The sequence below is a fragment of the Phyllobates terribilis genome, unplaced genomic scaffold, assembly GCF_046119375.1.
Source record: "Phyllobates terribilis strain yellow unplaced genomic scaffold, ASM4611937v1 Scaffold_5__5_contigs__length_657084704, whole genome shotgun sequence".
NCBI classification, from domain to species: Eukaryota; Metazoa; Chordata; class Amphibia; order Anura; family Dendrobatidae; genus Phyllobates; species Phyllobates terribilis.
In genome coordinates, this window is record NW_027362765.1 from 104,186,221 (window position 1) to 104,258,309 (window position 72,089).

At 44.2% G+C, this 72,089-nt stretch overlaps 2 protein-coding genes across 4 annotated transcripts; one reads left to right on the top strand and one right to left on the bottom strand.

Moving 5' to 3' along the window:
• Positions 1-28,616: 28,616 nt before the first annotated feature.
• Positions 28,617-48,032, bottom strand: SLC2A10 (solute carrier family 2 member 10). Of its 3 annotated transcripts, XM_073682693.1 has the most exons (7): positions 45,014-45,078; positions 44,475-44,523; positions 40,052-41,326; positions 34,818-34,940; positions 33,588-33,723; positions 31,033-31,163; positions 29,039-29,176 (listed from the first exon to the last, which is right to left on the bottom strand). In XM_073682693.1, the coding sequence occupies exons 2-6, from the start codon at positions 44,476-44,478 to the stop codon at positions 31,058-31,060; spliced, it is 1,644 nt and encodes a 547-aa protein (XP_073538794.1). In that variant the 5' UTR covers positions 44,479-44,523; positions 45,014-45,078; the 3' UTR covers positions 29,039-29,176; positions 31,033-31,057. The 3 variants fall into 3 exon arrangements, with proteins under 3 accessions (XP_073538792.1, XP_073538791.1, XP_073538794.1); XM_073682691.1 differs by lacking the exons at positions 31,033-31,163; positions 45,014-45,078 and adding an exon at positions 47,787-48,032 and having other exon boundaries at positions 28,617-29,176; XM_073682690.1 differs by lacking the exon at positions 31,033-31,163 and having other exon boundaries at positions 28,617-29,176.
• Positions 48,033-55,359: 7,327 nt separating this feature from the next.
• TP53RK (TP53 regulating kinase) lies at positions 55,360-56,936 on the top strand. The gene is made up of 2 exons (XM_073681002.1): positions 55,360-55,770; positions 56,380-56,936. Exons 1-2 carry the CDS (start codon positions 55,527-55,529, stop codon positions 56,847-56,849), a joined length of 714 nt encoding a protein of 237 aa, XP_073537103.1. The 5' UTR covers positions 55,360-55,526; the 3' UTR covers positions 56,850-56,936.
• The last annotated feature ends 15,153 nt before the right edge of the window (positions 56,937-72,089 follow it).

Genomic DNA, 72,089 nt, shown 5'->3' on the forward strand with positions numbered 1-72,089 from the left:
TGTAGAATGTAGGGGGCCAAGCCAAACTGTGATGGCTCTAGAAAAGAGTGAGTGGAGAGGTAATGGGAAAAGGCAGGAATAGACCAGGCACTCCAAGAGTTTAGAGATGAAGGGGAGATTGGAGACTGGTCTGTAGTTATTTGTGCAGTATGGGTCAAGAGAGGGGTTTTTTTTTAATAATGGAGTGATAACAGAGTGTTTGAAGGAGGAGGGGAAGATACCAGAAGAGAGGGAGAGATTGAAGATTTTAGTTAGGCGAGTAGTGACGACTGGAGAGAGAGACTGGAGTAGGTGTGAGGGAATGGGGTCAGTAGCGCATGTAGTAGGACAAGAAGAAGAGAGGAGCTTGAAGACTTCTTCTTCTGTGACTGGGTCAAATGTGGAGAATGAGCCAGAGGAGATGTGGGTAGGGATGGGAGTCACAGCACTTGGTGGCTGGGAGCTGAAGTCCTGATGGATATTTTCTATTTTCCGTGTGTGAGGAAGTGACCGGGATGGTTTACGAGGGACGTTATATATCCCCCAGAATGTGTACAGAGATCTATTAAATCCATTGGAGTACATTGCAGTCACAAACTCACCTGCGGCTGCAATGCAGGAATGAAGGTGAGCATCCACCTGGTCAGGCTATCTGGCTAAGGCAGATTAGTAAAACCCGGCAGGGCCTTCATTTCTTGGGGGAGGCTGCAGGAAGGCAGTGGGGCAGCCTCCTCCCTCCAACCCGGGCTTTCCAGTGGCTCTTGTCACAGGTCCTTTAAAAACCCTGCACTAAGGATTAGGGTTGTTCAGTGTTGGGACCTGCTAGAAGCATAGCAGGAAAGTTTGGCGGATCTGAACCCACGCCTGGGAAGGCTCTGCACCCGTCAGGCTCTGAGCGGCCCGGCACGGCCGTTGCCCATGGCAACCGTTGTTTAAGGACTCATGTTAATCCGGCTGCGAACCGGAGGACTTTTCTGTTTACCCGTGAGTTGCTGAATAAAGCTGTTTATGTTGGACTTGCTTGGGTCACTGCCTCAGTTACTGCATGGTGTGAACCCCACCGCCTTACATCTGTAAAGTAGGAGGCCGGATCATCAGCACAAATGTCAGAGATAGGGTCCTGTGATTTAGGACTGAGGATGGAGTGAAAGCTGTCGTAGAGTTTTTTTGGGTTCTTGGGTAGTGAGGAGATCAGGGTGGTGAAGTAGGTCTGTTGAATACTTGAGTCCCTCAAAAGCCGGAGTGCCAACTTTGTTAGTGATAACCAATGGGCTGGAGAATGGTAGCCAAATATTTCAACATCAGTAAAAAATGAATATGTAGAAGGTGCAAGAATATCCACAATGGTAGTGATGGTAGATAGAATCTATTGAAAACTTCGAATGAAGAAGTGTTTTTCAGGGACCTTGGTCCTTTTATGTAGAACGCTTATTTTTAATTGATGAATGGGACCAAGATTCCCGAAATGCGCGGTTTCATTTGAAGTTTTCAGTATATTGTATCTACCATCACCAATGGATATTTTTACATCTTCAACAAACTCATGTCAAAGTATTTAGAGTATTTAGCTATCATCCTCCAGCACTATAACATAAGTGTTACCTAACTGTCTCAGATCCGGGCTTTGTTCCCCTCACCCCAGACCTCTAAACTCTGTTGTGCTCCACATCGGGCTTTGCAAATGGCCTGGCATGATCCCCTGTGATTATCTGCCTGGGCCTATATAAGGCCTACCTAGACACACACCTGTGTCCTGGTATTCAGACTTTCTAGTTACTCTGGAGTTCTGTCTGCTACCTGTACGACCTCTGCTACGTGTCCACTTGCAGCTTCCAGGATCTCTGATAACTGTTACCGGTCTTCCAGGACCTTTGCTATGTGTCCACCTGTGGCTTCCAGAATGTCTCCTGCCCGCTTGCAGCTTACAGGACCACTGCTACCTGGTCTTGGTCTTCCAGAACCTCTGCTACCTGTTTCGATCTTCCAGGAGCTCTGCTGCCTGGCCCCTTTCTTCCAGGACCTCTGGTATTTGCTTCCAGTCTTCCAGGACCTCTGCTACCTGACACAGCCTTAAGGACCTCTACAACCTGCCTGTAGCCTTCAGGACCTCTGATACCGGTCTGCGCTCTCCCAGAACCTCTGCTACCTGCTTCGGGACTCCTGTCTGTCTGCAGTCTCCTTTATCTCTGCTACATGTTTCCTGCGTCCCTCAACTGCCTGTTGCACTGAGCCCGTGGCCTGTGTACCCACCTGGACCTTGGGCTTTGAGAATCCATCTCACCTAGTGAGCCTAGCAATAAAAGGGTGATAGAGATTTGTGTCATTACTTCTGTAACACATCCCTATGTTATAGTGGATAAATATGTAAAATTACACTGCCTATGTTGTAGCGGATTATTCTGTAACACATTACATATGTTACAGCAGATAATATTCCATTATGCACTATAACATTGGGAAGCAAATTCAGAATGTATGACATAAACTTCTAATGTCTCTTATAACACAGGGAGAGTAATACTGAATTATAAACCCTAATACGGAATACAGGAATTAGCCGCTATGACATAGGAAGAGTATTGGAGAATGTATGGAGTAAGCCACTAATATTCGCTATAACATAGGAAGACAAGTGCGGAAATAATGACACAGGCCTGTATAACATTACAGAACTCCTCACACGAGCTTATGTTATCTTCTATAACATAGGAAGATTATTATAGAATTTATCACACTTCTTCTTCCATACACTGACTGCACCCTATGTTCTAACCCCATTTTACACAATGAATTATTTCTCAGCAGATCCGGGGAGTTCACACTGGCTCTTCTTGCCCGGGGGGCACAATATAAGTATCACCTGACAGCTATACCTGTCCTCATTACCACAATGTTTTCTCACACCAAAGCTGTGAAAATCTTCATCACAAAGACGTGGAATTCCCTCCAGGGAAAGTGACTGTAATGAGACGTCTCTGAGAAATCACACAACATGGAAGTAGAAAGGATATAATAGTTCACATTACTTATCCCTCCCACCGCCATCGCTATCCTCACCGAGTCACAGGTGGACTGCAGAATGTGGATTACCGGCAACGTGGTGGCATGAAGAAAAATCCTGCATTTACTGGTATAATTACAGCTGCAGGGGCTGTTCTCCTGACTCTACATATAGAATAATATCCCAGCAGATGCCCAGGTTATACCAACAAACTCTATATCACTATGTAAAAAATATGCATAATTTATACCAGCTCTACTTACATATGGTATTGTTAAACAAAACTCAAAAGAATCAAGAGGTCATAATACACGAGAGGGTGATATGAAATAAAAAAAACTTTAAAAAGGAGAAATAATAAGTGTACAATTGTGTATAAATAAATCCTAATTATGGTACATGTGTAGATTGGACTGTACTGACCCATCGGTAAATGAAACACTGAAATCAAAGAACTACAGCCGAAGAAAGGCCAAATATTGTAAAGTATATAACAAACTTTATTGGATCAAGCTACATATGGTATAACGAGTGATACCCAGGTTATACCAGAGAGGCATCTAGATCCTTATGAGAGGTGTCCAGATACCTATAAAACTTGTTCAGATCTTTATAAGAGGCTTCCAGATCCTAATGAGAGGTGTCCAGATCCTAATTAGAGGGCTCCTGATCCTTATGAGAGGTGTCCAGATCCCTATAAAACTTGTTCAGATCTTTATAAGAGGCTTCCAGATCCTAATGAGAGGTGTCCTGATCCATATGAGAGGCGCGTCATGATCCTAATGAGAGGTGTCCAGATCCTAAGGAGAGGTGTACTGATCCATATATGAGAGGCATCCAGATCCTAAGGAGAGGCGTCCACTCCTGATCCTTATGAGAGGCGTCAAGATCCATATGAGAGAAGCGACCTGATCCTTATGACAGGTGTCCAGATCCTAAGGAGAGGCGTCCTGATCCTTATGAGAGGTGTCCAGATCCATATGAGAGGCGTCCAGATCCTTATGAGAGGTGTCCAGATCCTAAAGAGAGATGTCCAGATCCTAAGGAGAGGTGTCCAGATCCTAAGGAGAGGTGTCCAGATCCTAAGAAGAAGTGTCCAGATCCTAAGGAGAGGTGTCCAGATCCTAAGGAGAGGTGTTCAGATCCTAAGGAGAGGTGTCCTGATCCTTATGAGAGGGGTCCATATCCTTATGAGAGGGGTCCATATCCATATGAAAGGCGTCCAGATCCTTATGAGAGGTGTCCAGATCCTAAGGAGAGGTGTTCAGATCCTAAGGAGAGGTGTCCAGATCCTAAGGAGAGGTGTCCAGATCCTAAGAAGAAGTGTCCAGATCCCAAGGAGAAGTGTCCAGATCCTAAGGAGAGGTGTCCAGATCCTAAGGAGAGGTGTCCTGATCCTTACGAGAGGCGTCCAGATCCATATGAGAGGCGTCCAGATCCATATGAGACGCAAACATGTTTTCTTTTTGGTGCAAATCAATAATAAATTTTTCTATGTTGCTTTGTACCTGAATCTATTTCAGATTGCGTCAGGTATCCAGTGTAATGTCAGTAATAAATGTGGGCAAAGAGAAATAGGGGCAGGGATGATGGGAGTAATTATGAGCATCTAGAGTCATGGAAAATTGGAGTTTTACATTCCCAAGGGCTGGAAGAGATTCATTGTATTTCTTATAGTAGAATTAGATTAAAGGGAATCTGTAACCATTTTGGAGTTATCAGATCTCTACTATGGCCATACAGGGTGTAGAAAAGTAAATCTATACATACCTGTATGGCCCATAGTAAAGGTTTGATTGCAGAGAAAAGCGCTTTAATCAATTCTATTTTGTACAAGCAATCCTGGCCTATGTGTTTATTATTCCCCCAAATCTCCGCCTAGATGCTTAATTATCATTTCCCCCTAATCCCCTGCACGTTACAGGGCCCTGTAACAGGCCCTGTGACATGCACTATGCTCCTTGACTTCGCGGGCATGCGCAAAGCGCCGCTCACATGCAGCACGCTTTGCTTCATCCCGGCCCCATCTGCCTGTGCTCTGCGCCGCAGGGTTCTATTGCGCATGCGCCAGGAAGTGACAGTGACTCCCTGGCGCCTGCGCAATAGAAACCTGCAGGGCAGAGCACGGAGAGACGGGGCCGGGATGAGGCAAAGCACGCTCTATGTGAGCTGCGCTTTGCACATATCCGGGAAGTCAGGGAGCACAAGCCTGTACAAAATAGAATTGATTAAAGTGCTTTTGTCTGTAATCAAACCTCTGCTATGGACCATACAGGTATGTATAGATTTACTTTTCTATACCCTGTATGGCCATAGTAGAGGTCTGATAACTCCAAAGTGGTGACAGATTCCCTTTAAGAAGGAAATAATGGCTGAATTTTGGTAGTTGTGGTTGTGTCAGGTGACCGGAGGATGATGGTTAATGAGGCGAAGACTCCAGGACGAGTTCTGTATCTTCAGCTTCACAACAAATGTTTCCGCCGCCTGCTCTGCACACAACTAAAGTTTCTCTGCTTCAACAGTCTCCATCCACATAGAACAAAACACGATCCATCATCCGAGAAGTGAGGACTCGGCTCCTGTGCCATGGAGGCCATTTTCTGCTGGAAGTGTTTCAGTGTGGTGTCACCTGTGGCCCCGCTCCTCAGATCCCAGGCTCTGCATTTTCCAAGAATAAGACAATGCCTTCCATTTATTGCACAGCTGTAACTTTGATAATAAATCTAAAACTTCACTTCCAGAGTGCTCATTTCTCTGCCCATCAATGATAATGGGATCCAACCACCTCTGGATGGTCAGGAGATAGACATATAGAGATGGGGCGTGCCAGTCTGTGCCTCAGATTCTGCCACCAGAACGTACCACCAAGCAGGTATAGCAGCTAACACATGTTCATGTTTATTCTGCAAAAATAAAAATGGACACATGTAATTTTGATCTGAATCATGGGTTAAAATCACACATTGAAGTCTATGGGTCTGTGAAAAACTCAGGAAACTGATGGAATCCTAGTGATGTTCGCTTTTCATGTTTGATAGGAGAATCTTGAGAAACCTGTTTTTTTTTCATAAAAGAAAAACTGATGAAACACTGACCACAAACTTACACTCTGGCCAAACACCAATTAATGGGCAATTAACTAGCTGTTTCTTCGGACTGATCTACACTGTGTTCCAAATTATTATGCAAATAATATTTTCTCAGATTTTCCCAAATTACCTATATGAATTGCAGTCATTGTAATTTTCCAGTCAAATAACTATTAGAGTACAATTGAAAGGTTTTTGTACAAACTGCCTATGATAACAGTATATTTTTTTAAAAATAAAAAACTCAAACTGCACTCAAAATGCATGTTCCAAATTATTATGCACAGCAGAGTTTTCAACCTTTTCATTTTAATAAAGAACAAAAAAATGGTCATTTTTGAAATTATAAGCATTAGCAGGTTATTACAAACTGAAATCAAACAGTTTTCAACTCAAAACTTTATTCTAGGTGATGTTACATTTGCACATAGGACCCCTTGTTCGAAAGGAGCTTCTGAACTCTCTCGTCCATTGAATTTGTCAGGTTTTGGATGGTTTCTGCTTTAATTGTTTTGCATGAGGACAGAATACCCTCCCAGAGCTGTTGCTTAGGTGTGAACTGCCTCCCGCCATCATAGACACTCTTTTTGATGATGCTCCAGAGGTTCTCAATGGGGTTGAGGTCAGGGGAGCATGGGTGCCACACCATAAGCTTGTCCCCTTTTATGCCCATAGCAGCCAGAGATGCAGATGTGTTATGTGCAGCATGAGACAGGGCATTATCATGCATGAAATGATCTCGATGGTCCAGATGGATGGAGTGGAGGATGGCTGGTTGATGGACACCCCATGCAAACACGGCTACGGCGCTAACAAGGAGGAGGTGGAGTAATGTTTTGGGCTGGAATCATGGGGAGAGAGATTGTCGGCCCTTTTAGGATCCCTGAAGGGGTAAAGATGAACTCCATAATGTATGTTGAGTTTCTCAAACAGCACTTCCTTCCAGGGTTCAAGAAGAAGAACCGTGCATTCCGCAGCAAGATCATTTTCATGCATGATAATGCCCCGTCTCATGCTGCACATAACACATCTGCATCTCTGGCTGCTGTGGGCATAAAAGGGGACAAACTTATGGTGTGGCACCCATGCTCCCCTGACCTCAACCCCATTGAGAACCTCAGGAGCATCATCAAAAGGAGTGTCTATGATGGCGGGAGGCAGTTCACATCTAAGCAACAGCTCTGGGAGGGTATTCTGTCCTCATGCAAAACAATTAAAGCAGAAACCATCCAAAACCTGACAAATTCAATGGACGAGAGAGTTCAGAAGCTCCTTTCGAACAAGGGGTCCTATGTGCAAATGTAACATCACCTAGAATAAAGTTTTGAGTTGAAAACTGTTTGATTTCAGTTTGTAATAACCTGCTAATGCTTATAATTTCAAAAATGACCATTTTTTTGTTCTTTATTAAAATGAAAAGGTTGAAAACTCTGCTGTGCATAATAATTTGGAACATGCATTTTGAGTGCAGTTTGAGTTTTTTATTTTTTAAAAATATCCTGTTATCTTAGGCAGTTTGTACAAAAACCTTTCAATTGTACTCTAATAGTTATTTGACTGGAAAATTACAAGACTGCAATTCATATAGGTAATTTGGGAAAATCTGAGAAAATATTATTTGCATAATAATTTGGAACACAGTGTATTGTAAATAAACTCACATCTTTTTGCCACGCATCCCATTGAGGGCCAAGTTTTACTCTTGTGGCCCTTATGATAAGTCATCAACAGGGGAGTGACTACAGTAGGTGCAAGGGTTGCAATGGTCCCTTTGGCCCATATGAAAATACTATTATCATTAAAAAAAACTGTGATTGTTGGGGGTCCTGTTGGAGATTTTTCATTGGGGCTCAAGAGCTTCAAGTTACGCCACTGGTCATCAATATCAGAGAGGTAGGGGTCTGACACATGACACCCCAAAGATCAGCCATCCTCAGTGCTGGCAGCAGCTGGATGTTAGCAGTTGCCAAACTAAACAGCACAGCTCTGTCAACTATGTAGTGGTCGCTGCTGGGTACTGCAGATCTACAAACAGGGAGGGATCTGCTGCAACCACTACACAGTTGAATGAACTATGCTGTTCAGCTCTGCAATCGCTAACATCTGGCCACCGGGACAGCTAATCAATTGATGGGGGTGCTGGGCGTCAGCGCCCCACCGATCTAAGAAGAAGTCATCAATATAAAGTAGTGGAGCAGCCCTTTACGGGATACTGTCAGCAGGTATTTGCTATGTAATCTGAGAGCAGCATGATGTAGGGGAGAAAGTGTAACGACTGTAAAGCAGTCGTATGAGTGTGTGTGACATACGACGCTGCTATGAATGACTGACTCCAATATGTTACCAAACGAGCTTCTTTTTTTTATAACTTGCAATAAATGACAGTCTTTCTCTTCTAAACAAGATATGGGCCACAACAGCCAATAATCACAAATACAACTTATACAGCCTGAGAGATCCCAAGTGTCAGCTTCACAGTATGGAGAAGGACTACCCCCAGGCTATACCACTCCCAACCTTATACAGTACAGGGCCTACCTGTATGTTATACACATGCTGCTAGGTTCAGATAGGGGCAAGACAGGTTACATGAATTCTTTGGAATCCTGGGGGAACCGTTACTCAGGGCGACCATAGACCATGTGCTGCAGCTTCTCTCAGGCACACAGGGGTATTAACCCTCAGGCACAGACACGTGAGTTGTTTCACTTGCCGACCAGACACACTTGACAAGAGTCCTCATAAACGGTAGAGCAGTAGCATTTAATAAGAAGCCGCACAGCCAGTGCAAGTTAAGTCTTATGAGCAACAGGCTCCAGTGATAAATAGTACAGTTTCCTTAGCAGCACAGCAGTTCACAGTCTTCCCAGTAGTACAGGACAGCACAGTTCTAATGCTAAGGCACATTAATGAACACAGCATTCTTTGCAGCACAGTGAGATGGAGGAGGGGGGAGGGTTTGCTGAGGGAGATGATCCCTGTGACACCATTTCTTACAGTCCTTATCTTTCTGCTTGACAATAATCCAAACTGCTAGTTCAGGAACTCTACCTGACCTGTGCTTAGCTTCACTCCTGACTTGAATCCTTTTCACTTGCAGGGGCGCTTCTGTGAGATACAGAACACACATACCACCTTTCTCTTTGGCTCCAGCCAGACAGTAAACAACTTCCCCACAATCCCCCTGGGGCTCTGCTAAAACACTCCCCTTCTCCTGTGACTGTGTTAACCCCTGTAGCTGCTGGATGCTTTTAAAGCAACAGCACTACTTCTGCATGTCACACGTAGTTCTACTGTGACCGTGACACCTGGTCCTCTCAGGCATACAATCTTCCACCGCCTTAATTACAATAGATTCCGGGAACCCTGTTTTCCCCTTGATATACAGTACATATATATATTTACACGACAATCACTTGAACCAACACTAAATGTACACAGTGCACTGTCCTCTTTGTGAGCACTTAGGGCGGACGCCCTAACAGAATATCCTCAAACAGAAAACAACTGGACTTGTTATGATGACAGCCAGCCACAAGATTTGATCAGCTTCCAAGGTCACCAATTTCTTTGTCACAGGAGCAGAAACAGTTTCAGATCAATCCCAGTATTATTTCACGGAGCTCTCCTATGGCATCCACGTTTACCAGAGTGTCGATATACTGGAGTTCACACAGTCTCCATCAGTCCATCTATATTCTCATTAATAGCAATGTTCCTTGTGAAGCTGTGAATCCTATCTAGCGCTCCCTAACTAACTAGTCGGTGACCGGTCACACATTAGAGTTTACTCACGGAGCCTCTCCCTCTGTATCACACTGTCCAATTTGGATCACTTTAGAGTCCCAGTCCTCCATGTCTCAACCGCAGGACCTCTCTTCAAAATCACCTCAGGGAAAACGACCATTTTTCTCTACTTCCTGTTTTCAGTCTTTTCTCCTCTTGTTCCAAGGCGACCTCTAGTGACCGAACTAAGTTATTGCGGCATCATATCTTATAACAGAAAACATTAACATACTGCAAAAGCCTGATTCCAGCAAAGTAACACTTACGGGGCTGCTTGGTAGAGTTTTGATAAAATCCCTGTTTTCTCTGCTGTAAATGTAGCAGTGGTCAAAATGCTGAGCTGTGTATAACCCCACCCACACCCCCGACTGTACATGGTCAACAAGCTGCCAATCAGTGGTGGGGCGAGGTTATACAGAATAGCCTGACTGAAATGCATATGAGACCTAGTCAGGCACTGATAATCTCCTCCTGATAAAACACTGATTGTATTGAAACTACAACACACAGCCTAGTAAGTGACACATTACTGTAATCAGACTCTCTTGCCCTATAGTATACTGTTCTCAGATTAAATAGCTAAAACCTCAGGACAGATTCCCTTTAAGTCAGAATAGCATTTTATCCTCTGGATATAAATATCAAGGGAAAATGGTTGTATCCAGGACATAAACTTTGTAATACAGCAAGTACCTGTTTTAAAGGTATCCATTTGAGGCTGCCGGACCCCAAATCATAATCTGTAAGAGAACCCCCATTATAATGTCATCATGTATAGCGCTGCCATATTATTATGTGGCAGGCGTCTGAATTTACCCATCAGGTACCAGGTACTTCATCCTCTGTTCGCCTATAGCTATCAACGTAGCAAAATACCTACAGAAATGCAGCGAGGCAGCTAATATTCAGCCATAGAATCAGGCCGTGCATGTCGTGACCAGCGTCCTAGCCTGGAGCAGAATTTGCTGATATTAGTTCTTAGTGGACCTGTTTCCCTGGATTAAATATTCATTGCTGTGGAAGATTCACTAATAGAGAAACACTTAAAGACCACGAAGTGATATAATGAGACTGGAAGAAGAAGAATCAAAGTGGATGGCGCCACCTGCAGGCAGCACAATGACGTTGTCTTAGCCCAATAAGCATGAAGCAGTGAGACGCCGCAGTATACAATATATATGAGGAACCTCCTCACAGACGTATATAAACATCGATGGAGGGCGCTGTAGTTGTAATTTCTGTGCTCCTGCCCGCAGCTTATGTCCTATTCATACAGTGTTACTACTTTGTCCATCCGGTAAGATTCGGTTAGATTTACACCGCTCTCATAAAGTGCAGATTTGGGCAGCAGTTTCTATGTGGGGCCCATAATACTGTATGGAGGACTATGTGCTGCCCATAATACTGCATGGAGGATTGTGTGGTGCCCATAATACTATATGGAGGACTATGTGCTACCTATAATACTGTATAGAGGTCTATGTGGGGCCCATTATACTGTATGGAGGACTATGTGGTGCTCATAATACTGTATGGAGGACTATGTGGAGCCATTATACTGTATGGAGGACTATGTGGGACCATTATTCTGTATGGAGGACTATGTGGGGCCATTATTCTCTATGGAGGACTATGTGGAGCCATTATACTGTATGGAGGACTATGTGGGGCCCATTATACTGTATGGAGGACTATGTGGTGCTCATAATACTGTATGGAGGACTATGTGGTGCTCATAATACTGTATGGAAGACTATGTGGTGCTCATAATACTGTATGGAAGACTATGTGGTGTCCATAATACTAGAAATTTTATCTGATAGATTTAGGCAGTATTATTATAGCTAGCTTGTTATAATCCATCATTTATTCTGACCACCTAGGACCTAAAATATAGAGGGCTCATCATAAGGCAATATATGATCGGGGGGAGCCACAGGGCTCAAAAATTGATGATCCAACAACAATATTGTATCAAAGTATCAAAATTTTATTGTGCAATCACAAAAATCAAGTGGATAGACATACATAGAGACCACCAAGTGTGTTAAAATGACAACCACAAAGGAGGCAGTCGTTCCATAATTAAAAAATGATTCATTAGAATACCTAAGGGTAAATATTTAAAGTGTGCAAGTAAAATCATAATAAATAACTCCACCATGACAGGTACACAATCAATATATACTCCACTCAGTGCACATTTATGAAGACATAATCTACCTGTCAATGGGATGAATTACCCTATAGTCACTGTCTCCTGCGTGCCAGCCCCGACGCGCGTTTCGGCAAACGAGCCTTTGTCAAGGGGAATACATCAAGGAATAAAACAAGTGCAGTATAAAAAGGTGCCGCCAGCCAATAGAAATATCCCGTCCGTAACACACCCCCACGTGTACACAGCTGGGGATGTAAGCGAAGGCGCCAGTGAATTACCCAAAGGTGCTGTGCGCCAACTGGAAATGACGTTTGGTATTCATGGAAACCGGAATGTCTGCCCGCCAATGGCCACGCCCACATACCCAGTAATGCAATGCGCCAGCCGGAAATGACGCATGCGTACCATGGCAACCGAGACGCACACCAGCGGCGGCATCACTGGGTGACACGTCACCTAGATGATAATGCCGCAAGCCAGGGAACGTACCGGGACCATAGGACACATGCGTGCAGGTGGGCAAAACATTACTGTATGGATGGAGGGAAATCAAGAGCAGTAACAGGTGTTGTAATTATTATATTCATGGAGGTATTTATAACCATCACATAACCACATTAATCACATCTCATGTATATTAATTACAAATAAATCCATACATTAAATTATCAAGACATCCAAAAAAATATATATATACAGTGGGCATTAATACAATAACCACAATATAAAGCATATGTCAATACATTTATATCATATCTACTGCATAGCACATCACATATATGGTAGTTATAAAAATATCCATGTGTGTAAACAAAATCACAATTAAGTAAGTATATAGTACATGGGTAAGGGAATCTTCCATCTTTAGAACTTACAATGAACCCACTGTTGTGGGTATCCCCAACCCCCCAAGGTGTTTTTTTAACTATATAACAAAAGGAGCATCATATATATAACAGTATATAGTTGAAACTATGGGATAATATTGATTATATCCATAGAATAGAAGTATTTCAATCTTTGTAGGTAATCATTGGCCATGCAGACACATGAAGACAACGGGATGGCTAATACCAGACAAACATAGAAGGCGTACCTAATGTATAAAAAACACGTAATTAAAATCAAACAAAACACACAGTGGGTCACCTGTATGGATGCAGATGATACAGCAGGAAGGCGGTCACAAAAATGGTACGAAGCTTAAGTTCTCATTTAATCCATTGGGGTGGATGGTATTTAAAGTCCAAATCCACCTGGCCTCCAATTGGGCTAGGCGTTTGGATGTTTGGCCCCCACGAATGCCCATTTCAATAGAGTCAATGCCTTTTACTCTCAGTAGATTCCCATTACACTGATGATGTTGTTTAAAATGGCGTGGGATAGTTTTTAAAGTAGATACATCCGTCTGTTCCAATGCCGATGATATGCCCAATACATGTTCCCTTATCCTTATTTTAAATAGGCGTGTGGTTAGGTCAACATATATAAGTCCACAGGGGCATGTGGCATAATATATGACATTTTTAGTCAAACAATTAATATGATTCTTAATTTTATATTTTTTCTGACCACTTGAATCCCAATATTCATCCGATTTATCGACATTGGTACAGGCGATGCAATGTCCACATGGTGCACATCCATATTTGACTGTACTAGCGTTTAGAAAGGTGGGACTAAATTCACCCACATAATGACTCCTGGTAAGATGGTCACGGAGATTCCTAGACCGACGAAATGTGATTGAAGGTGTCAGTGGAATGAATTTTGATAATACCGGATCACACCTTAGGACTGGCCATGCTTTTATTAATGCCCTTTTCATTGCTGGGACCTGCGTGTGGAATTTGGTTACAAATCTAACCACATCATTGTGTGGAGAATCACGAGATTTATATAATAGGTCCTGGCGCGAAGAAACCTTGGCTCTATGATATGCCCTTTTGATGGCCCTCCTACTATATCCACGTTCATAAAATCTCGATTTCAGTTCTTTGGCCTGTATTTCAAAATCATGGTCCATCGAGCAGATCCTGCATAAACGCAGGAACTGTCTGACTGGGACCGACTGGACCATGTGCTGGGGATGAGAGGAGGAAGCATGTAAGAGCATGTTGGTTGAGGTCGGCTTCCTATAAATGTCGGTCTGTATTAAACCATCTCCATCTTTTTTGATTAGAACATCCAAGAATTCTGCTCTTTCCACATCATACTGATAGGTAATGTGTATATTACGGTCATTGATATTCAAATCTTTCATGAACTTAATAAGATCAGAAGCTGTACCCTGCCAGATTATCAGAATGTCATCAATGTTCCGCGTCCAGGAAAGGACGCGGTACATCGACAACAGCCCATCCGACAGGAGGAGGTCCCTTTTCCACAGCCCCAGGAACAGGTTGGCATAGGAGGGGGCAAAGGCTGCCCCCATCGCTGTTCCCTGGAGCTGCAGAAAGATGTCCATAATATTGTATAGAGGACTATGTGGTATCTATAGTACTGTATGGAGGACTGTGTGATGCCCATAATACTGTTTGGAGGACTATGTGGTACCTATAGTACTGTATGGAGGACTGTGTAGTGCCCATAATGCTGTTTGGAGGACTATGTGGTACCTATAGTACTGTATGGAGGACTGTGTGGGGCCCATTATTCTGTATGGAGGACTGTGTGGTGCCCATAATACTGTATGGAGGACTGTGTGGTGCCCATAATACTATAATACTGTATGGAGGGCTTTGTAGGAGGAAAATTACTCATTAAGGATTGTGAAGTTCTGAGATATGCTCTACTATGATCCAGCAGAATATTAAGGGTTTTTTTTGGGGGGGGGCACAAATAGAGCTTTTGCTATGGAGCCCCATGATATCTATGTGTGCACATGGATGGCACTATATGTATATATATATATATATATATATATATATATATATATATACCAAGAAAGTACACTATACAGTATATTAAGGGATGGCGCCATACTTAATAAGGCTACATTCCTGTAATAGTGTGAAGTGTCGGTGTGCTGCCTGCATTTTTTTCTCGGAGCGCACACAGACCCATTGAGTACTGTATGTCCTATTCTGATCCTCAAAATCTGATCAGAGCAGGATATGCTCTGAGTCTTGCAGATCCCATTCTCGGATCTGTGTTTTTCACCGATATGTAAATGGATCTATGAAACTCTGAGTCCGTGTGCAGTCCAATAAAAACTTCTGACAGCTCATGGACGTATCACACGTATGAGAATGTGGCCTAATGGAGGTCGTTTTACAAATAACAGAATTACTCCAGGTGATACAGAATAAAGAATAAATAATTACATTCAGTTACCGCTGGTGTTGTTTCTTCTCCATCTGGTCAGACCTTCATGTCGACATCTTCCAGCCACAACTCGTCTTGTCACACTGATCACCGCAGCCCTGAAAATAACAAGGTCACATATATTGTGTATACCAGCCTTTTTCCTGCCAATACATTAGATGTTCCTGTCCTGTGTTCTCTGGCCACAGTTCATTACAGGTTGCCTTATACTGTTACCGCCCCCTCCATTTATTATAAGTAACTGATAGTGTCAAAATGAATTGGGTGATGGGAGGAGACGTTATCAAGGTCTTATAATAAATTCGGGGGGGGGGGGTGCTATCAGCTACTTAGCATCCTTCCCCACCTCACAATTCATTAGAAGTCTCTGATAGCATGTATAATGTCCTCCATCTCCCCCCTTATTCATTATAAGCCCCTGATAGCATGTATAATGTCCTTTATCTCCCCCTTATTCATTATAAGTCCCTGATAGCATGCTCTCTCACAGCCCAATTCATTACAAAATGTCCTATCCCTTTACCCCTTCCTCCCCCACTTCCAAATTCATTATAAGTCTGGATAGCTTCACAATGAATTAGGGGTGGGAGAAGACGCTATCAGGGCCTTATAATAAACTGGAGAAGAGTGGGGGAAGACGCTATCAGGGACTTAGCATCCTCCCCCATCCCCCAATTCATTATAAATATAAAAGAGTTATTCCCAAAATATCAAGTTTTTCCTCATTCATAATATAGGGGATCATTTGCTGATTGCTGGGGGTCCAACCAATAAAAACATGGGCGATCCCAAGAAGAGGGCTCAGGGACCCCCAGAGCAGGACTGTTCAGTGCCTTGGCTGGAAAAAGCTCGGCCACCATGCCATTAATTGTCTATGGGTTTCTTGCAGAAAGCCGAGTACATCTCTCTGCTATTTCCTGCAGTCCCAGAGACAATGAATGGAGTATACCTCCGCTCCAGTCAAAACAGGGCTCTGCAAAGTAGTCAGACCCCCAACCTTCAGCAACCTATCCTCATCCTATGGATAGGTTGCTGAATTTATGGAGGACGTCATAAGGGCTTGTTCACACGTTGTATCTTTGTTGTGTTTTTTTGTCTCAAATAAGACACTGGATTGCAGGTACCAAGATATAATTTTATTCAACCTTGTGTGACCTGAATGCCCATATAGATGGCTTAGAAGGGTTGATCCTACTAATAATTTTATTTTAGGATATGTGCACACGATCAGGATCCGGTGCGGGTTTGAAGCTGCATGTTATGCAGTGTCAAACCCGCAGCATGTCAATTTCTCTTGCAGGTCCGCAAGTGGCCTTTCTCCATAGACTTAACATCTATGAGGAAAGTCCGCATGTGAAAAAAAAAAATTGGCGCCGCTCATTTGCTTAATGAGTAGAAGAGGCGCAGCTATTCTGCCTGCAGTGTTGAGGCAGCAGGCGACTCCTGACCGTATGCACATACCCTTATAGCTAAAAGTTCATGGCTTGCAAATAAAATTGCAAATAATAATTTCTCCTTTAATGCAATAAAGTTACCCAAATCAATTGCATTATAGCCATAGTGGCTAGTAAGGGGCACATGACATTCAATGCTCAAGAGTTGAGATCACTGCCAGTTCACGCATTTTGATATTTTTACTCATTATCTAGACCTTATTTAGAAGTAGAAAATGTATAGAAATAATATAGAAAAATATTGTTTTTTATAACATTATTGAAACAAACAGAAGGGATTACTGTACCCAAGAGGTCGAGGGAAGTGATGTCACAGATAAAGTGCTCCAGGATGAGCGCAGTTACCGGCGGTGAGAGTACGAAGATTATAGATTTAAAGAGGTCCTGTTGCTTGCTAAAAAAATTGAGCTAAATAACATGTAAAAACCCCTGAGCTCCGTTGATTCTCCAGCTCTTTTCCAATTTGTACTGCATTGCTCCATTGCAGAGATATTCACATTTGTTGCTTTTGGAGCACAGTATGTGAAATCTCTGCTTTGTAGTCCAACTGGGAGTTTCTTTACAGTCATCTCTAGGGGTGTGCGCTTTCACCCTTCCATCCCAGATGTTATCAATCACAGCTCAGCAGTTGATCTAGCTACTGAACTGTGATTGACAGAGTCTGGGAAGGACGTGTTAAAGCATACGCCCCCAGTGTAGGCTCAGAAGAAACGCCCAATTGGACTGTAAGCAGAGATTTCACATACCATGCTCCAAACGCAACAAATATGAATATCTCTGCAATGGAGCGACACAACATAAAATGGAAAAGGGCAGCAGAAACAGGGGAGCTCAGGGATTTGTACAAGGCATTTAATTAACTTTTTTTTTAGCAAGTGAAAGGTCCTCTTTAAAAAACAATATTACTGCAAACTTGTTGTCTCCAACTTGTTATTGTTACAAAATCCAATTAGAAAAAAGAAAGATATGAGAGAACGCAGCAGATGAGACACAATTCTGTTTTAAAGAGAAAGTGGAGAATTTAACCAGCTCACCTCCAATGTACAGGATGCAATCCTCAGTTCAACGGAACCCCTAATAACCATGCATCCTCAAAAGTAGAAACTAAGAAAAAAAAACGTGTTGCAGCTCAGAAGGGTAAAAACACCCAATTTATTCCATAAATTCAGTTAAAAGTCCATCATTCCAACAATGAATATATCTACCTAGCATACTTAAAGGGAATCTGTCATTCTCTGGGACTTTTCAGACCGCTAATATGGGCATGCAGGTGATAGAAATGTGAATCTATACTTACCTGTATGGCCCATATTAGCGGTCTGAAAAGTCCCAGGGGGTGACAGATTCCCTTTAATCTGATGCTTCTCAGTATGCACTATGAAATGACTAAGGACAAACACGCTGGTTTCTTACTTGCATTGCTGTTCAAACTCGTATTACCAAATTTGTGGAATAAATTGGATGTTCTTATTCTTATGGGCTGGAACACTTTTTTTTCATTTCTACAGTTTTGTTTTAAGTAGGTATTAGGACAGGTGGATGTGTACGATAGAAATAAAGGCAGGGTATCGATATAAAAGATTTAATAAAACCTGCATCTTGCGTCACACCTGAAAATTTGAATGATGGAAGTTTTCATAATTGTTCAGTGCAGAGGACAACAGGACAAGTGCAGCATGAGAGAAGCCTCCCAAATGGGAATAAGGCTGTGTAAGGGAGATGGACACACAATGGGACATATTTATCAAAATCATCTAATTCTTAGACAGTACATACAGGACTTAGACTAGACAGTCTTAAAATGGAGAAGATTTGTCAAAGTGGTTCATGCTTTTTGATAAAATATTCTAATTTTAAGACTGGCTAGTCTAAGGCTGCGTTTACACTGCATAATTATTGTGAACGAGCGTTCCACTGAATGATTGTTTCCCGATAATCATGAAGTGTAAACAGGCTGCCAATCACCTGACAAACGAGCAAAACACTCAATGGTCATGTGAAATCTTTAGAGCTGCTTAAAAAAAATTGCCATTCTCGGCAGCACATTATACTGTGCAAACTGGTGATGTGCTGCCGAGAACAATGACAGCCAATGCCTAATAGATCGTTTTGTGTGCATCAGAAGCAGGGTAGGCCTGTGTACACAGGATATTAAATGACCATTGACCGGTAAACAAGTAAGCTGATCGACGGTAGTTTTTGGCCACAGAAAGCGGAGTACAACCCCCTTTAAGTTTACACTACCTATTTGTTGACTTACTTTGTGCCAGAAATGTGAGCCACAGTTTTTCCACGTTTGTTGCATTGTGTCTCATTAAGCCACACCCATTTCCCCTAATAAGTTACACCCCTTTTCTTCAAGGTCACGACCCTAGTTGAATAAGTTGTTAAAAGTATCTAAAACACATCATGAATATGGTGCAAATCCCAGAAGACTTTTTTTTGTTGCAAATTATTTTACCACTTGTAGGATCATATAAAGAGATGATGGAAAGTGCAGCATGGATGAGAGCACTGCAAACCTTAATAATTTAACTACAAGGTCGACATCAGCCACCCCTACTTCAATGAAATCAAAGATCCCAGGTTATGGAGCTCAGGCTGATCCAATTATTTAAAAGGGGGTGGTGGGTTAGTAAGTGTGTAAGAGGGCGGAGTAGAGAGGAGACCCCATGTTACACAAATACAAGGAGGAGGACTGCTGCTGGGATTGATCTTTTCACACAAAGTGACAAATCCTCAAATTTGGATCTCTAATGATCACAGGGGAAAATGGATGGATCAGTGGCATCCATTCTGCATGTGTTATACCACCCTTCAGTTTTCAGGCCTCTCTGTTCGGCAGCACACTGTGAAATACATGGCAGAAAGTTTTTGGCAGGTATTAAGTTAACATGGTGTCAAGAAAGTTTCCTGTTTATAATCATTAGAGTTACAGAAATCCTCTGTAAAGTGACTAAGTCTTCTGACACGTTCGCTGCCCAGTCCATAAACACCTCTGACTGCCGGATTCTGTGCCCGGATGCCCCCAGCTCCCGACCGACACCTGCATCCCCTCCTGTATAAATGAGCTCATCCTCCTCAGTTCTCATCCGTCCTCCATAGGAAGAGCATTACTGCAGCATTGCTTGGCCTCGCATATAAGGTCACCAGTGAAACGTGGCATGTTGGGGCATGTGCTCCTGCAGCCACTGAGGCGCCAACGCTTCAACTAAGACAGGTCTGCGCTGACACAACAAGGCCCTGGATCACTTTTCTCATCTGCCAGGATTAACGAACAAGAAAACGGTGACAAGAGAACAAAACAAGATTTCACAATTACCAGCAGGCTCTTTGTAGGGGATTAGCCTGTAGTGTTGGATGGGTCTGCTCCTCTCGCCGGCATCAGTCACTGCGACTGACGAGGCTTTTAGCTCCAGAGCATCCACTTGAAAAGATTATTGTCTTAAGCTCTTAAGAAAAGGTCGAGCTGCCAGCGTTCCTGAGTTGGGTGAAAAGTCTTCTCTCTGTGCAATAGAGGAGAGGGCACATGATGCAGCGTATGCTAGGGGAACCCTAACAATGAGGGAGCAGAAATCCCAGGTCACTTCTACCTGATCTACCCCAGCAAAGAGGGAGCAGAGATTCCAGGTTACTTCTACTGGATCACACCAGCACAGAGGGAGCAGCGATCCCAGGTCACTTCTATTGGATCTTCCCCAATCAAGAGGGCATATAGATCCCATGTCTCCCACAGCAAAGAGGGGAGCTGAGATACCAGGTCAGTTCTTCTGGATCACCCCCAACAAAAAGGGAACAGAGATCCCAGATCACTTCTATTGAATCCCCCCCAGAAAAGAGGGAGCAGAGATCCCAGGTTACTTCTACTGGATCTCCCAAGCACAGAAGGAGAAGAAATACCAGGCCACTTCTATTGGATCTCCCCCAGCAAAGGAACAGAAATTCCTGGCTACTTCTACTGGATCTCCCCAGCAAAGAGGGAAGAGTGATCCCATGTCACTTCTACTGGATTTCACCAGCAAAGAGAGTAGAGATCCCGGGTCACTTCTACTGGATCTCTACAGCAAAGAGGGGAGCAGAGTGCCCAGGTCACTTCTATTGGATTTCCACTAGCAGAAAGAGGGCAGAGAAGCAAGGTTATTTCTACTGGATCTCCCCAGGAAAGAGGAAGCAGATATCCCAGGTCACTTCTACTAGATCGCCCCCAACAAAGAAAGGGCAGAGATCCCAGATCACTTCTACACAATCTCCCCTAGCAAAGAGGGAGCAAAGATCCCAGGTCACTTCTACTGGATCTTTCCCAATCAAGAGGGAGCAGAGATCCCAGGTCACTTCTACTGGATCTCCTCAGCAAAGAGGGAGCAGTGATGCCAGGTCACTTCTACTGGATCTCCCCAGCACAGAGTGAGTATGGATCTGAGGTCACTTCTACTGGATCTCCCCAAAGTAATAGCAAACATCCAAGGTCACTTCTTCTAGCTCGCCCCAACAAAGAGGGAACAGAAATCCCAGGTTACTTCTATTGGATCTCCCCCAGAAAAGAGGGAGCATAAATCCCAGGTCTCTTCTACTGGATCTCCCCAGCACAGAGAGATCAGAGATCCTGGTTACTTCTACTGGATCTCCCCAGCAAAGAGGGAGCAGAGATCCAAGGTCATTTCTACTGGATCTCACCTGCAAAGACAGAGCAGAGATCCCGGGTCACTTCTACTGAACCTCCACCGCAAAGAGGGAACTGACATCCCAGGTCTCACTTCTACTAGATCTCCCCCAACAAAACTAGAGAAAAGATCCCAGGTCACCCCTACTAGATCTTCCCCAATCAAGAGGGAGCAGAGATCCCAGGTCACTTCTACTGGATCTCCCCCAGCAAAGAGGGAGCAGAGAGCCAAGGTCACTTCTACTGGTTCTTCCCCAATCAACAGGGATCAGAGATCTCAGGTCACTTCTACTGGATCTTCCCCAATCAAGAGGGAGCAGGGATCCCAGGTCACTTCTACTGGATCTCCCACAGCAAAGAGGGGAGCAGAGATCCCAGGTTAGTTCTTCTGGATCTCCTCCAGCAAAAAGGGTGAAATCCCAGGTTACTTCTACTGGATCTCCCCAAAGAGGAAGACGATATCCCAGGTCACTTCTGCTAGAAGAGGGACCAGAGATCCCAGGTCACTTCTACTGGATGTCCCCCAGCAAAGAGAGAGCAGAGATTCCAGATTACTTCTATTGAATCTCACCAGCAAAGAAGGAGCAGAGATGCCAGTTCATTTCTACTGGATCTCAGCAGCAAAGACAGAGCAAAGATCCCAGGTCACCTCTATTGAATCTCCCCAGCAAAAAGGAAGCAGAGATCATGGGTCACTTTTACTGGATTTTCCCCAATCAAGGCGGAGGAAAGATCCCAGGTCACTTCTACTGAATCTCCCTCAGCAAAGAGGGAGTAGAGATCACAGGTTACTTCAACTGGATCTCCCTAGCAAAGAGCGAGCAGAGATCCCTTACTTTCTACTGGATCTTCCCCAATCAAGAGGGAACATAGATCCCAGGTTACTTCTACTGGATCTCCCTCAGCAAAGAGGGAACAAAAATCCCAGGTCTCTTCTTCTGGATCTTCCCCAATCAAGAAGCAGCAGAGTTCCCAGGTCACTTCTACCAGATCTCCTACAGCGGAGATGGAGCAGAGATCACAGGTCACTTCTACTGGATCTTCTCCAATCAAGAGGAAGCAGAGATACCATGTCACTTCTTCTGTATCTTCTCAGTATAAGCATGAGAATGCATAGTTGACAGGTCCTTATAAGAAAACATTGAAACACCCCATCATCCTGGGACTGTCAGATTTGATGCATACTACCTGTACATAGGATAGCGAAGAACAATAATTATCCATGTCAGCAGTATAAATGTGTGTGAAAAGATTTGTAGTGTATGAATGGTATTTAATGCACCTTGTGCACATGTTCAGTTAGTGATGGGGTTCCATTCCTGCTTCACCATGGTGCAAGTTACACAAATAGCTGAAGCTTACTTAGTTTCCTAGGAATTTGCTCAGTCAGTGATGGAAAGAAAACGTACAGTCCATAACCTAAATCAACAGCCAGTAAATGTGAACGCTCTTGTTTACACCCAGAAGTTAAAAAAACACATCTGAGGGTTTGTTAAAATTATATCCAGTCTTGACAATCCTCTGAGAGCTAAACAGTCTGATACATTTTACATTGTAAAATTAATCTGTCATTTCAAGTGATTGATCAGAATAAGCTGTCATGTATGCATACTTGGGGAATAAATATTTCAGACCATTATATGACTTGTATTCTGTTTCTAGCTCTAATTTTTAGCTGTCTCTGAGCTAGCAGGTAGAGACCAGATTCTATGTTGTCTTTCTTACACATGTTGAAACATGTTGGTGGCAGCATCATTCTATGGGCGTGTTTTTCAGCTTCAGGGACAGGACGACTGGTTGCAATTGAAGGAAACATGAATGCGGCCAAGTACAGAGATATCCTGGATGAAAACCTCTTCCAGAGTGCTCTGGACCTCGGATTTGGCCAAAGGTTCACCTTCCAACAAGACAATGACCCTAAGCACACAGCTAAAATAACAAAGGAGTGACCATTCTTGACTGGCCCAGGCAAAGCCCCGACCTAAACCCAACTGAGCATCTCTGGAGAGACCTTAAAATGGCTGTCCACCAACGTTCACCATCCAACCTGACGGAACTGGAGAGGATCTGCAAGGAAGAATGGCAGAGGATCCCCAAATCCAGGTGTGAAAAACTTGTTGCATCATTCTCAAGAAGACTCAAGGCTGTACTAGCTCAAAAGGGTGCTTCTAGTCAATACTGAGCAAAGGATCTGAATACTTACGACCATGTGATATTTCAGTTTTTCTTTTTTAATAAATTTGCCAAAATTTTTACATTTCTGTTTTTTTCAGTAAAGATGGGGTGCAGAGTGTACTTTAATGAGAAAAAAGATTAACTTTTTAGAATTTACCAAATGGCTGCAAAGAGTGAAACATTTAAAGGGGTCTGAATACTTTCCGTACCTACTGTATCAACACAATCTAGAAACACTTTTGTCTTCTCTGGGGCAAAGCTCATAAACTGAGGCAAAAATGAAACTGAAATGGACTGAGGCAAAATGTAAAACTGTTCTATGTTCGGATTCTCAAATTGTGAAATTCTTTATGGAGACCACAGATTCCATGTCCGAGGACTCAAGAGGAGAAGGACCATCCAGCTTGTTATCAGCGCATAGTTCCTGCATCTCTGATGATATGGGGTGGCATTGGTGCCTATGGCATGTTCAAATTACACATTTTGAAAGGTGCTAGGTCCTAGGACAACATCTGCTCCATCCAGACATCTATTTCAGGAAAGGCCTTATATATTTCAGCAAGACAATGCCAAACCACATACTGCATCCATTACCAAAGCATGGCTTCTCAGTAGAAGAGCTTGGTTGATGAACCGGCCGTCTGCAGTCCAGACCTTTCACCAACAGAAAAATCTGGCAAAGACCCCGGACTGTGGGGCAGCGAGTATCTGACATCTGTTAAGAATGGAAAAACATTCCTCTCCCAAAACTTCAGCAATTGGTCTCCTTACTTCCCAGAAGGTTACAGACTGTTGTAAAAAAAGAAGAGGGACACTACACAACGGTAGTCCAGGCCGGGCACAACTTTTTTTGATGTGTTGCGGTTTTCCATTTCTTTTGAAAAAATTAACAAATGTTCACCTTCTGAAAAGTTTCCTATGTTCTGAATAAAATATGGCTATAAGGATATAAGAGATTTCCAAATCATTGTATTCTTGTTTCCTTTACATTTTACAGAGTGACACAACTTTTGGAATTTGGATTGTACTTTTGAAACATGTAAATTGACCATTTAACTGTCACAACGGAAGAGAGATTTGTGATGCTGTATGCAGACTGGACACATTGTAGCAAATCCTCAGCCTTGATAGGTATAAGGCCTGTACTGATTTTTAGATACACTTTCAGACAGTAGAGATCTAGAAAATGAAGTGAAACAGGTGCAGAATATTAACTAAATTGTAATAGGGTAAAATTAGGAATTTATACATTTGCATTGACCTGGTGGATCTGTGGTTAGAAAACTGGTTCAAATTTAGCAATGGGGGCCACATTTCTATGGAATTTGAATGCTCTTGCTGTGTTTGCGTGGGTTTCCTCCAAATTTCCTAAAAAATATACCAAGTCTGAGGATGCATTCACACTGGTTGATTATCGGGAAAGAGCGTTCCTAGGAATTTTGATTTCCCGATAATCGGCATGTCTAAACAGGCTGCCAATTAGCTGAAAGACCAGCAAAACACTTGAAAGTCAATTAAATCCGATGAACAAGTGATTTGCACGTTCGTCGAATGATTAGAAGCCTGTTCAGACAGACTGATTATCAGGAAATAATAATACCCAGGAATGTTCACCCTGATAAAAGGCATAAGATGCTATGTTACTTATGACTCTCAGGACATCTGAATTGTAAAGCGCTGTGGAATATGTTGGCGCTATATAAATATTCTTCTTATTATTATTATTATAAGATTAAATGACTGCTAATCGGCTACATACAAGCAGCCGATCAGGGGTCATTTAATAGCCTGTTTACACAGGACCACACTTCCGTAGAACAAGTGTTAATACAATCGTTCTGTGCTCATGAAATATCATTCTCGGCAGCACATGTCTGGTTCACACAGGACAATGTGCTGCCGAGAAAGATAATTTTTAAGCAAGCTTAAAAATAATTTCACTGGATGAAAGAGCATTTTGCTCGTTCATCGGGAGATTGGCCGTCTGTTTAGACAGACCAATGATAGGGATCCGAAGACCCACTTGTTTCCGATAATCGGATCATGAAAATGCACTTGAAGACGTCCGTTGATTACATGTGGTCGTTGTGTCAATAATTGCAAATTTAAAAAAAAAGCCACAGGACTTTCTATATTAAAACAGAGAGATCAAAGTTTATGGGAGCAGCTCTGCGGAGATCACATAGAAAGGGTCGTTACTGTTCCTTTAAATCCCGGTCCGTACATTGAGTGCAGTTTGGCACTGTGTTAAGTGCCCCTTGTGTGGAGATTTGGTTTGTGCTTGGCCGCCAGTCCTGCTCCATCGTGGTGTAAGTTACACAAACAGCTGAGGCTTATTTAGGAAAGGTTCCTTGGAATCAGCTCAGTTCTGGTTGGGTATGATGGAAAAAAATGTACAGTCAATGACTTTAATGAGCAGCCAAAGTGAATGGACGTGCTGCAAGATAAATACTGACTCACGTCACTCAGCGAGCTGGAATCACCCGCAGCAATGAGTCTGAGGTTGGGAACTTGCATCTTCAGATGCACGACTGGAACAGAACAGTGATCCAGAGAAAACAGCAGCAGCGCAAAGACCGGATGATGATTGTACTGCTTCATCGGCTAAGAGTATGTTCACACGTTGCGTAATTGCAGCAGTTTTTCGGCACCAAAAACAAAAGTGTTGGCAATAAAAATTCTGTGTACAATGTGATTTTTTTGCAGCATTTTTACTTGCATTTTTACCCATTCATTTGAAAGATGAGCTTCACAGGAAGACCGAGATGACAGCAATGGGGATCTTCAGCAGACAGCATCAGTCCTCCGCGATTGTATTGCGGAGAGCTGATGGGAGCCAATGCATATGCGAGCACCAGCACACATTTAAATGCCGCTGTCAGAGATGTGCAATTTATGCCAAATTCTTTTCATAAATGCATACAAAGTTTTCAATGTTTTCAGCTATTTAATATGCCGGCTGTTAAAAATTATGAGAAAAGGTAGAATGGTTAACCATTTGACGTTAAGTACGACTTATTGATGAAGGCAATTCCATATAGATGTTACAAAAAAGAACATTTTCATAATCTAGATAGGTAACAGCTGTTTAAAAAATGCCTTTATGTTTCGATCCAATGTCCTGCAGAGACGGATAGAATGAATAATGGCCACAGATACATCTCACATATAGTATATTCACATCTCCTGGACTAGAACATCAGCTTCCTGCAGCCGGCAACGTGTAATTGGTAAATTGTGAGCTGATTATTTTGGCACAACAGCAAATTTAGGTAAAAATAAAAGGGTAACAGTAATGAGCCATATAAAAATAGATTAGATCAGAGACTCAAATTCTAAAGGCAATTAAAGCACAGGATTATTAGAGGATTATTTAGAATTTGGAGGAAGGACATCATCGCCACCTAGTGGAGAAATCAAACATTAAAAACTTCCAATGCAGGGCTAAAATAGTGAACACAACACTACAGCAGTCAGAAGAAAATGCAAATAGCCTCTTCAGAAGGAAGAGGACTTGATCTCTAGCGCCACCTATTGGAAGTAGCAATCCTAACAGTCAATATCAACCCTTTAATGAGCCTTGCCACATTACTTAGGATAAGAAGCCAAATCAGAATCTCAGTTTGTAGACACTTGTTTAGGCATGTTGCCCCTACTCAGTGCAAAGCAGGAGATCTTATTTGGCTTGTTAGCAGGCCTCTGACTGAGGGTCTAACGGGGAACATTTCTCCTTGCGGAGCGTGCCAAGAGACTATTTGCATATTTAAATTTCCAGAGAAGCATTGCATGACCTATAAGTCTCCTTACACCAGCTTGGCACTCTCCACAAGGAGAAATAGTCGCCCTTAGACCCGCTCAGTGGCCTTTCACCTGTTTCAAGTTGCCCCTCCTCAATGCAAAGCAGAATATCTGATTTGGCTAGGTGAGAGACCTTTGATTGATGGTCTAAAGGGGAATGTTTTTCCTTGCAGAGAGTGCAAAGAAGCTATTTGCAGATTTAAATTTCGAGAGGAGCATTGCGTGGCCTAGAAGTCTCCTTACACCTTCTTGGCACTCTATGCAAGGAGAAACGTTCACCCTTTGACCCTCAGTTATAGGTCTCCCACCTAGCCAAATCAGATCTCCTGCTTTGCCCTGAGGTGGGACAACACCCCAAAACACATGTCTGTACATAGAGTTTCTGGTTTGACTTTTATCCTAAGTCATGTGGCAAGGCTCGTTAAAGGATCAATGTTAACTTTTAGGATTGCTACCTCTAATAGGTCCTCTTCCTTCTGAAGAGGCCATTTGCATATGTAAATTCCCAGAGGAGCATTACATGGCCTATAAGTCTCCTTACACCGACTTGGCACTCTCTGCAAGGAGAAACGTTCCCCTTTAAGACAGTCAGAAGAAATGACATCACTGTAGAAGTTAAGTCACTGTCTGTCCAACATCATAAATTGAGGATCAGTGGTGGGGTGTTGTCTTTCGCTGCAACTATTACCTCCCCTATAGCTGAAAAATTCTGTGACTCTCATATACTTTGTGCTTTGTTTCCCTATTTCTAAGATCTCTGCTTGCTATCATTGAATATCATTATTCTTGTATACATCCTGACCTAGTCCTTCTCACACTGCTGAGTATATGCTACAGTTTTACTGTGTAGAACATGAGCTGAACACATCAGCGGCACTAGTCTCTTTCTTGTCCCGATAGTTTTGCTACAGTACATCAGTGCAGGTAAACTGTCTGGAGTACAAGATACAAAATATTCTCTAGTATAGACTGAATACATTATAACAAAACTTTGGCGGTAAGAAGTGACCTCAATGGATGTAAAAAAAAATCAGTTTTGATTCACTGAGAGGAAGCAGAGAGAAGAAAGTTGGAAAATTTTTCATGATTATGCTTAATTTGCTTAATTTAAAAAAAAAAAAATTGAAATAAAATTCATCCAACCGAGACAGAGAATCCAATGACTTCAGAAAATAATGACAACTACATGAAAAATATAAAATCACATTTAATATGGAGATTTCTCCAAATTTACCAATAAAAACATCCAATAAAACGTTGTTGACCACCACCAGGGGGCACTAGGTCTAGAAGCTGGAGAGCTGCACGGATAATTCCTACAGTCTGCGCTGAACCTGAGCAATGACGACATCTGCAGCAACACCCAATGGCGTAACTATAATAGGTGCAGGGGTTGCCACGTGCCACTGGCAACACTGTACTGCTAGGTGGCACGTCTCAGAGAGCAGTACATAACTTATCGGCTGTGGCACTAGTACCACCGTTTATGATGAACCGTAAGTAATGTCCACCATACTGGTACATGGTGGACACTGCCGGAACCTACAGTAGTCAGACTGCAGCTATAAGGCACCAGGTCCTCCGCAGTATAGAAGGCACCAGCATCCATGTCTGAGCGTCATATGTTATTAGAAGCCGCTGGAGGTGCTGGAGTCTGATGTGGTGGATTGCGCCATCTTTCTGTAGCGGTGGCAAGATGATTGACTCTTCTTCCCTAATATTGCCGATGTCTGATTTCTGGCAAGAAATCTGGAAAAGAAAAAAAAAGTCATAATAATAAATGCCACAGAGATATTATGGTATCAAATGATACGGGGGGGACACAATAGTGACTGCTTTTTGCCATTTCATTCCATTAACCATGTACAATCGAGGCCAAATGTTTTGAGATGGACACAAATTTTGGTTCTCTCACAGTTTGCTTCTTCGGGGTTTTTATATCTTTTACTCAGATGTTTCTCTGATTACTGAACTACAATTATCAGAAAGTTTCAATATTTAGTGCTGTCTCTTATTTTTTGAAGACTTCTACCCTTCGCCTTAGCAGCTGGATATCGGCTTCTGGGCCAAATCCTGACTGATGGCCGACCATTCCTGGCTCGGTGAACAAAACATTGAAATTTTGGGTCCATGGCCAGGAAACTCCCCAGATCTCATGCCGATAGAGAACCTGTGGTGAATCCTCAAAAAGTGGAGGACAAACAAGACACAGAAATTGTGATAACCTGTAAGCACTGATGAGCTAAGAATGGGCAGTCATCAGTCAGGATTTGGCCCAGAAGCTGATATCCAGCTGCCAGAGCGAAGGGTAGAAGTATTGAAAAATAATGGACAACACTATAAAGTCTTCACATAAACTTCATGAATTTGCTAAAAAAAAGGGGAAAAACGTATGAAATGCTGATAATTGTACTTCAGTAACCAGAGAAACATCGGAGTTAAACATCTAAAAACACTGAAGCGGCAACCTGTGTGAAAACCCAAATTTGTAGGTAGTAAGTTCTTGGGAGTCAGGGCTTTGCTTCCATCCTACCATTATTTCCAACAATGGTTTCCTGCAGAAAACTAATGAGGCTCAACATCAGGATGGAGGCCCCTTGAATCCTGTATGTATGATATAGATAGATATCATACATACAGGATTATTAAGCAACCTCTTTAACGCGGCACGGGGCAGTAGCCGTGGGTGAGGTACTCGTCTTTCACGCCCCGGCACATTACAAGGAGATGGGGGTCCTGGCTGGGTGTGTGGGCTTCATCCATGGAGGCACGGCTCCCTTGCAGGCTGCATGGTCAGGACCAGATGATGAAATGAGTGAGACCACCAATCAAACAAAGTTGTTTTACTGAACATCAATTTGGTGGGTACTAATAGATAGCGGGTGCATAACTTCACGAACATTTCTTTAAGAGCATGGAGCATCTTCACGCACATGCTCGCTTTCTTTCTCTAGGATCGCTTGTTTCTGCCTCAACTAGTTCCTCTGCCTTCACGATCCAGCACAGTTCTTCGGGACCTATCCTAGTACCCACTAACGGTACCACAGTCCAGTAAGCGAGAGTCCTATACTTCAACCCCCAGTTCCGTGTCCTCTTTCCCCTTAGGGGAGCTAGATTGCGACTATGGCCTTTACTTAGCTTCTCTGTCTGTTGACGCCTTGGTACTCCCGCCCGGGGCACTCTCTTAGTCTCATGTTCCCAGTTTCGTCCTGGCCTGTTACCTCTTCAACTTGTGTCCTGTCCCAGGACCCGTCTCCAGTTGACCACTCTGTCCTTTGGTCACTTCTACTCAGGATCGCACTATCCACTGCCTCGGTCTCCACTCATGTCAGAGACATCCATATCAAGCGACTCTGCTGACTGGTCAGACCTTAGGTCTGCTTCTATTGCCTGCTGGGCCCTATCTGACATCCCAACAAGAAACTGTCTCTGTCCCTTCGCTTTATCCCCTACCCCTCTGGGCTAATCCCAGCTATTAATTCTAACTCTCCCAACTCTCCCTACGGCTAGGCAAATTACAACACTAATAGCGCATGTCACAATACATATTACAACAATACACGTGTCTTCAAGGGGGAATGTGGGCAGTATGTCCATCTCCTTACACATCCATCCTGCTGCCGAGCCTCATTAGTTCTCCTGCACTGCAGATATTTTCCATGGCTGCTCCACACCAATGAGCTGCAGGCCTTTGTGGTTGGGCGCACAGCTGCCATCTCTACCCAAAAGCCGCAACCTCAAGACAATGGAAAAAAGCAAAATGATTTGAAGAAAAGATTTGTGAACTTAGAGGAATGAGGCTGCCATAATCACTGAGGATTTGTGAGCATTAAAGCCAGAAACCGGGAACCATGCAGCAATCAGGCGCCCTCGCTCTACATCAATGGCTCTGCTGTAATTATGTGCGGTTCTTTCTAACATTTTCCACAGAGGACATCAAACAGAAACAAAACAGCAAAAGAAATAGAAAAGTGCACAGATCTATGTGGATCTAACAAAGGGTCCCCAGGGAGGGGTCACAGGGCTAAAAACTAGACTGCATGGAAGAAGCAATAGGAAAAGTGATTTATGAAATAATGATGGCTGACAATTGTCTCATGCGGGATGAGAGGGGCTTGTACTGGCAGCTGTGACCAGCGGGATGGGAGGGGCTTGCACTGACAGCTGAGACCAGCAGGATGGGAGGGGTTTCTACTGACAGCTGAGACCAGCGGGATGGGAGGGACTTGTACTGGCAGCTGTGACCAGCGGGATGGAAGGGACTTGTACTGGCAGCTTTGACCAGCGGGAAGGGAGGGGCTTGTACTGACAGCTGTGACCAGTGGGATGGGAGGGGCTTGTACTGACCGCTGTGACCAGCGGGATGGGAGGGGCTTGTACTGACCGCTGTGACCAGCGGGATGGGAGGGGCTTGCACTGACAGCTGTGAACAGCGGGAAGGGAGGGACTTGTACTGACAGCTGTGACCAGCGGGAAGGGAGGGGCTTGCACTGACAGCTGTGACCAGCGGGAAGGGAGGGGCTTGTACTGACAGCTGAGACCAGCGGGAAGGGAGGGGCTTGTACTGACCGCTGTGACCAGCGGGATGGGAGGGGCTTGTACTGACCGCTGTGACCAGCGGGATGGGAGGGGCTTGTACTGACCGCTGTGACCAGCGGGATGGGAGGGGCTTGCACTGACAGCTGTGAACAGCGGGAAGGGAGGGGCTTGTACTGACAGCTGTGAACAGCGGGAAGGGAGAGGCATGTACTGACAGCTGAGACCAGCGGGAAGGGAGGGGCTTGTACTGACAGCTGTGACCAGTGGGATGGGAGGGGCTTGTACTGACAACTGTGACCAGTGGGATGGGAGGGGCTTGTACTGACAACTGTGACCAGCGGCAAGGGAGCGGCTTGTACTGACAACTGTGACCAGTGGGATGGGAGGGGCTTGTACTGACAGCTGTGACCAGTGGGATGGGAGGGGCTTGTACTGACAACTGTGACCAGCGGCAAGAGAGGGGCTTGTACTGACAACTGTGACCAGCGGGAAGGGAGAGGCTTGTACTGACAGCTGTGACCAGTGGGATGGGAGGGGCTTGTACTGACAGCTGTGACCAGCGGGAAGGGAGGGGCTTGTACTGGCAGCTGTGACCAGCGGGAAGGGAGGGGCTTGCACTGACAACTGTGACCAACGGGAAGGGAGGGGCTTGTACTGACAACTGTGACCAGCGGCAAGGGAGTGGCTTGTACTGACAGCTGTGACCAGCGGGATGGGAGGGGCTTGTACTGACAGCTGTGACCAGTGGGATGGGAGGGGCTTGTACTGACAGCTGTGACCAGCGGGAAGGGAGTGGCTTGTACTGACAGCTGTGACCAGCGGGATGGGAGGGGCTTGTACTGACAGCTGTGACCAGCGGGAAGGGAGATGTTTGTATTCGCAGCTGTGATCAGCGAGATGGGAGGGGCTTGCAAAGGCAGCTGTCACCAATGGGAGGGGCTTGCGCTTACATATATTTGTCACCATTCAAATGGGAGGCACTTGCACAAATGATTGCACCTATGATCAAGTGTAATTAAAGGGAATGTGTCATCAGAAAATGACTTATTGCTTAAGTCAGGTTTTTGCTTTAAATGTATTTTTTTTATACATTTTTTTTTTTTTTTTTTTTTCAAATCACAATCTACATTTAATATAAATAAAAATCTTGTAAATTTCACACTGGCCACCGAGGATTTTTTGTAGACTGTAACTTCCTATTGTTTCTGGAATCAACACATGTAACTAGCCATAATGGTCAACTCCTGACCCTATCTTATGAATTCAAGTGTCTAATGAGCCTGAGCAAAGGTCATTGTAAAGAGAGGGGGAGCTGCGACATCTCCTATAGTGATTGGTGGATCCTGTATTATAAGCTGTCTTCGTCTTCTAGCCTCTGCTGACAATGAGCCTGCTGATAACTCTTCCTTAAAAGACAGGAAGTGGGAGTATAAAAAAAGGCCCAGTGGAAAATTGTGAGATTACTAATTTTGAAAATTTGTAAACATTTTATTTAAAAAAATACATGTAACACAATAATCTGATTTACAAAAATGGTCATTTTCTGATAGCAGCTTCCCTTTAAAGATTTCCGTCATATCCGTATTTCCTCTCCACCCTGTAGCTAATAATCATGGTTCACCTTCTATCTGAGAACAGCTCATCGATCTCCTGTAACGTTCGTCCTTTGGTTTCCGGAATAAATATGTAAATAAAAATTATGGCAGCGACTCCCATGATACCGTACAGCAGGAAGGTCCAGGACAGGCCAATGGACTCTGCAGAGTAAAGATAACAGGACACAGTAAGCCAATGGGACAACATGGGGGCCAATGTCACAGGACCACCGGCCTCACCGCGACAAGTTCCTATCCCCGCCTTGCGTGACTCTCTCTGTAACTCCCACAAACTTCAATGGTGACAGCCAAAATGCAAGCTTTGCCACCTCTGCATTGTGTTTTTTTGGGAGTATCGGCCATTTTGAATTAGTAGACCCATTTTCCTAGGTCCCTCGTCTATCAGAGGTGTGTTCTGCATTTATCATTCATTTATGTCTTCAGTCGTAATGAGGTAAATCTCCCAGTAAAAGGAAGCTTGGCAGTCTGGGATCGCACATGTCACCGCTGCAGCCAATCACTGAGCTCAGCGGCCCAGTTGAGCTGCTGAGCTAATTGATTGGCTGTAGCGGTTATGTGAGCTGTTGACGGAACGTCACTTCTGTCGGCAAAACACTGAGAACATAGCAGGGGCACAGAGATGGCACTGGACTCGGAGAGAGTGAGTACTCTGCGATTTTGGTATTTTACAGAACAGGCATCGTTTTGGATACACTTTTCTAAAAAACCCTTTAATAACATTTTTTCTGATATATTACTCTTGAGACAATGGAAAGGTTTTTTAATACAAGATGATACTTTTGTCTTTTATATGACATGCAATATTAATAAAGAACTCTAAGCTCCTCCCCTTTACAGAAGATCCTCCCAATTGCCAATACTCAGTTCATCTTTTATAATATTATTCTCACTTGAGTTTTAGTTAAAGTTTTGTGCCCTTAATGTAATGTTTCATCTCTCCATCTAATGACCTTCCTGCTGTGCCGATGCTTATACACAGAAACCAATCTGAACAAGCAGAGCAGCAGTGTAAAGCATGGGGGAGCAATACATCAACCCCAGCCTCTGATGAGTTGATAGTGGAGGATTACAGACAACATCAGACTCCAACAACCAATGCAGCTAAACAAGGGTCACTGATGATAGCGGTGAGCTGGAGCTGACCCTGAATGCCGAGCAGATGAGGAGGATGCAATATAGTTTATCCCATAGTCAGCGGGATTTGTGCAGTGACAACAGCGCTCTGTGTGACTCACCGATGACATCCAGGAAGGACATGGTGATGAGCAGGTTGGTGGCCCAGTTCAAGCTGTTACAGAAGGCAAAGGCTCGACCCCGGATTTCAGTAGGATAGATCTCGCTGAGGACCAACCAGGTCACTGGAGGAAGACAGAGGGGACAAGTGGATTCATTAAAGGTCCAGGCTTATGATACTGATCACCTATCTTGATGTCAACAAAAATGTTTTGATTCAATGGCAGCAACTCTGAAATAGGTTTTCTTGACTTAAAAGGGTTTTTTATGGTCTTGGAAAACTGTGCTTTTCTCACTCGCCCCTGGTCCAGCACTAAGTCTCCACCACTGCTCCTAGTGTCTGTTATTGTTTACAGCTCTGACGTCATGTAGACAGCGCTGCAGCCAATCAGTGAGCTTGTGCAGTCTACTTGGGCAGAGCCGCTGAGCTGATTAGCTGCAGCACTGTGGATGTGATGTCAGTGCTGCAGACAATAACAGACACCGAGAGCAGCGGTATAGACTCAGCTCTGGACCCAAGACTGGTGAATAAAGGGCAGTTTGTTTGTTTTTTGTATTTTTTATAATAAACTGAACCTGGGGACACCACATTCCCCGAAAATGGAAAACCCATTTAATGACCAAAGGATATTTAGCAATCTTTCTGTGTTTCGCTATGACGTTTTTACTTTTCTATGCCTCTACATTTATTTCTGTATTTGTTCCAATTACTTGGATACCAAATTTGCTGCTGTACACTACAGAGTCCCTGATCTAAAATATATTGATGTGGAAGACAAAGAGAATTATGTTTGAATATTGGAAATTACTCTGTAGACCCCAGTATAACATATCTAATGCACATTATTGGCATTCCTACACACCCTAATGTAGACACATATGAGTATAGTTAGTATGGCCTTTGGCACTTCAGTTTTTTTTGTTGTATTTTTTGCTGAAATTAGAAAAAAAAAAAAAAAGTCATAAATTGTTCTGATTTTTTTATTACTTAATTTGTGTTTTTTTGTAACAATTTTATTACCCTAGCCTTAGCCCTAACACTAACCCTAGTAAAAATTGTGAAAATTCTCAAAACTTATAGATTGTTTTTGTTATATTTTTTTACACTGTAGACAGTTTTCTGTTCTCCTCTCACAAAATGACAAAAGTGGCAGGAGCTGCGGGAGAGCAGAGCCAGGATCCTTCCTGCTAGTCGAGCTGTGATAAGCCTACCACAGCTTTCGCCCATGCCACAGCTGTAAATCAGCAAGAGCTTAATAAAAGGTGGTGCTATAGAATAAGAACCATTATTGACTGCCATAAGATAGGCATATTGGTGGTTATTAAGAGGTTAACCCCCCTTCTGACATCCGCTGTACATGTATGGCATGTCTATCCCATGTATATGGAGCTGAGCCTACACCATACCCAGCAGATGCTTTGATCACAGCTGTTATCCCCTTAAGTACCGCTGTCGATCCCTAACAGCGGCATTTAAAGTCTTCAATCCCTGGGGCGCACCATTTTGGGGGCCCATCATAACCTAAAAGGCAATGGCGGGGTGCTAATGGGTTTCCATGGCAGGGGGGACCTGCTAAAGGTCTCCATAGCTGCCATGTTGGTACTCATGTAAAGCCCAGTCGCATGCCATGATTTTAGCTATAGACATTCGTAGGTTCTAGTCTCCTAAAAGGACTAAAAAAAGTTAAATTAAAAAAAATAAATAAATAAAGAAAACAAAAATTTGTATCACCTGCTTTTCCTCCACTTGAAAAAAAAAACATTAAATTATTTATCCATAAGCGGAACGCCATATAGGAAAAAACAGCTCTATCAACGGAAGAATAAAAAAGTTGTGGGTGTCACAAAATGGCTCCACAAACCATTTTTTTTTTTTGCAACTACTGAAATAATTTAAAAAAAAAAAAGTTTGGTATCTCCATATTTAGACTGCCCTGAAGACTAATACTGCAATGTCATTTTTACCACACAAGAAACGGTGTAAAAACAAAACTAAAAAAAAAGTCGGAATCTCAGGTGTTTTTTTGCCATTTCACAGAATTTGGATTCTATATTATTTGGTAAAATTAATAGGGTCATTCAAAGCTACGACTTGTCCAGCAATACAACCAGACCCTCATACGGTGATGTCAATGGAGAAATAATAAAAGTTTTGAGTCTTACAAGCAGGAAATGAAAAACAAAAGAGCAAAAACTAAAATTGTCTGCCCTGGGAAGGTGAACCGAAGAAAGCCGCGCATGTCTAGTGGGAATGTGACCGGGAGTATAAGTATTGCATACGTGTGGTCACATGACTGCCCGGTCTTTCCACCGGCATTGGAGGATCTTGACAGCACGCACTTAGAGTGACTGCAGACTTTCGTACCAAACCTAGACAACCCCTTTAAGTGGTGAAAAAATTCAGAAGTTTGTAAAAAAAATAAATATTGGTTTGTGTCACCAGTTTTTCAAGATCCATAACATTTTTATTTTTTTGTTGATGGACTTGTCTTTTGCCTGGTTTTATTGATACTATTTTGGGCTACATAAGACAATTTGGTAGCTTCTTATTGTATTTTTTTATGGATTTCTGGTGACTGAAAAAAAAATTCTGACATTGATTTTTTTTTTCCTCTTCAAGGATTACATTTTTAAACAATTTTTTTTAGATATTTCACAAAAAATGTTTTTGTTTATTTTTTACTCCCCTTAGGGAGATTGAACCTGCAATTGCTTATACTATACAGGGCCGCCATCAGGGCATTACTGCCCTTACTGCTGTATGGGGCCCAGTGACCAGAAGCAAAAAGGGGGGGCCCCCGCCAGCCCAGGCCCCAATCTTACTGCTTACCAGGCCCTTAGGGACAGCAGCTCGGTGCATGATGCACCCGGCGGACGGAAATGAGCGCTGTACTTTTGTCATGGTCCTGGTCATGTGACATGCTGCACGCTCATCTTCAATCAGGACTAGGAGCAGAAGTGTGCCACATGTCTTGCGGGGACAGCGACGGGCGGTAAGTGTAAGGCTATGTTCACACACGTTGTGTTTTTTTCTGCTGCTAACTTTTCTCTAGCAGGAAAACAGCTGCGTAAAAAACGTGCGTATTTGAAGCGTATTTTTGACCACCCATTACTTCCTATGGGTAAAAAAAACACAGCAAATACGCAAAAACGAAGGTGCGTTTTCTGCTGCAGAAACGCTGAAAGAAGTGGCATGCTCTATTTTCCAAATACGCAAGCAAGGCACAAAATACGCAAACAAAAAGCAACATGTGTGAACAGAGAATTCTGGTTTCTCATAGAATTTGCTGGTACTGCAAGACGCAACTGAAAGTTTGCATAAAAATCTGCTGCAAAATACGCAGCAAAACACGTGTGTGAACTTAGCCTAAGTGTGTGTGTTGCGCTGCTCTGCTGAAGGAGGGGAGGCTGCTGAGGGAGGGGAGGCCGCTGGAGAAGGAGAGGCTGCTGAGATGATGCTGGTGAGGGAGGGTAGGCTGCTGAGGGGAGGCTGCTGAGGTGATGCTGGTGAGGGAGGGTAGGCTGCTGAGGGGAGGCTGCTGAGGTGATGCTGGTTAGGGAGGGTAGGCTGCTGAGGGGAGGCTGCTGAGATGATGCTGGTGAGGGAGGGTAGGCTGCTGAGGGGAGGCTGCTGAGGTGATGCTGGTGAGGGAGGGTAGGCTGCTGAGGGGAGGCTGCTGAGGTGATGCTGGTGAGGGAGGGTAGGCTGCTGAGGGGAGGCTGCTGAGATGATGCTGGTGAGGGAGGGTAGGCTGCTGAGGGGAGGCTGCTGAGGTGATGCTGGTGAGGGAGGGGAGGCTGCTGAGGGGAGGCTGCTGAGGGGAGGCTGCTGAGGGAGGGTAGGCTGCTGAGGGGAGGCTGCTGAGTGGCTGCGGAGCGGGGGCGCCAATCTTGTTTCAAGAGGGTGCCAACCTCCGCAGACAGGTAGGGACGAGTAGTTGCTAAATGAGGTGGCCCCCCTTTCCCCCTTTACTCTTGACTACTTGATAATTTTTTTATATTATCACTGAGTTATGTTTTGAGGTGTATTTGTATTTATATTCTAGAATTTATAGGTTTTTAACGAATACCAATAAAGATATTTTAGTAGTGTATAATTGGTGAATATATATGCAATAATATTCCCTGTTTACATTTATTAATTTGGTGATCGCAGGCTGAGGCGGCCGCGGTGGGCAGGTAGCGGCGGTGGGCAAGCTGAGGCCACCATTACATTATTCTTGACTGGGCGGCGGGGCCACTGGCTGTGTGAGTAGCTAACTTAAGTCCTTGTATTAATTTGTCCACCATTTCAGTACGTGATTGTATGATACAATCATTCCCTCCCCCACTTCCTTCCAACCCCCAACCAAAATGTATAAGCTACTGGATGATCCTTAGCGATGCCGCAAAACCAAATGCTGAATTACAACATCAGGCAGCCGCGCTCAGGATTCTCCAGGAGCTTATACATTTTGGTTGGGGAGGGAATGATTGATGGAATCTGCAATCAGAAATACAGATTATAAAAAAATTTACAATCTGGTTGCAATTAGTTTAAAAATAAAATGTATGTGACACATTCCCTTAAAGAAAAGTAAATAAAATATACCTTAAAAAAAAAAAAAAAAAAAAAGAGTATTGGGTGGAGTCTCAAGGGGGCTCGGAAATTTTGACAGTATGGGGCCCCCGAAATTCCTAGTGGAAACCCTGATACTATATACTGCAATACAACAGTATTACAGTATATAGTGTATATCATGGTGTGCTATAAAGCTAGGCCTATAGCTTATCTTCACATGGGTACCAAGATGGCGTTCAGCAGGGCTTTGGCTGCCATGCTAGCCCATCAGTTCCCCAAAATCACATTGCCGAGAGCCGATGCGAGCCTATAAGCACAAGCAGCAGCAACAGCGCTATTTGAATGCCGGTGTCAGAAATTGACAGCAACATCTAAATGGTTAACAGCGGCATGCAGAGCTCAGCTGCAGACATAGATGTCAGCTGTTTCATTTAGCCGGCATCTGCCTCGTGTGGAGCTGGCTCAGGTTATGAGCCTGCTCTATACATGGGGATCCACTGAATGACGGATATAATTTAATAGTAGTGGAAAACCTTTTAAGAAAAGTTTTATACATTCCTACTACTTAAAACCTGTATATGTGACTGTAGCCATCAGATTTTGTATCGCCTGTGCCAGACCTGAGAAATCCACAAATCCCTTTAATTCTTACGCACTTATTTGCTTTTCACTTACTTGGTCCAAATCCAATAGAAAAAGCACTTACAAACGCCATCAAACTCAACAGAGTAATCCAATTCAAAATAGCATAACTGTGCAACGTGCCGGCTCTGACTGATGAATCTGTGTGGATTGTCTTCCCCCTACTGGAACTGGTCACTCCCGCTGTGTGACCACTCATCATTCCTGAGTTAAACACCTTGGGGTCATTTAGCGGAGTTTGAAAGGACACCGTGCGGGCATCCATGGTAGAGTTTAATGAATGAGTAGATTCATTAACTTGTGCCACGGATTCACAGCTTTTGTGAGAATCCAACTGGGTCATAAAACTGGCGCATCCTATTCCGGTTATGGAGATAGTCATAATAATGCTGCCGGTGAGAAGTAAAACTCTCCTCCCTGCCTTGTCTGCGCAGCTCATGGCCACCAGGGTAGAAAGAACTTTGACTACACCAAGCCCAACAGAGGCTAGAACGGCCGATGAATTGCTCCGGAAGCCAACTGAGCGAAAAATTGTGGATGCGTAGTACAGGACATTGGGCTGACCGGTCAATTGCTGAAATAGTACCAGCCCTACCCCTACCAAAGTCCTAGTCCTCATGTTATCCTTTGCCCCAAAGAGATCAAGGAAAGAGTAGACTTTGTTGGATGAAGATGTCTTTAGATCTTCTGCCTCCTCAAAGTCTTGTAGCTGAATGAGTCCATTGTGGGATTCTTGGTCTGAGAGATTCGCCTTAGAGGCTTTGGACGGAAGAAACAAGACACTGATGAACTGCAATAAAGCTGGAGAAATTGCTAAACCGAACATATATTTCCAGCCAGACAGGAAGTAATTTACCCCGTAGGAGAGTAGAATGCCCACGGTGATGCCAGTCTCATAGAGGGACACCAGCATGCCTCGCTGGTGAGGCTGGACAATCTCAGATATGTAGATGCAGCAAGCCATGGAAGAGATGGAAATGGCCAACCCAATAGTGAAACGGCCGATGACCAACCACCAGAAAGATCCAGACAGAATTAGAATGCCGCTGCCGCTCAGGACCACTACATTGCTGACCAGTATAGAAGTCCGGCGACCAGTACGGTCAATCAGGAAGCCACCCACTAGGGAAGCTGCCAGGGCCCCCACCAGTACAGCGCTGACCAGGACCTCCTGCTGGAAACAGGTGAGAAAAAACTCATTCTTCAGGTGTAGTAGAGCCCCGGAGATAATAGTGAGCTCATATCCAAAGATCAGGCCGCCTAATAGCGACACCGTAGCCGCCAAGATGAGATGAACTGCTGGGATACCTGGAAGAAAGACAGAGAAAGTAATTAGCTGTGAGGTCAGACGAACATAAGGTGAGGTCACATGCAGCAGCTGAAAGCTGTGCCAACATGCAACTACAGGTGTATCTCACAAAATTAGAATATCATCGAAAAGTTAATTTATTTCAGTTCTTCAATACAAAAAGTGAAACATATATTATATAAAGTCATTACAAACAGAGTGATCTATTTCAAGTGTTTATTTCTGTTAATGTTGATGATTATGGCTTACAGCCAATGAAAACACAAAAGTCATTATCTCAGTAAATTAAAATAATTAACAAAAAACACCTGCAAAGACTTACTAAGCATTTAAAAAGGTCCCTTAGTCTGTTTCAGTAGGCTCCACAATCATGGGGAAGACTGCTGACTTGACAGATGTCCAGAAGGCAGTCATTGACACACTCCACAAGGTCCCAGAGTTCCAATTTTCATTTGGAAATCAAGGTCCCAGAGTCTGGAAGAAGAGTGGAGAGGCCACAATCCAAGCTGCTTGAGGTCTAGTGTGAAGTCTCCACAATCAGTGATGGTTTGGGGAGCCATGTCATCTGCTGGTGTAGGTCCACCGTGTTTTATCAAGACCAAAGTCAGCGCAGCCGTCTACTAGGAAATTATAGAGCACTTCATGCTTCCCTCTGCCGACAAGCTTTTTGGAGATGGAGATTTCATTCTCCAGCAGGACTTGGCCCCTGTCCACACTGCCAAAAGTACCAATACCTGGTTTAAACACAACAGTATCACTGTGCTTGATTGGCCAGCAAACTCATCTGGCCTTAACCCCATAGAGAATCTATTATAGAGAATCTATGGGGTATTGTCAAGAGGAAGATGAGAGACACCAGACCCAACAATGCAGACGAGCTGAAGGCTGCTATCAAAGCAACCTGGGCTTCCATAACACCTCAGCAGTCCCACAGGCTGATCGCCTCCATGCCACGCCGCATTGATGCAGTAATTGATGCAAAAGGAGCCCCGACCAAGTACTGAGTGCGTTTACTGAACATACATTTCAGTAGGCCAACATTTCGGATTTTAAAATCATTTTTCAAGCTGCTGTTATAAAGTATTCTAATTTACTGAGATAATGACTTTTGTGTTTTCATTGGCTGTAAGCCATAATCATTAACAGAAATAAAAACTTGAAATAGATCACTCAGTTTTTAATGACTCATATATATATATATATATATATATATATATATATATATATATATATATATATATATATATATATTGAAGAACTGAAATAAATTAACTTTTTGATGATATTCTAATTTTGTGAGATGCACCTGTATCTCACCCGAATCTCTTGCCAGCAGAGAGAGCGCTCCTGTACTCTCTAAGAAAGAGTTCCTGCCAAACCGCTGATGGCGGCTTATCCCTTAGAGCAGGGTTCCCCAACTCCAGTCCTCAAGGCCCACCAACAGGTCATGTTTTCAGGATTTCCTTAGTATTGCACAGGTGATGGAATTATTGCCTGTGCAGGTGATGTAATTATTACCTGTGCAATACTAAGGAAATCCTGAAAACATGACCTGTTGGTGGGCCTTGAGGACTGGAGTTGGGGAACCCTGCCTTAGAGAACAAAAGGACCGGCAGTCAAAAATCGGACATGCTGGATCCTTACTGCCCCGATAAGAGTTGGTGCAAATCGATCCAGCGCAGCGAGCAGGTTAGTAATCTGTGGCCGCTGGACGGGAGTTCTTAGAACCATCTCCTACCTCCTGGCATCAGTGTCTCTTCTTGTGATTAGTTGGACTGGCGCAACATCATCATTGTGGTAAAACGTCATCGTTGTGATGTGACGCACCAGCACATGATGTATAAGTAGGGCCTAAGGTATAAGACATAACGGAATAGAAGTACTGAGGCTGAGAAAGAGTGGTTATTGGAGTATAAAACTGGGTTCAGACGAGTAGATCATCAGATCAGTGGTAAATGATCACCAGAAGCGAGCCCACCACTATGGCAGTCAGGAATTGCATATAACGATGATCACGTTGAGCGTTTTTGGCCACATTGTCCGATCGTTATAACCACTTACACTACACAATTATCGTGCATGATGGGTCATAACTAGAGAGGAGTGAATCACTTCGCTGGACCCTGGTCCAGTGGCTACAACTGTAGTCAGAAAGGTTGCCAACCGTCCAGAAATTCCAGGACAGTCCATAAATATAGGGCACTTTTTTGTCCTGTCCGTAAAAACAATTTAAGGCGTCTGTGATTTTTCTGAAGCTGAAGAAACTTATCTAGATTATGTTGACTGTAAGAACAGGTACGGACGGCCGTAGATTCTTTCATCCAAGAGAATCGGGTTGATTATGCAAATGACACTCTGATCAAACTCTTAGCATTGTGTAATCCGATTCTCTCGGATGAGAAAATGTACAAAAAAGCCTCTGCGTCTTCTCCATTCTCTGAGGCCGAGGAAATAAGACTGCACTCAGATGTCATCCGGGTGCAGTCCGATGATTTCCACTTACTCACTGACTTTCATGGCCAAGTGCGATCCGAATATCACATCAAACTCAGGTATGCAGCTATTTTTCCCTCACTGTCTAAAATAGGACATGTGCACAGCCCAATAAAATAACATTAGTCCGGGTGCGATCTGATGTTTTGTCAGATCGCACTTGGACCGAAAATACAGTCATCTGCACGAGCCTTAATTGTCATCATTGTACAGTGAATGCAGATGATGTCTTCATATCAGAATTCTGGGCTGTACACATGTATCAGTTATAATCATATGGTTTATTATGGTTTTCCAATATGTCTGTAAAAAATATTGTCTGTCCGTGATTTTTTGAGAAGCTGTCCAGATAAAAGAAAAAGTCAAGTTGGCAACTCATGCAAACCGTCTCCTATCTGCTGACATCATGTGTGCGTCACACTGTAACGGTGACGGTGTATCAAACCAAGAGGCGTCGGGGGTTCCCAGCAGGTAGGAGGTAGTTCCAGTGGCCGCTGGACTAAAATACACAAAATATTCATTTGCTTATCTGTAGTCGTAACCGTTCATATCTTAACAATCATCTTTTCACCTAAAAATCAGCGTAAGACATGGTTTACCAGGTATTCAATCAGCGTAAGACATGGTTTACCAGGTATTCAGTGTGCGACATACCCATGATGCAGTGACGGTCACCGACAGCGTTCTCACATCGTAGGTAGTGCTGGAAAAAAAATCAAAACAAAGAGGCAGTGAACAAGTAGCAGGAAGACTCCAGAGAGGGCACAGAATCCACCAGATACAGCAAGCGGCCGGTCAAGGGTCCTGGTGTCTACAGGATACAATGTGGAGTCCAGGCAGCTTGGCACAAACAGCGGAATATTCTCCACCTGGAGCGGGGAAGGATCTGTAACTAATGCAGGTCCACCAGTCCCATATAAATAAAGTTTAAAAGGCCTGCAACTTTTTAATAGACTTCTATATCTTAGTGCATCACCATTTCAAGATCTATGCTTGCGGTCAGCGAATGGGGACAGACCTGTCTACAGTCAGAGACTGAAATCCTGTACAGACCGTAGACAATGTATCAGCTCAGGGAGGATGTCCCACCTGTGAGCACAGAGATGTGATACATTGTGCTGGGTGCACGGTGATCGGCAGAGGTAGTGGTTAGGTGGCAGATACAGGGATAAGCATAGGTGAGCACTACTTACTGCAACAGGGAGGACAGAGCAGGGAGGAGGGGAACCGGCTGCAGGAAGTGAGGAGGACGTGGCAAAGAAAAAAAATACTTTTCCCTTCTCTCCTCCCAAGTTCAGGAATCTAAGTGTATTAACCCTTGCCTACCTGCTCAGAAGCGAAACCTGCCCTCCCCAGGACTCCTACCCACAGGTTCACATTCAACTTTATCCATTTCATCTTTCATTGTACATTTTATTATTTATTTTTTAACAAAAACTTACTTTTTTTTACTGTTACAAAAAGCAATAACATTTTATAAATTAAAGATTTGGTTACAAACTTTTCAGCCTTTTTTTTAATTGCATATTTACTAGGGGATGGGGCTCGTTAGTAGCTATATTTCACAAAGCTATGGAAGGTACGGACAGCCGTATTCTCTCTCATCCAACAGAATCCATTAGGCAAATTACACTGATTCAGGGTGTGATCCGATTCTCTCAGGTGCAGAAAAGATGGAGACAAAAAAATTCTCCATCTTTTCCATTCTGTTAGTCTATGGAAATCAGACTGCACTCAGAAGTCATCCGAGTGCAGTCCAATGTTTTCTATGGACTCATTGACTTACATGGCTGAGTACAATCCGAATATCAGATTAAACTCAAGCAAGCTGCGATTTTCTCCTCGGACAGGCTCGGTCCGAGAAAAAAGTCTGACGTGCACAGCCTTATAGAATAACATAGGTCTGAGTGCTATCTGATGTTTTGTCAGATCGCACTCGGACTGAAAATATGGCCATCTGAACCTGCCCTTAGTGGTCAGCACAGTGGAGATCGTTTCACAGGACAGTCATTATTACAATATCAAATCGATTTGATTATCGGTAATTATAAAAGATGCCTCAGGACAAAATGGTGATAACTCTCCGCTCACGGATACAGTCGAAAACTCAAAATGGTCAGTCCTATGTAAATAAAGCCTAATCATGTACGATGAACAGTTTCCAACAGACGGTGCTTCAGCTCTTCACCATCTCAAGATCATTGCTGTCACTGGACAAAATGTCGTTGTTATTTATATCCAGCCTGGCTCAGATCTAATACCTTTCACAGCTGAAGGTTTGTAACAATAGAATCCAATGTAGGCATCAGAAGCTCAAAAATGTTTCAACTCCCCTAATAGTTTCTTACAATGTATCAGTCGGAAGTCTATGTGTTTTGTTCATTTTAACAAACCCTTAAAGTGGTTTTCCAGTTTCAGAAAACCTCTGTCTGCCAGGCTGCAGTTTATGTGCCTTAATCACACTCCCCGAGTCCAGTGCTGAATCCCTGCCGGTGCACCGGTATCAGTTATTGTCTCCTGCACTGATGTCACGTCAACAGCGCTGCAGCCAATCAGTGTGCTCAGCGGCTCTGTCCGAGTTGAGCTCACTGATTGCAGCACTGTTGACGTGGCATCAGCCCTGCAGACTATAATTAACACCAGGAGCAGTGGCGGAGACTCAGCGCTGGACCTGGGGAGGATGAGAAAAGTACTATTTTTTTTTAATTTTTATAAAACTGCAGTTGGGATATGAGAGTTTTCCGAAATTAGAAAATCCCTTTAAAGGGGTTGTCCACTACTAGGACCACCCCTTCTCATTCTGAATGTTTGCCCCCATTAAAATAAATACACTTATACTAACAACATGAGGATGTTACGTCACGCAAGCCTGATTCTTTTATTTTCAGAGGAGATAAGTCCCTGGTAGCTGCTTTCGCCTCTCTCCCCATTGAAAACACTTGGATGCTCGTCTAGGCTGAGCGTTCATGTTTATGGTGGTCTTGAGAGGTAGCTGTCTGCTATTATACAGCTGGATATTAGATCTGTGTATCCTCTGCTTTTCTCCCACACTCCAAAGATATACTGACAGGGAATTTACATAGTGAGCCCCGATGGGGAGAGTGATGATAATGTCTGTACAGCGCTACGGAATACGTTGGCGCTATAGGTAAAATAATATTCCATACAATATGGCCCCCACTGGGATCGTCGCCCATTGTCTCCAACCTTGGAGGAGCTCTTGCTCACTTTTCAGGAGACTGAGCGACAACATCTGTAAGAGATTCAGTGTCATGTTGTCTGTCACTATAGAGCGCCCCCTCATGGTTTGGTGTTTCACGTAAATAAAAAGAACTAATATGACCTGTGAAGTCTATAGGACCTATGTCGATTGTGCATGCCCACCATTTACCTTACAAGATGGAGGCCAGGAAAGACCTTGTCGTGTCTCCCGAGGTCAGCGCCATCAGCTACAACCGATGACAACCACAGAATAGAGCGGCAACTTGTGACAGATTATCAGGAGGATTTCCCCGCAGCTATAGCAACATCCTCTCTAATGGTAATGAGGCCAGGCTTAGAAGACGAGGTGATCCCGCAGGTGGAGGGCAAGCGGGGGACGCGCCGGAGGGGCGACCGGGACCACAGAGTTTGCACATTTTTCTTCCAGGTCTGATACAGTTTATCACAAGTAAAAAGGAAAATGTCAGAAGAGACAGCAGCAGCAGATCGCTACCATCACAGCATATATAGCTTTATGCTCCAAGCTCGAGATATCATATTGACATCATAAATACCATGTAAACTATATACAGCACTATAGTATCCTGGAGGGACCTGTAGCTCTGTTCATCCTGAGCCTCCTAGTTCATGAATAGAATACCAGGACTACAGTGCATACTGGCACACCGGTAGGATGATACAGGCGTAACCCTACATAACACTGTAGAAAGTTGGACAATTATTACTAACAGTAACACGACTTACCAAGCATCTAGTGGAAATCACCAAAGAATCATCAGACTTCTATTTCCCGGAAACCATCAATCTGAAGCTGCCGATATGTTCCTAGCACTAATCCAGCAGGTGCGACGGCCATGAGGGAGCTGCTCTCGGCACAGGCTTTTCCCAGAGGGGCTCTATGTAGCGCTGGGGGACCTCATTTATCTGGAGCTGGGTGAGAAGATGGTGGAAAATGAGAGAGATGTGACTTGATAAACAAGTTTGTCCCGAATATGGACTCTAAGATCCTCGCCAAGGTACTTGCCTAAGGGCTATAAGCTAGCTGAACCAGATCTGCAGCATTCCCAGCCTCAGGATGGCTGATGGATCGTGTCTCATGAGGCCATTACATAAAGATCGTACTCGTGGCCCTGGTCAGTCATGGTCATACAAAGGCTCTCTTGAACTCACGAGCACAGGCATAGGTTGGGCTCAATGTTAAGTTCCTATAACCTTATATTCCTTGATATTCACTGTACGGTGCTGGAGGACTGACCCCTTTCTGGTGCTCTCTGGGGTCAGACAAGGCTCCTCTCTCACCTCACCTTTTGGTTTGTGTTAGGCCTCGTTCAGACGTCCATTTTTCGCATATGCTACCTGTGTTTTGTCACTGATTGCACTCGTACCTGTGATAGTCTATGAGGCCATTCACGTCCGTGATTTTTTGTAAACTGAGTGGTCCATGTAAAACCGTGGAGACGTATCTGATCCGAGTATCAGATCAGAATCTACAATACAAGTCTATGGGTCCGTGAAAAAATCAGACCGCACTTGGATGGCATCCGAATGTGGTCCGATTTTCACGGACTGTAACATAGGAGAAGGGGGCAAAAAATGTTTTTCTTCATGTACGAGAAAAATTGATCACATACGGATCACACCCTGATCAAAATAATAGGTCTGTTTTTTTTACACATGAGAAAAATGGACGTCTGAATGAGGTCTTATAAATATTTTTGTAGACGCAGAGATAAGAGGGATCACTGCACCAGGACCTGATCACCACAAGATCGCCATGGTCATAGACAGCTCACCATTGAGGGCAAAGCACTGGTCTTGATTAATGAAGTTCTGCCTGTGCTCCAGGACACCACACAGACATGGCGCCCTCTTCACATCATCTGCTGGGCCATCACCAGAACTTTGTTTCACTTTGCTTAGGACTCCAAAGTGGACAGTGAAGCTGACTGTTTTGTACAAGGAGCCTCGCGAGGGTGGGAAGGGTATAACTGACATCCCCTCTTTGTTGCAGACATCTTTGTTATGTAACAATGTCCGCAGGATTCTGAGAAAAACAACTTGAGACTCTACAGGTAGGTCCATGTCTCATTTCTTCCTCCTCTTATGGTGGGGCTCAATTGGTACAAGTGGTAAATTCCTCTCAAACCCGACTTGTGAAACCCCCCAAAGATCCACAAATCTATTTTTATGTTTTTTTCTGCTTGTTCTAATGGACAGAGTTTGGGGTTTACAGATGTTTTCTGTGGATTCACCAATTGTGACTTTTTTAAAATCATTCCCTGGAGTGGTAATGTACTTCTGAAATTTTTGCTCAAATTTTGAGACGTTTTAGCAGAACTTGTGACTTTTTAAGTTAAAAAATAGCAAAAGAGGTTGAAAAACCCCACATATGAGAAATCCCAAAGACTCTGTGCCCAGGAGGAGCCTATCGCACCACTCTGTACTTTCCGGACTATTCCCTGGAGATCATTCTGTTGGGGCCATCAAGGAGCCTTGCGTCTTATGAACTTTTTTAAGGACACTGTTTGCCTGTGCGGATGTGTAGTACCAAGCCTCGGCTACTACCAGAAGATGGAGCTTGGTACTACACATCCGCATCCTATTCAAAGAAATAGAAGGCAGATGTGCAGTACCCTGCGGCAGCCACTACCAGAAGATGGAGCAACTCTGCAAGTGAGTACTTCCGGCCAGCGGCCGCCGACCCCAATAACAACTGATCGACGGGGGTGCCAAGCGCCGGGCCCTGACCAATCAGACATTGATGACCTATGTAAAAGTAGTGGACAACCTCTTTAACCCTCGTTAGTGCAGGCTAATCATAATTATCGGCAGCACATCGTTCTGGATGTAGTGTAAGGCTGTGTGCCCACGATGCGCTTTTTAAGCGGTTCCGCAGCGGCAAAAACGCTGCAGAAACGCTTAGAAAACGCTTGGTAGAAGGTCTGTCATGTTCCCCAATGATAATCCGCATGTGCTGTGCACATGCTGTGGAAATTTCCGCTGCGGATTATCATTGCGTAAAAATCTGCAGCACTACCAATTATTTTGCGGAAGTGCTGCGTTTTCGCCGCCATTGACTTGCATTGGAACGCATGGAATCCGCATCACTGCATCTGTACATGCAGAATCCATGCGTTTCAATGTGCGGATGGTAGAACCTGTAAAAAAAAGAATAAAATAAAAAATAAATATTATATTTACCTTCTGATGGCCCCCGGTGTGCTCGTCTTTGCTTGCCGGCAGATCACGGTGGACTGAAGGACCTGCGCTGACGTCATAGTCATGTGACGGCAGGTCCTTCAGTGTACCACGAGCTGCCGGCAGCCAGGCCGGACCGAAGCAAGACTCCGGGGGCCATCGGAAGGTAAGTATAGATTTATTTTTTGACATTCTTACGGTCACACTATATAAATCCATGCCGTTTGCCGTTTGCATGGATTTATATAGTGTGACCAAGTTGTCAAGCACTTTCCAAGTGATGCTAAAATCGCTTGGAAAGCGCTTGTCAACCCGCATGCGGAAATGCAAGTGAAGAACGCTTCACTTCCGCTTGTCCCTGGCAGGAAAAACGCATGTACAATCCGCATGTACAATCCACATGCGTTTTTTCTGCCAGGGAGATGCAGAAACGTTCAGGAAAAATCCGGAGCATTTCTGCATCGTGGGCACATAACCTAAAATTATGACAGCAGCTCTGGATGTAACTGGAGTAGAATGCATGATGTAAAAACAGAATAGAGATGACAGATCTTGATGTGACTAGAGCACAGATATGATGTAGCAACAGAATTGTGACTGCAGATCTGGATGTGACTGGAGTACAATACATAAGGTAACAGCAGAACTGGGACTGCAGCTCTTACATTCCACCTTCAATTTATTAAATGACTTTTCTGTGTGTATTTGCCCTGCAGTTTGTAGAATTAGGTCTCATTCACACTTGTAAGCACCAGGCTCGTTATTTTCAGCTTTATATTACTCACAGGTCATTTCTCACCATCCGATGCTGTGCGATACCTGGGCTGTCATATGCAACTTCATCATTAATTACATGTGCATCCTCTCCCTCTTGGAGAATGCGACTTTTCCACTAGAGTGCTCATTTATTACTGCTTGTTGTATCATTTTATACAGATTGTTCTATTTTATACACATCGCTATCAATCTATTTTATTACCCAATTTAGTTTATAGGCATTTGACCGCAGCTCTGGCTGTAACTTGAGTACAATACATTAACAGCAGAACAGTGACTGCAGCTCTGGGTGTAACTGGAGTACAATACATTAGGTAACAGCAGAAGGATGACTGCAGCTCTGGGTGTAACTGGAGTACAATACATTAGGTAACAGCAGAAGAGTGATTGCATCTCTGGATGTAACTGGAGTACAATACATTAGGTAACAGCAGAAGAGTGATTGCAGCTCTGGATGTAACTGGAGTACAATACATTAGGTAACAGCAGAAGAGTGATTGCAGCTTTGAGTGTAACTGGAGCACAATACATTAAGTAACAGCAGAAGAGTGACTGCAGCTCCGGGTGTAACTGGAGTACAATACATTAGGTAACAGCAGAACAGTGACTGCAGCTTTGGGTGTAACTGGAGTACAATACATTAGGTAACAGCAGAAGAGTGATTGCAGCTTTGAGTGTAACTGGAGCACAATACATTAAGTAACAGCAGAAGAGTGACTGCAGCTCTGGGTATAACTGGAGTACAATACATTAGGTAACAGCAGAACAGTGACTGCAGCTTTGGGTGTAACTGGAGTACAATACATTAGGTAACAGCAGAAGAGTGATTGCAGCTCTGGATGCAACTGGAGTACAATACATTAAGTAACAGCAGAACAGTGACTACAGCTCTGGGCAGGGCCTGCGTCAGCACCCGGTGCACCCGGGCAAGTGCCGGGGCCCTGAGTAGGCGGGGGGCCCACTCACCATCGGGCACCCCGGCGTGCAATGGGACCCGTGAGCGGTGCGTAGCCGGTGCCAGCGCTTGCGCCCCCCCACCTCCCCCGCTTGCTCAGGGCCCTGGCAGCCAACACAATACTTACCTCTCCCCGTGCCTCCGCAGCAGCTCCGGTCTCTTCCGCAGCTGCTGCACTGTGACTTCTCAGGTTAGAGGGCGCGATGACGTCTTTACACCGCGCTCTCTCCTGAGCTCCTGAGCCGTCACAGCGCAGAGCGGGAAGACGCCAGCGACGCTGGAGCCCAGAGCAGTGGCAGCAGGTGAGAAGTGAGGCATTTGATTTTTATATATATATATATATATATATAGAGGCATGGGGCATTATATGGGTAGGGGAGGGTGATGGCATCCTGCAAGGTGCATTATATGGGGGGGTGATGACATCCTGCATGGGGCATTATATGGGGGGGTGACATCCTGCATGGGGCATTATATGGGGGGGATAACATCCTGCATGGGGCATTGTATGGGGGGGAGAGGTGACATCCTGCATGGGGCACTATATGGGTGGGGGGTGATGACATCCTGCATGGGGCATTATATGGGGGGGGTGACATTCTGCATGGGGCACTATATGGGGGGGAGGTGACATCCTGCGTGGGGCAATATATGGGGGGGAGCGACATACTGGATGGTGAATTTTATGGGGGGGGGGAGTGACATCCTGCATGGGGCATTATATGGGGGGGAAGTGACATCCTGCATTGGGTATTATGAGGTGGCACAGCCTGCATGGGGCATTATGTGGGGGCCAGTATTCTGTATCGAGCGTTATATGGGGGCCAGTATCCTGTATGGAGAGTTATAAGGGGGCCAGTATCCTCTATGGAGCGTTATATGGGGGCCGGTATCCTGTATAGAACGTTATATGGGGTCCATTATTCTGTATGGAGCAATATATGGGGCCCATAATACTGTATTAAGGACTATGTGGGGTCATTATTCTGTATGGAGCAATATATGGGGCCAATAATACTGTATGGAGGACTATGTGGTGCCCATAATACTGTATGGAGGACTACAGTCATGGCCAAAAGTATTGAGAATGAGACAAATAGTAATTTTTCCAAAGTTTACTGCTTCATTTTTTGTAATGGCAATTTGCATATACTCCTGAATGTCAAAGAGTGATCAGCTTAACAGCAATTACTGCACTTGCAAAGTCAATATTTGCCCAGAAAATGAACTTTAACCCCCAAAACACATTTCAACATCATTGCAGTCCTGCCTTAAAAGGAGCAGCTAACATCGTTTTAGTGATTGATCCATTAACACAGGTGTGGGTGTTGATGAGGACAGGGCTGGCGATCAATCAGTCATGATTAAGTAAGAATGACATCACTGGACACTTTAAAAGGAGGCTGGTTCTTGGTATCATTGTTTCTCTTCAGTTAACCATGGTTATCTCTAAAGAAACACGTGCAGCCATCATTGCACTGCACAAAAATGGCCTAACAGGGAAGAGTATAGCAGCTACAAAGATTGCACCTCAGTCAACAAACTATCGCATCATCAAGAACTTCAAGGAGAGAGCTTCCATTGTTGTCAAAAAGGTTCCAGGGCGCCCAAGAAAGACCAGCAAGCGCCAGCACCGTATCTTAAAACTGTTTCAGCTGCGGGATCGGACTACCAGCAGTGCCGAGCTTGCTCAGGAATGGCAGCAGGCTGGTGTGAGTGCTTCTGCACGCACTGTGAGGCGGAGACTCTTTGAGCAAGGGCTGGTTTCAAGGAGGGCAGCAAAGAAGCCACTTCTCTCCAGAAAAAACATCAGGGACCGACTGATATTCTGCAAAAGGTACAGGGAGAGGACTGCTGAGGACTGGGGCAAAGTCATTTTCTCTGATGAATCCCTTTTTCGATTGTTTGGGACATCTGGAAAACAGCTTATTCGGAGAAGAAGAGGTGAGCGCTACCACCAGTCCTGTCTCATGCCAACTGTAAAGCATCCTGAAACCATTCATGTGTGGGGTTGCTTCTCAGCCAAGGGAATCGGCTCACTCACAGTCTTGCCTAAAAACACAGCCATGAATAAAGAATGGTACCAGAATGTCCTCCAAGAGCAACTTCTCCCAACCGTCCAAGAGCAGTTTGGCGCCCAACAATGCCTTTTCCAGCATGATGGAGCACCTTGCCATAAAGCAAAGGTGATAACTAAATGGCTCATGTAACAAAACATAGAGATTTTGGGTCCATGGCCTGGAAACTCCCCAGATCTTAATCCCATTGAGAACTTGTGGTCAATTATCAAGAGACGGGTGGACAAACAAAAACCAACCAATTCTGGCAAAATGCAAGCATTGATTATGCAAGAATGGACTGCTATCAGTCAGGATTTGGTCCAAAAGTTGATTGAGAGCATGCCAGGGAGAATTACAGAGGTCTTGAAGAAGAAGGGGCAACACTGCAAATATTGACTTGCTGCATTAACTCATTCTGTCAATATAACCTATTGGTACTCATAATATGATTGCAATTATATTTCTGTATGTGATATAAACATCAAACACTAATAAAAACCAGAGGCCAGCAGATCATGTGAAAATATAATTTTGGTGTCATTCTCAAAACTTTTGGCCATGACTGTATGTGGTGCCCATAATACTGTATGGAGGATTATACTGTCCGGTCTGCACTGTGTCCTGCGAGGATTCACCAGTTTCTGAGCTATTGTAGAATTTACAATAGATATCGCTCATGTAATGTAGTAAGTGAAATCTTTGCATTGTACTATATACTGTATATTTCTCTGTGGTATCTGTGCATCATGAATCGTGATATGTGTTAAAGGGGCCCACTGAGACTCTTTCGCCCAGGGCCCACAAAAACCTCCCTGGGTGTAATTGGAGTACAATACATTAGGTAACAGCAGAAGAGTGACTGCAGCTCTGGGTGTAACTGGAGTATAATACATTAAGTAACAGCAGAACAGTGACTGCAGCTCTGGATGCAACTGGAGTACAATACATTAGGAAACAGCAGAAGAGTGATTGCAGCTCTGGATGCAACTGGAGTACAATACATTAACAGCAACAGTGACTGCAGCTCTGGTTGTAACTAGAGAAAAATACATCTGGCAACAGAACAGTGACTGCAGCTCTGGGTGTCACTGGAGTATAACATTGTCTTACTATTACTCTGGTTTATATGGGGATCAGATGTCACTTGCTGTTATATGAGTCTTATAGGCGGAGTCATACTTTAACCCCTTCAGGGGGGCTGTTCTGTACAGGAATAGGGGCTTTCTGTTATAATTGTAGAAAAAGACTGTACAACTTCCACTCGTGCACAGCAGGACACGTGTGACGTGCGAGGAGGTCGGACTCTGCGGTGATGTGCAAGGTGCTGGCGGATCTTCCGGACCTCCAGTTACTGGTGTAGTTTCTGCCCGGACGCTATTCTGTGTGAACCTCTTCGCTACGTTCTCCTTTATTCTTCATATGGTTTACGCTATAGAGTAATGTTGTGCACTCATAGTGAGACCTATCTACGTTCTTTACGTAGCGACTGTCAGCATGACTGCTATGGAGAACAGCGCGGACAGCAGCAGCCGGGAGCGGACTCGGCGGTACCTGGAGGGGCTGCAGCTGATGAAGCAGGGGGCTGAGGCTCGTGTGTACAGGGGAAGCTTCCTGGGGAAGGCGGCTGTAGTGAAGGAACGCTTCCCCAAGACTTACAGGCATCCGACACTGGACGAGAAGCTGACACACCGGCGGACCGCGCAGGAGGTGCGCTCCATCCTCAGGTGCAGGAAGGCAGGTGAGCCACCAGGGGCGTTGTTGCTGGGAGAGATTTCAGTTTTCAGTTGTAGGAAGGGAAAGCGACCACTAGGGGCGTTGTGACTGAGGAGAGCAGTCGGTTCTCAGTCAGGTGCAAGAAGGGGGAGCAGCCACCAGAGGCGCTGTGACTATTAAGAGCTGTCAGTTCTCAGGTGCAGAAAGGGGAAACGGCCACCAGGGCGCTGTGACTGAGGAGAAGTGACAGTTCTCAGGTGCAGGAAGCCACCAGGGGCACTATTACTACCCACAGCTGTCAGTTCTCAGGTGCAGGAAGGGGCACTGTGACTGAGGAGAGCATTCAGTTCTCAGATGCAGGAAGAGGGAGCACCATCAGGGTCGCTGTATCCACCCAGAGATGTCAGTTTTTAGGTGCAGGAAGTGGGAGCAGCCACCAGGGGCGCTGGGACCAAACAGAGAGGTTAGTTCTCAGTGCAAGAAAGGGGAGCAGCCTCCAGGGGTGCTGTGACTATGAAGAGCAGTCAGTTCTCATGTGCAGGAAGGCAGATGAGCACCACTAGGGTTGGGAAACTTTTCTGTCTTTATTAACCCATTCTTATCTGGGTCCATGTTGTGCATTTTTGTCTTTCAGGTATCGCTGCTCCTGTGGTTTATTTTGTTGATTATGTCTCTAACTGCATCTACTTGGAGGATATAGAAGGGTCAGTCACTGTTCGGGACTTCATAATGGCCGCACAAGAAAATGGCAGCAGCCTGTACAGCCTGGTGGAAAGGATCGGTCAGATATTGGCCCAGATGCACGATGAGGATGTTGTCCATGGGGACCTGACCACCTCGAACATGCTCCTGCGGCCCCCACATCCGGACCTGGACCTGGTGCTGATCGATTTTGGCCTGAGCTTCATCTCGGCTCTCCCAGAAGATAAAGGTGTCGACCTCTATGTCCTGGAAAAGGCTTTCCTCAGCACTCACCCCCAGACGGAGGATGTGTTCAGAGCTCTGCTCCAGAGCTACACAGGCGCCTCCAAGAAATCCGGCCCCGTCATCAAAAAACTGGACGAAGTCAGACTGAGGGGCAGAAAGCGGTCCATGGTCGGGTAGACCGTTGTATATAGGACATCCTTTGGGCTGCATTAAACATTCTGTGTATGATGGTTATGAAAATACTATTAAATCTTGATACTTTTTTATGCCAGTGTGATACAGTACGGATGCAATGTACCTCCAGACAAAAAGGAAACTCCAACTCCGCCATCCATCATCCCACTCCGGTTTTTCCTTCTCAGTAGTTTATACTACAGACTTCAGTTTCTGCCATCAAACTTTGTCAGCCATCAGCTCTCTTCAATAAGGAACAAGGTGGGCACCACTTAAATAATATATAGTGATCAACCTGTTGCATGTGTATCAAGACCACAAAGAACAAAAGAAAAAGAATATGCAACACAAAGTGATCTCTATAAAGTATAAATGTAATTTTTATTGATGTCCAATAAACAGAAAACACACACAGCTACAATTTAAAAACATTTAAAACCTAGAAAAATGCAGGCCCATGAACACAACCCATGATAAGACTGTACTGCCCCACACCCCAAGCAAGGCACCGTCAGAATTAAAGGTAGCCCCAAATAACAATAAAAATGCAGAGTTAGTGTTGTGTAAACGCATAATGAGATCATATCACGTGAACAGCACTAAGGATAAGCACATGAAGAAAGGTACCTAATCCGGCTAGAGAATTTCATGGTTGCTCCAAATCACATGTATCCTAGCAGAGCTATACAATTAGTGTCTAAAGTGCTATAGTGCTGAGGTAAGCATGATTCAAAACAAAGCCGCACACAAAATTAGGACACCCAATATAGCTGAAGAATATCACAATTAGTCCAAATCCGGACAGAGTTTAAGCAAATACTGCCTTAAGTGCTGTAGTGCTAAGACAATAGTGTGTAGCAGCAAAAGCTCAAACACTTAGTAACATGATGATAAATGAATGGCGGCATAACACTATAGCGTCCACTTGGGCATACAAAACCTGTGCCAGCAATAGAAGGGATGAATAGAGAGGGGTGGGAAAATCAGCCCCACACGTATCACCACCGAAGTGGCTTCCTCAGGGAAAGATAGTGTGCTACATGTGTTAAGCCAAGTGCATCGATATATACGGTATGTATGATAAATTAGTAATCAGAAATGTGGAATTGTTACCAGCTGGCTGCGTTCAGGAAGTGTCGGCGTACCCAGAGCGGTGCGGCCCATCCGCAGAATACCTAACCGCACGTCCATGCTTGAAAGGTCACGTGTTCAGGCCATTCAGGAAGTGTCAGCGTCCCCAGAGCAGTGTGGTGCATGCGCGGAGTCCCTGACCTCACATCCATGTTGGAAAGATCACATGTTCCCGTTCAATCAATGAGGAGCCGTGAGAGGGAAATGACACCGTATTTTGGGCAAGCGCAAAAAAAAAACCACGGCAAAGGTTTACAGTGAATGAATCGACCCGCACTGCGAATGCGTAAAACTCAGTACCAGGAACCAACATCAAAAACTCTTAACGTACTGACAAGATTATGGCACATTTATACAAAATGTAAACAAAGCAAAGTTTGTGCAGACTAATGGCGGAATGTATTCCATCATCTGTTGCACTTGTATGTGATCACATATAAGAATGTTAAGTAGAACATAAGGAGATAATATAGAGACGGAATAGTTTCAAACATGGACTCATATATAAATAACTAGATGGAGGCCCGATGCTATCGCATCGGGAGAGCGGCAGTGTCACGCCGCGCTGCTGCTCTCTGCCTGCTCATGCCGCTCTGCTCTGCCTGCTCATACCGCTGTGCTATGCCGCTCTGCTCTGCCTGCTCATGCCGCTCTGTTCTGCCTGCTCATGCCGCTCTGCTCTGCCTGTTCATACCGCTGTGCTAGGCCTGCTCATGCCGCTCTGCTCTGCCTGCTGATACCATTTTCCTCATACCACTGTGCTCTGCCTGCCATGCCGCTCTGCTCTTACCGCTCTGCCTGCTCTTACCGCTCTGCCATGCTGCCCTGCCGCTTGACACCACTCTGCCCTGCTCCTTTTCCCTGTTCCTGTATCCCGTCTTCTCAGACCAATCATTCAGTATAATGCGGCTATCAGGATCTAGTGCGGTAGTAAGCTCTGATTTGTACAGGTGCAGAGCTGAGTTTGTCATTTGGTTCTGTGACGTCACTGCATAAGACTAAGGGAATCCTACTGTCTCATAGATCTTATAGTACAAAGGTTGTCTGCTGCAATTCTGCCTGAGGAATCCCTGACATTAGATATGGCGGTCAGTGAAACATTCGGCTGATCCCGGCGGCGGTGTGTACGGCGTGTTCACAACGGTGTTCCGCTGGTGGTACCGCACAAGAGGCTGGTACCACCAGCGGTTTTCATATTGAGACATCCATCACTTGAGTGTCCCAATATGGCGGTCGACGAACTTACTTCGCTTGGAATTCTGGGATCCGGACGGAACCAGATGTGAAGACATTACAAGGCAAGTACAGGGTGGGCCATTTATATGGATACACCTAAATTAAATGGAAATGTTTGGTGATATCAACTTCCTGTTTGTGGCACATTAGTATATGGGAGGGGGGAAACTTTTGTAGATGGGTGGTGACCATGGCGGCCATTTTGAAGTTGGCCATTTTGGATCCAACTTTATTTTTTTCAATGGGAAGAGGGTCATTTGACACATCAAACTTATTGAGAATTTCACAAGAAAAACAATGGTGTACTTGGTTTTAACGTAACTTTATTCTTTCATGAGTTTTTTACAAGTTTATGACCACTTATAAAATGTGTTCAAAGTGCTGCCCATTGTGTTGGATTGTCAATGCAACCCTCTTCTCCCACTCTTGACACACTGATAGCAACACCGCAGAAGAAATGCTAGCACAGGCTTCCAGTATCCGTTGTTTCAGATGCTGCACATCTCGTATCTTGATGGTATGGTGTGGTATACGGGGTACAAAGATAGTGGGGCCATTCTTCATCAATGGAAATCTCAATGCCACTGGATATCTGAAATTGCTGATGATGATGTGTTGCCCTCTTTCAGCACTGAAGATGGCACGTTCCCTGAGATTTTCCAACAAGATGGTGCACCACCACATTATGGGTGCCAGGTCCGAGCATTCCTACATGAACAGTTTCCTGGAAAGTAGATTGGTCGTTGTGGGCCAGTTGAATGGCCACCAAGGTCTCCCGATCTGACCCCCTTAGACTTTTATCTTTGTGGTTATCTGAAGGCAATTGTCTATGCTGTGAAGGGTGCTCTGAAGTCCCTCCTGTCTAACTGGAGTTCCTGGACCTGCTTGTCCCTCATGGAGATTAGAATGAGGCTTTGGCAACTGGACTATATAAGCCAGAAGCCTCCGGTTTTTCCAGCCGAGACCTGGAGTAACACGGTCCCCTTCTTGCGGCCTACAATCCCTCTGTCTTCTGACAGATTCGGGGCCTACGGGTGCCGTCCTGCACTCGCCGTACCTCCTGGGATTCCTTTAACAGAACGGAGCCTACTCCTCTGCTCCCCTCCTGGGCCTCTAGGACTGGGCCCTACTTGTGGAGCAGAGCTCCTAAAGAGACTCTGCTCCCTGACTGACTGTCCTCTCTCACTCATCTTCTGCCACCCTAAAATGGCCTCCCTTTATATACCTACTACTCTGGTGCTCCCCTAAACTGCTTCCTCCACCCACACCCACTACTGGTTCCCCCTACCTTTGGGTTCCCCCCACTCCAGCCAGGGACAGGGCTCAGCAATGCGCATACATCTTGCCCCTCCAGCCGGCCTGGAGTAGTGTAGTGTTGGATGCAGGTGTTGGGGTTCCAGGCAGCACTCCCTCCTTACCTGAGAGAAGGAGACACCACACCTCTGGGTGAGGTGCAGTACCTCTGTGGTGACTGAACCCTCAGGGGCGCCACATATTAAGACAAGGATCAATACAAAATGTAAACTATACAATATAGTAGTATCATCTAAAATGCCTTGACATCTAGGCCCCCCTACTACTGGGGACAGCTTTGCTTATAAAACCCAGTATAGAGGAGTTCCTCCTTCAAGGCCCCTGGTGCCACCCTTTGGAGATTATTGATCCACTTGGACTCACGTCTAAGTAGTTCTTGTGAAACCGAGCCTCCTCTAATGTTGTTCCTAACGCCCTCGATAACTAGAACACGCAGACTACTGTTCAAGAAAATGAGATGCCACGACGGGTTTGCCTTGTACCTTATCCTTCCTCGCTGTTCTAATGTCCACTTCGGTGGTGATACGCGTGGGGCTGATTTTCCCACCCCTCTCTATTCATCCCTTCTATTGCTGGCACAGGTTTTGTATGCCCAAGTGGACGCTATAGTGTTGCGTTGCGATGTCATGCCGCCATTCATTTATCATCATGTTACTAAGTGTTTGAACTTTTGCTGCTACACACTATTAATTGTCTTAGCACTACAGCACTTTAGGCAGTATTTGCTTAAACTCTGTCCAGATTTGGACTAATTGTGATATTCTTCAGCTATATTGGGTGTCCTAATTTTGTGTGCGGCTTTGTTTTGAATCATGCTTACCTCAGCACTATAGCACTTTAGACACTAATTGTATAGCTCTGCTAGGATACATGTGATTTGGAGCAACCATGAAATTCTCTAGCCGGATTAGGTACCTTTCTTCATGTGCTTATCCTTAGTGCTGTTCACGTGATATGATCTCATTATGCGTTTACACAACACTAACTCTGCATTTTTATTGTTATTTGGGGCTACCTTAAAGGTGTTTTCCCACGAACAAAAGTTCATGTTAATCAATAGATCTTGGAATAATAATAATTTTCACAATTGGATGTGTTTAAAAAAAATGTTCCTGTGCTGAGATAATCTTATAAATGTGCCCCTGCTGTGTACTGTGTAATGGCTGTGTCTGATCGTACAGGAACATGGTCTGATCATACCACATCTCCTGGACAGGGGAGAAGCAAAAGAGTATACAGACATTACAGCAGGGACCTGATCTGATAATACCACAGCTTCTGGGCAGGGAGGATGCAAAAGAGTATACAGACATTACAGCAGGGGGATCGCAAATTATTCTTTCTTTGAAGTAAAACATTGTTTAAAAACAGGCAGAGAAATGTTTTACCTCACAAAAAGAATCAGCTGTGATCCCCTGCTGTAATGTCTGTATACTCTTTTGCTTCCTCCTCTGCCCAGGAGCTGTGGTATGATCAGACCATGTCCCTGCACTGTCAGACACAGACATTACACAGTACACAGCAGGGGCACATTTATAAGATTATCTCAGCACAGGAACATTTTATTTATACACATCCAATTGTGTAATTTATTATTACTCCAAGATCTATTGATTAAAATTAACTTTCATTGGTGGGAAACCCCTTTAATTCTGACGGTACCTTGCTTGGGGTGTGGGGCAGTACAGTCTTATCATGGGTTGTGTTCATGGGCCTGCATTTTTCTAGGTTTTAAATGTGTTTAAATTTTAGCTGTGTGTGTTTTCTGTTTATTGTTCATTAATAAAAATGACATTTATACTTTATAAAGATCCCTTTGTGTTGCATATTCTTTTTCTTTTGTTCTTTGCCATCAGCTCACTTTTAGGGATCATTGACCTGTCATCTGGTCACTCAGCTGTCCCTAGAAGTCTGTCACAGTAAGGGTGTCTATTCCTCACTCATCTTTTCCTGACAGATAGTCACAGTAAGAGGCAGCCCACCTCATTCTTTCAGCTCTTTCTGGCAGTCATTCATCTGTCTTACAAAGCAGAGATCTGTCTGGCTAACTCTCTGTTCATTTGTCCATCAGACATGGCTCAGACAAAGCCTTCATCATTTATCACGTAGAACATTGGGGCTCGGCTGGTGGAATCTGGAGTGAGGACAGCAGGAGACCAGAACTCGCAGGCCTGAGGCCATAGATGTATAATATAGGGTCAGCATCTCCTCCAATGCGTCTATAATGACTGAGGTCTAAGGGGTAACGTTTCTCCTTGTGGAGAGTGACACACCGGCTCTGGCATATGCCAATGTAAGGATACTTATTCGTCATGCAATGCTCCTTTGGGAAATTATATATGCAAATTGACTCGTCAGAGAGGAAGAGGATTAGAACTGTATAGCGCCACCTGTTGGAAGCAGCAATCCTACAAGTCACTATCAACCCTTTAACAAGTCGTGCAATATGACCGGATAAAAGCCAAATCAGAATCTCAATTTGCAGCCACAGTGTTTCAGGGTGTTGCCCCTCAACAGTGCAAAGTATGAGATTTGATTTGGCTACGTGAGAAGCTCTGGACCGAGGTCTAAGGGGTAACATTTCTCCTTGTGGAGAGTGACACACCAGCTCTGGCATGCCAATGATTGGAGGCTTATTCTCCGTGTAATGCTCATCTGGGAAATTAAATATGCAAATTGCCTCTTCATAGAGGAAGAGGACTAGAACTCTACAGCACCACCTGTTAGAAGCAGCTATGCTACAAGTCACTATCGACCCTTGCAATATGACTTAGGACAAGGAGAATCTTTACCCCTTAGACCTCAGTCCAGAGCCTCTCACCTAGCCAAATCAGTTCTCATACTTTGCACTGACGAGGGGCAATACCCCGAAACACAGTGTCTGCAAATTGAGATTCTGATTGGCTTTTATCCTAAGTCATAGGACTTGTTAAAGTGTCGATAGTGACTTGTAGGATTACTGCTTCCAACAGGTGGCGCTACAGAGTTCTAGTCCTCTTCCTCTCTGAAGAGGCAATTTGCATCTGTAATGACTGATAACTTTTCTACAGCTAGAAGCTTTTTATGAGAGGTTCTTCACTAGTAAAGGACCGGCCGACAGCCCTCCAGATACCAGGACAGCCAGTAAGGGTTGTATTCACACTACATCTTTTTTGGACAGTCAAAAATGACAGTTTTTCAAGCAAAAAAACTCTTCAGAAAGTCGCTCCTTTTCTGTGGAGTTTTGTAAACCTGAAACTTCTTTTTTTTAGCATTTTTTATTCATATCCTGAATGCTTTTTCAAGGTTTTTTTTTAGTGTATTTTGGGTGTCTTTTTACAGGGTTGTCGAGGTTTGAGATGAAAGTCTGCAGTCACTTTATGTGATGCAGACTTTTGAATCTTCACACTATGGATACTGTCAGGTTTCTCCAGTGCCAGAGGCGAGAGTGGGGGATCACATGCCGACTATATGTGCTCGGTCACTTTCAATTCATTTGTACTGAGCTGGGCTGCACATGTCTAGTCAAAATGTGGCCCAGAAGTTCGCAAATCGCATACTTGTGGTCATGTGTCCTCCCAGCACCAGACAATCCTGAACTGCAGGCTTTCATCCCAAACCTGAACAACCCCTTTAAACCAAAACACTTTCCTAATGCTCAAAAAGACATGCAGGCATCTTTTTATTCTTCCCGTTGACCTCTATTGTAAATTATTGTGTGACTTCTTAGCGGAACACGACAGAAGAATGGACAGACCACTTTAAAAAAAACATTCAGAAGCCTGAACATGTGAAAAGCAAGTCATTTTCTCATAAAAATTAATAGATCTATTGTGGTGTTCGTTTTGTTAGTGCTGTTCACTTGGCTGCACATAGAGGTAGACACAGGAACGCTGTCTTTTTAAATCTTCCACTGGTTTATCAAGAGTACTGCATAAGCTAGTGCAACATAAGCAAAACAAACATGGCCTAACAGGAAAAACAAAACAATGTATGGCACAGTCCTTGTTGCTATGGAAAACAGCCCTCTTCAGGAACAAACAAAACAAGGTTTAGCTTTCCTTCACATGAAAATACAGCTCCAAAGCTTTCACCTCCCATCTTTCTAGAGCAGTGTGTGTGGGGTGGGCCTACCCCACACACACTGCTCTAGAAAGCTGGGATTTTATCCTCTGGGAGGAGCTCTGGGCTCCTCCCACTCTGCAGCTGTTTAATCACCCTAGCACTAAACATGGCTGATTAACCACTCTCAGCACTTCGTGTGCTGGAATATTTTCCTGTTTATATTACTGGAGCTAACAATCTCAGTGCTACATATCTACCCTCCAGTACTTTGCCAGTGACTTTGTCACAACAACTAGAATTACACAGCATTTGCAAGGTCATTGCCAGGGAAAGTAACTACCGTACTCACTGACCACTTCCGTATGATGCAAGGCTTGCAAATGAACAGATGAGAAGGAGGAGTTGTTAGTGTCTGTCACTACGAGGACAGACATGTCAAAATGAGAGGGAAGTTGTACTATTGGGTGTAATGCTTTACATCTAGAGGTGTAATTTAGGAATCTGATCTGATTTTACAAAAAAAAATGAAAAAGAAATTTTTAAGTAAATAGTTCTACAAAGTTTGCAAAATGTTAACAGGAAATCTCTAGTCTTGGAAACGCATCACATACAGCAGTTTACGAACGGTTCAGACGAGTATATGAAAAATCCTGTTTTTCTTCCATGTGTCCATCTTTGACATACAATTTTGCATTCACAATTAAAAAAAATAAAAAAGCCTGTGAATATATTCAAGTTAATCCTATGTCAATCACTGTGCACTGCTGGCAGGGGGGTTTTACAGAGCTCTACATATGCAAATCCGACACCACTGCAGCTCAAGCAGAGGGGAGAGGGGCTGAGAAGCAGGGAGTGAGATCCCTCACAGCAGCTGTGAGTGGCACAGGACGGCAGATTCCACGACCATGTGCTTTGTTTGTTCAAGAAACATAATTCAACAGTAGTTATGGGAAAACAATATATCCGAGTGATACACCAGATAGATTTTTGGAAAATGGAAGGAAGGAAGGACACCAGTCCTTTCTCCACTGCCCAGCTAGCAAGGATAGGGAGATATGTAGCACAGCCTTTCAGAAGCTCCTAGGACCAGTGTATTTGGTCTCCACGCGTAGCAGGGGCCCAGCTCGATCCGGTGACTCCAGAACCGGCTCCCTAGGGGCATCCAGTAAGGAATTGTAGCCCATTTTGGTTTCAGGAGAAGGTAGCAAGCTTAGACCAGGGAGGTGGAGAGTTAGGTCCAGCCCTGGAAGTAACCCAGAGAGTTTAAAAACTCCGGCAGGTCTCCTCCCACCCGTCTTTTCATGGGGGAGCTCGTGCCCTCAAGACGTGTGGGAGAAGTCCACCAACCAAGTGAGGGCCCACAACCTCCCCCATGTGGCCGCCTGTCCCGAGCCAGGCTTTCCATCTAAACTGGTAGCTGACTTTAAGATCTGCTTATACTCGTTGCACCATGCTTTTGTATTTGTAACCCTGACCACTGTATATGTAACCCTTATGTATATAGTAGATTGTTTAGTGAGCCCTTATGGCGATTAAATATATAATTTAATCTTGGGCTGTTCTTTTATCTCGACCTCCGAACCTTACGTCTGTTGTTCGGTCCAACGAACACGCTACTGGGCTGGTTTCTAAAGACTGGTGGCAGCTCTACCAGGTCGACAAGGCTCTGCTTCACTGGAGTAGTGGAAGAGCCTCTCAGCCTGTCAGGGGTGTGAGTGAATGTGGGGCCACGTCAGTGACTGAGTGTACCACCTTTTCTCATTCCCTGGTGCCTCTCTGTACCCGTGTGGACAGGAGGTGACGGTGTAGAACTGTACCAATCTAACCTTACGCGTCCTTAAGAGGGGTGCCGAACGTCACGTTGGTGCAAAGGGTGGATCTGTATCATGTGCTCCGTCTGGCGTTACTGTGAAGTCAGGTGGGTGGCGGGGTGTGGATCCACCGCAAGAAGCGGCAACAGCGGGATTCTGCAGGGTCCCCCTGGTGCCGTTTCTTCACAAAGCCCAATTCAGTTTTCTACATTTTACACCTCTTTTGAGCATTATAGGCGAGTCTCGTCTGAAAAACAGAAGACACTGGCACTTAAAGCACACCTGTCAGCAGGATTGTGTTTGGTAACTGTCAGGTGGGTGACATTACACTGATTAAAATGATACCTTGGATGATGAATTCCGTCCTGTGGTTCTTTTTTTAACTTTATTTTCAGTTTTGAGATAATGATATGCTCATGCTTCGGGGCGGCCTGTGGGGGGGCTCTATCTGATGCTCTGCTTATATATGCACTTTCTGCGTTTGGGACAGGTTACTGATCCTTCAGTGACCTGCCTCTTATTTTAAATACTGCATATGTAATTGTGTGGTTCAAATGAAGAAATTTACATGCAGCAAAATGGCCCCACTGCCCGCGCATTAGCATCTTTAGTTTGCTGAGAGATGCTACTGAGCAACCGTGGCCGGCGGCGCCATATTGCTGCAGCCAAACTTTTTTTCCTCCAACAAAATGGCACCTACATGTGCGACGTAGCATTTATCGAAAGCCGATAGATGCTATTGCGCAAACGCCGCTATTTTGTTGGAGAAATTTTTTTTGCCTGCAGCAGAATGGCGCCGCTATGGCATGCACATATATAGAAAAAACGTGTCAGGATTATTGGACTACACAGACTGACTAATGCCTCAGAAGATCTGACATGTAATAATTTGTATCCAGTAAATCCTCCTGTTGACCCCCCCCCCTCACGAGATGCCTCCTCTTTAGGAAGCCTGGGAGGAGGAGGTGGCGGAGGGGGGCCAGAAAGCATAAGAGGCAGAGTCGGACACAAGAGAAAACAGGTGTACTGGAAGAGGTGATCGACATGGTTGCTCAATCCCTACATAGCAATTTGACAAATCACTTTTTGGACTAGGACATGCTTTCTCTGTTATCTAAAGGACTAATTATGCATTCCCGAAAATTCTGACGTAGTGGATTTTAAGATTGACCTTTCAAGGCGGTCAGAAAAATTAATCAATTTAAACCTTTTTTTCCTCTGCAGGGACAGATCCTTTACCCATTAGTGGGGATATTCAGTGCACAGTAGGTCCTTTGGGGTTTAGAGTAGAAGAATCTACTAGTCTATCGCAGAGGATGCAGCTTTTTTATTAAGCATTAATAATGAAAATTCTCTGGTAGAAAATAAAGATATCCATATTAAGCCCTTTTCAGGAGGTGTTTCCTCTACCTACATGCCATCTATTGCGTCTGGTAACGCCATTGATCTGTTTCATAATTAGGTTATCAAAGATATACAGTAGTGTTCAAATAATAGCATTCCAATATGACTAACCAGATTAATCACTGTTTTTGGTATAAATTTTATTACCACATGTCAAACAATTTACCAGTTGGTGCAGTAGATTCTAAGAAAATCAACAGACTCAGCACTCATGATCTGCATGTTTTTGAGTCTGTGTATTTGAATAATTAATTGAAAGGGGTGTGTTCAAAATAATAGTGTGGAGTTCATTTACACTGTGTTCCAAATTATTATGCAAATAATATTTTCTCAGATTTTCCCAAATTACCTATATGAATTGCAGTCATTGTAATTTTCCAGTCAAATAACTATTAGAGTACAATTGAAAGGTTTTTGTACAAACTGCCTATGATAACAGTATATTTTTTAAAAAATAAAAAAACTCAAACTGCACTCAAAATGCATGTTCCAAATTATTATGCACAGCGGAGTTTTCAACCTTTTCATTTTAATAAAGAACAAAAAAATGGTCATTTTTGAAATTATAAGCATTAGCAGGTTATTACAAACTGAAATCAAACAGTTTTCAACTCAAAACTTTATTCTAGGTGATGTTACATTTGCACATAGGACCCCTTGTTCGAAAGCAGCTTCTGAACTCTCTCGTCCATTGAATTTGTCAGGTTTTGGATGGTTTCTGCTTTAATTGTTTTGCATGAGGACAGAATACCCTCCCAGAGCTGTTGCTTAGATGTGAACTGCCTCCCACCATCATAGACACTCCTTTTGATGATGCTCCAGAGGTTCTCAATGGGGTTGAGGTCAGGGGAGCATGGGTGCCACACCATAAGTTGTCCCCTTTTATGCCCATAGCAGCCAGAGATGCAGATGTGTTATGTGCAGCATGAGACGGGGCATTATAATGCATGAAAATGATCTTGCTGCGGAGTGCACGGTTCTTCTTCTTGAACCATGGAAGGAAGTGCTGCTTGAGAAACTCAACATACATTATGGAGTTCATCTTTACCCCTTCAGGGATCCTAAAAGGGCCGACAATCTCTCTCCCCATGATTCCAGCCCAAAACATTACTCCACCTCCTCCTTATTAGCGCCGCAGCCGTGTTTGCATAGGGTGTCCATCAACCAGCCATTCTCCACTCCATCCATCTGGACCATCGTGATCATTTCATGCATGATAATGCCCCGTCTCATGCTGCACATAACACATCTGCATCTCTGGCTGCTATGGGCATAAAAGGGAACAAACTTATGGTGTGGCACCCATGCTCCCCTGATCTCAACCCCATTGAGAACCTCTGGAGCATCATCAAAAGGAGTGTCTATGATGGCGGGAGGCAGTTCACATCTAAGCAACAGCTCTGGGAAGGTATTCTGTCCTCATGCAAAACAATTGAAGCAGAAACCATCCAAAACCTGACAAATTCAATGGACGAGAGAGTTCAGAAGCTCCTTTCGAACAAGCGGTCCTATGTGCAAATGTAACATCACCTAGAATAAAGTTTTGAGTTGAAAACTGCTTGATTTCAGTTTGTAATAACCTGCTAATGCTTATAATTTCAAAAATGACCATTTTTTTGTTCTTTATTAAAATGAAAAGGTTGAAAACTCTGCTGTGCATAATAATTTGGAACATGCATTTTGAGTGCAGTTTGAGTTTTTTATTTTTTTAAAAATATACTGTTATCATAGGCAGTTTGTACAAAAACCTTTCAATTATACTCTAATAGTTATTTGACTGGAAAATTACAATGACTGCAATTCATATAGGTAATTTGGGAAAATCTGAGAAAATATTATTTGCATAATAATTTGGAACACAGTGTAGTGAGGTCAATCGTTCTGTGAAGAAACAGGTGTGAATCAGGTGGCCCTTATTTAAGGGTGAAGCCAGCACATATTGTACATGCATTTCTCCTTGAAAGCCTGAGAAATATGGGTTGTTCAAGACATTGATCAGAAGAACAGCGTACTTTGATTAAAAAGTTGATTGGAGAGGATAAAACTTATAAAGAAGTGCAGACAATGATAGGCTGTTCAGCTAAAATGATATCCAATGCTTTAAAATGGAAAGCAAAACCAGAGAGTCGTGGAACAAAAAAGGAAGACTACCATTCAAATGGATCGAAGAATAGCCAGAATAGCAAAGGCTCAGCCAATGATCAGCTCCAAGATAATCAAAGACAGTCTCAAGTTACCTGTGAGTAGTGTGACAGTTAGAAGACGCCTGTGTGAAGCTAATCTCTTAGAAAGAAGTCCCCGTAAAGTCCCACTGTTAAAAGACATGTCTGAAGTGGATACAATTTGTCAAAGAACACATCAACTGGCCTAAAGAGAAATGGAGAAACATTTTGTGGACTGATGAAAGTAAAATTGTTCTTTTTGGGTCCAAGGGCCACGGACAGTTCGTCAGACGACCCCCAAACTCTGCATTCAAGCCACAGTACACTCTAATGAGAGTGAAGCATGATGGTGCAAGCATCATGATATGGGCATGTTTCTCTTACTATGGTGCCGGAACTATTTACCGCATACCTGGGATCATGGACCTGTTAGGCATTCCTCACATGTATTAAAGCTGTCAAACAGTCGCAAATCATGCACACACAGAGACTCAAACATAACATTCGAGCACCCAGCAAATACTCGGCGAGCACCCTAGCATGCTTAGCGAAAGGGTTAACAGAAAACGCTCGCTCATCACTAGTGGAGACCCCTAAGTAGATCTTACAACACCCTGGCTCCCCTATCATCCCTAAATAGGTTCCTCACCTATCGCCGAGTAGGATACCTAATCCCTGACTGACCCTAGAGCTAGGACCTAGGTAGGGAGGGTAAGGGGTGAGCCCTAGTGAGCCCCACTGCAACTAAAGACAAACAAGGTAAACAGACAAGGGGGATACACTTAGCTTTGGGAAGACACCAGAGTGATCACGACAACAATCACAAAGGAACTCCAAGAAGAAACTAGCCGACTGCTAGAACTCCAGGTTTGAACAGAGGAATATACTTCTATCATCAGCAATTTACTGGAGAGACTGGATGTTATTTAAAGGTCCAGCAATGGTATGTTAGGCTGGGTGCCCACGTAGCGTTTTAAAGGCGTTTATGCTGCGGAATTTCCGCAGCGGAAACGCTTGTGAAACGCTAGGTAATCCGCACCCCATGGGTCCCCAAGGGGATTCCGCATGTTCTATGCACATGCTGCGGATTTTTCCGCAGCGGTTATGCTGCGTACAAAAATCCGCAGCATGTCATTTAATTTTGCGGAAGCGCAGCGGAACTCCCGCTATTGACTTGCATTGAAACGCATAGAAACCGCGACTGTACATTTGTACAAGCGACTTCTATGCGTCTCTATGTGCGGATGGTACCCAGTTCTGGAGGAAAGGAGACTCTCATCCAGACCTGGGTACCATTGTACCTGTAAAAAAAGAATAAAATAACAAATAAAGTTTATACTCACCTTTCCGAAGGCTTTTCTCTGAATGCCGGCATCGCTTGAGGACCTGCGGTGACGTCACAGTCATGTGACCGCAGGCCCTTCACCGCTCTGTCTCGCGATATGCCGGCAGCCGGGAACCAGACAGGAACGAGCGCTGAAGCCACGCCGGGGCATCGAGGGTGAGTATAGCTTTATTTGTTTTAATTTTTACGGTTCACACTGTATAAATCCACGCTGTTTGCATGGATTTATATAGTGTGACCTAGTTGTCAAGCACTTTCCAAGTGATGCTATCGCCTGGAAAGCGCTTGTCAATCTGCATGCGGAAACGCATGTGAATCCGCATGTATTCTGCAGGAAAAACGCATGCACAATCTGAATGCGTTTTTTCTGCCAGGGAGATGCAGAAATGCTGCAGAAATTTTCAGCTTCATTTCTGCATCGTGGGCACATAGCCTTAATTAGCAGCCGAAAGTGAAGGTCACCGCTGGGTCCTAGAGAGGGAGGGATGATGAAAGGATCAAGAAGGTGTCTGCAAGGCCAAGCGCAGCAACCTTCTACAGCCAGATCCAGAATGACTGTCTGTCAAACCTCACACACCCGTGACAAGAAGCCCTCATTTATCTTGTGTTACCCCCCAACCTTAAAGACACCTAATATATTGCGTTAAAAAACCTAAGGAACTGTAAAGATGTAGTTAAATGTGAGGCAGACAAGGGGGGCAACATTGTCCTCATGTCCAGCGATTATTACATACAAGAGGCCATGAGGCAACTTTCAGACATTATCACGTATACCCCCCTGTCCTTTAATCCCACT

What these genes read in the sequence shown, in the direction of transcription:
- SLC2A10 (XM_073682691.1), bottom strand. An exon ending in TTCTATTGGATTTGGACCAA is followed by an intron (nt 34,941 to 40,051) that starts GTAAGTGAAAAG and finishes GTCTTCCTCCAG; the next exon opens with TGACCTGGTTGGTCCTCAGC. An exon ending in GAGCTGTTCTCAGATAGAAG is followed by an intron (nt 29,177 to 33,587) that starts GTGAACCATGAT and finishes TTTCTTTTCCAG; the next exon opens with ATTTCTTGCCAGAAATCAGA.
- TP53RK (XM_073681002.1), top strand. Translation starts at nt 55,527, where the DNA reads ATGACTGCTATGGAGAACAGCGCGGACAGCAGCAGCCGGGAGCGGACT. An exon ending in CCTCAGGTGCAGGAAGGCAG is followed by an intron (nt 55,771 to 56,379) that starts GTGAGCCACCAG and finishes TTTGTCTTTCAG; the next exon opens with GTATCGCTGCTCCTGTGGTT.